Source organism: Spea bombifrons, chromosome 1, assembly GCF_027358695.1.
Source record: "Spea bombifrons isolate aSpeBom1 chromosome 1, aSpeBom1.2.pri, whole genome shotgun sequence".
In the NCBI taxonomy this organism is placed as follows: domain Eukaryota; kingdom Metazoa; phylum Chordata; class Amphibia; order Anura; family Pelobatidae; genus Spea; species Spea bombifrons.
The window spans coordinates 105,359,391-105,431,479 of record NC_071087.1 but is presented as its reverse complement, the minus strand read 5'-3'; the positions used below and the strand labels follow the sequence as shown (position 1 = coordinate 105,431,479).

The window sequence follows — 72,089 nt, the reverse complement described above, 5'->3', positions numbered from 1 at the left end:
TTGGTGATTAAGGATTGGCTACACGACAGGCATATCAGTAGCTAACTTTGTTAGAACCGCATATAGATTTCATTGAGCATTGAGTACCAAAGATATGATGAACTCTTTGTTTTGTTCGAACCTGGTTCAAGATTGTTAAATGTGGCCCACTCACCAAACATCAGAAATGGGTTTCCCTTAAACTTACCAGGATTTTAGTTACTAAGATAGGTTCTCAAATGTACTCAAGTGAATTAAGCCCAATATTTAACCTACAAGCACAACACTGTTCAATGCACTCACTCATCATAAATATATATTTGGGTGATATCTGAGTAGATTTTTTTTATACAGCACTGTTTAAAGTATTCAGAATCGTTCTACAAATTGTAAAAAATGGTTTTCCTAGTATATAAAAAGTGTATAGCAGTTTCCCCATATACAGTTTCCCTGTTTACAAAATGTATCCATGCATTTTAAAATCAGTCTTGAGAAAATACAGAATCAATGAAACAATAAGACCTAGAGTTACAGTATATTGTAGAAGAGATGGCGTGTATACATATGGTATGCAGTGAAAATGCAATACACACTGTACATAAACCCTGGGTAGATGATTATTTGATATACAGTGGTCAGAATAGGTAAGTGAACCTTTTGGAATTACTAGCATTTACAGTGATGTGAAAAAAGTATACTCTTTTGTAATTCTATGGATTTACATATGAGGACATAATAACAATCACCTGTTGCTTAGCAGGTCAAAAAAATTATGTAAATGCAACCTCGGATGAACAACAACACATGACATATAATACCATGTCATGATTTATTCAACAAAACAAAGTCACAATAGAGAAGCCATGTGTGAAGAACTAAGTAAACTAAACGTTGCAGATGCAAAATACTTTTTATCGTTAAACAAGTCTTAAAAAACGTAAGCATGCATAACTATTTACTCTGTAGAGCCACCTTGTGCACATTTACAGTTGCACATCTCTTGGGGTACATCTTTATAAGCTTGGCACATCTAGCCACAGGGATTTTTGCCCATTCTTCAAGACAAAGGTGCTCCAGCTCCATCAAGTTGCATGGGTTCCACTGGTATACAGCAGGTTGCTAAGTGATACCACAGATTCTCAATTAGATTGAGGTATGGCTTTAACTAGGACATTCCAAGACATTTAAATGTTTCCCCTTAAACCACTCGTGTTTTGCTTTAGCAGTATGCTTAGGGTCATTGTCCTGCTGGAAGGCGAACCTCCGTCCCAGTCTCAAATCCCTGGAGGACTCATACAGGTTTCCCTCCCTGTATTCAGGGCCATCCATCATTCCTAAACAGTTTCTCAGTCCTTGCCCACTGTTCACTGTGGAGATGGTGTTCTCGAGGTGATGAGAGGTGCTGGGTTTACGCCAGACATAGCATTTTCCTTGGTGGCTGAAAAGCTCAATTTTAGTCTCATCTGACAAGAGTACCTTCTTCAATATGTTTGGGGAGTCTCCAACACGTGTTTGCTTATTTTTTTCTTTAAGCAATGGCTTTTTTTCTGGCCACTCTTCCGTAAAGCCCAGCTCTCTGAAGTGTATGGCTTAAAGTGGTCCTATGAACAGATACTCCAATCTCCACTATGGAGCTTTGCAGCTCCTTCTGAGTTATCTTTGGTCTTTTTTTCATCTCTAATTAATGCCCTTATTGCTTGGTCTGTGAGTTTTGGTGGGCGGCCTTCTCTTGGCAGGTTTGTTGTGGCACCATATTCTTTCCATTGGTGAATAAATGAATGAAGTGAGTAAGTGTTTAGGAGCAGAAATGGGACAGGCAGGCTCAGTAGCGTACCTAGCGGGGGCCGGGGGGCGATCCGCCCCGGGTGCCATTGATCAGGGGGGTGCCACCACGCCAGCACCCCTCTAGAAGAGCAGGCTCAGTTGAGGAGATCAAGGATCTCCCTCTAATGGCTTAAAGACAATCAAGGGAGCGGGAGGTCCGCAGAGCTCCGATCCTGCTCCCTTACAATGCGCGCAGCGACTGATGGTGTGCGACGGGATTTGCTGTCATATCCCAGCGCACAACACTTAAGCTCCACCCACCGCCTTCCGCGCTCACTGCACTGGAAGGAGCGAAGAGAAAGAACGAAGAGGAGGAGGAAAAGGAGCTGTCGCTGTAAAAGTGACAGTGGAAGAGGATAGGTAGGAAAACATTCAGTGAGTGTGGATTAGTAAATGTGGATTAATAAGCATGTGAGAGTGATGGGTGTTATGCTGTATCCTGTACCATTGCCAATGTCTTGTTCATTATATAACTATGGGAGTTATGCTCTAAAGTACATCATAACTCCCATCACTATACACTGTGCCAGACATTACATGGATATGAGTATGAGTATATGAATGAGTGAATGAATGTTTGTGAATGAGTGTGTGTGTGGGGGTAGCATGGCATAAGGAGGCTGTAATCACACTTGTATCAAGCCCAGGTTCCAGCATGTACTGGCTGCCTGGGCATGATAGGAGTGTGATAATTATATATATATAAATATATTAATATTGTTATTGAATTTTTTTGTCCAATTTTGGTGTTACTTTTAATAAAAGTGTGTTTTTTTGGGGTTTTTTTTTTAGTGAATGCTGAATTTTCAGTGCAACCCTACAATATACTAAGCCAGACACTGAAGTGGCAGGCCTACACCAATGTTTGGCTTAGTATATAGCAGTAGGGGTTATTGTCAATGTCTGGCTCAATGTATAGTGATAGGAATTATGCTGTACCACCGTCAATGTTTGCCTCAGTATATAGTGATAGGTATTATGCTGTACCACCACCAGTGCATGCCTCAGTATATAATGATAGCAGTTATCCTGTACCGCCGTCAATGGTTTGCCTCAGTATATAGTGATAGGTGTTATGCTGTACCACCGTCAATGTCTGCCTCAGTATATAATGATAACAGTTATGCTGTACCCCCATCAATGTCTGCCTTAGTATATAACAATAGAAGCAATGCAGTTTTAAAGTGTGTGTGTGTGGGGGGAGGGGGTACCATATACAGGATCGGCCCCAGGTGCCAAATACTCTAGGTACGCCCCTGGGCAGGCTGTTTAGAGGGGGCAAAGGTGGCACAGGCAGGTTGCTTCAGGGGCAAAGGTGACACAGGCAGGCTGCTTCTGGGGGGACAGAAATGGGACAGGCAGGCTGTTTAGAGGGGCAGAGGTGGCACAGGCAGGTTGTTTCAGGGGCAGAGTAAAAAAAAAATGTTTCCTTCAAAAATGAAATGTTTAAAGCAAAAACAAAGCTCCAAAAAAAAAATATATAAAATAATGTTATTATTAATGTATTTGGGGATGCTGCAGTGGGATCCTAAAAATATTTGTAGACTTGCTGAAGTTCAAACCGAGCATCAGAATGGGGAAGAAAGGGGATTTAAGCGACTTGAAGGCAAAGGGTGGTCACACCAAATATTGATTTGATTTAGATTTGTCTTCTGTTCACCCACTATGCATTTCATAAAAATAAGCTATTAACATGGCTATTTTTGAAAGCATTCTTCACAGCATTTTGTAACACCTGCATCAAACGTGTACACAGTACATATACTTTATAAGATATATATTAGAGGAAGCTAATTGGTTCCAACAATACCAAAGTTCTAAGATGGAAGGGATGCGCCGCTGATGCCAAATACTATGGATTTATGCTTACCTGATGTAATTTAGGATTATACCAAATATCTCCAAAATTGCTGATTGAAAACTTAAGCTATAGTCAAAGAATTTAATTGGTCCAAAACCCATATCCACTTTTATTTGCATAGTTCGTCCATAATCTGGTTTGTGCTCTATTTGTACTTCCTCTTTTATGAAATGCTTTCTAATCTGCATCCTCTGAGAAGACTAGATTTGACAGAACTCACCCCAGTTTGCATAACTCCCATATGCTGAGTAGCCTGCTTGCCTTCTGTTTGTGAGATTGTAGAACCGTTTGCATGAAATCCCTCTAGAGGCCAGCAAAGGATCAGAAAACAATCTCAACCCTACCTGGTGGGAACATTTGTGTTATATTGCAAAAAGCAAATGATATTGTGTGATTTTGGTTACATTTTATGCTGCAGCCCGCTCACACACATTGAGCGTATTTCCCAGAGGTGCCATATTGATCAATCTGTTCTGATCCTCTCTTGCTTAACTGTCTATGGGATGTATTCATTAACTTGGGAGTTTGCCACGTTCACTGTGCATTTCTATAGGACTTTACCAGTGACCTTAAATATAATAATATTGTATTATGCAAGGCCAGCTCGGCTCTTCTTGTAGGACCGGTTTAATAGGGTTGGTATTCATAATGTCAGGGAGTTGAAATTGGTCAAACTCAGGTTACAGCATGCACCCCATCACTGTACTGCCTGGCGTATAGAAATGGGACCTCACGCCTTACCATACATTTTTATAGTAAGCAGTCTTAGACAAACTTAGGGTACTTCATGGGGCCTTTTAGTTTTCTGACTGTTGTTAGTTTTGTGTACCAGCCATTCGACTGCTATAGTCTGTAGCCCTTGTCCTGTTGTCTAGTAGAATAGTCCCTGGCTACTGGATGCTATCCAGGAATCCCACCATTCGTACAGAGGTATGCTCTGTAACAACTGTTTGTCTGTATCCCCGCACCTAACCGTGCGTGGCTCAGTTACCATCTGTTTTCTCCTTTATAGCTCCCCAGCCGTCAGACCTGTTAGATATTGAGACAGACTGGATATCACACTGAAATTCTAGCTAATGTGTGTTCGCTAAAATAAATTCTCACTTTTGGTTGCTTTGTTATAGCCAGTCTTGCTTCATCCTGTTTCCACCAGTTCTCTGAACTAATTTTATTTCCAGGTTCCTTCTGCACCGACTTATGGGGTTGCAACTGTTCCATATTATAGTGTGATCAACACTTATGAGTTAACCTGACCCAATAACCACATATTTTGCCTAACTAAAGTTTGAACCTTTTTCTGAATATACAGCATATATGGGCAATAAAAAATACCAATATAGTGAAAATAGAGGGCATAAAAAAAATTGTACCGGTATATGCATGAAATACCTTTAAGGAGTGGTAGTAAAAATGTTTGTGAATGCCTTGGAAGGACACATCGGAAATCAATTCAACTAGATAAATACGTGAATCATTTGGTTCTTGTACATTGGGGGAATTCTCTATATTTGTATGGCTATGGAAACAATAAAAAGGAACCAAAAGGTAAGTATGTGAAGGTAACTGTACCTAGAGTAATGTTTAAACGAGGCTTTCTTTATTCCACAGGGATACATATATAAATGATTTGTTTGTGTTAGTAATACTTCACTTTTACATTAGGTAATATCACTGAGTGATAAATAGGGTCTCCTACTAGGAAAGTGCCTGCCTTATTCCCAAGATAGTGTATAAAAATATTTCATTAATATGAACTACCCCCATCTGGAGTATATGTTGAAAAGAATGAATTCCCTCAAAATACCAAATGTTTGCTTTATGATTGCATTTGTTTAAGGAAAGCGATTACAATGTTATTTGCTAATTCTTTTTGACAGCATTCTGGGATGTGCCTTTAAAAGTAGCAACCCAAATAAAGGCTCTATTGAAACCAGAAGTTATTTTTACTGTAGGTTGCACTGTATGTTACAGTTACTTAATATGCAGGCGCACAAGCTGACGACAGATGACAACCATTTGGACCATGTTGTCTTACCTTCTCCTACATGGCTTAAAGTCTCAGCTTAGAAATGGCTTCTGACACTATTTTACATTCAGATTGCTTTATTTATGCCAAGCAAGTGACTCAAACATTATCCTGGACTCTGTCAGCTGGTTTAGGTCTCTGATAGATAGGGTTGGTGCTGGCTTTTGACAGTTCTGTTTCACGTAAACAAAAATATTGAGTTCTCTATCATGCCAAGCTAGTAAACTTAAACAGATGTCATTTTATTATTTTCTCTCTTACATTTTAACTGTGTCTGCTTTCGTGTCACACAATAATTAAGCATTGCCTAAAAATATTCTGCGTGTGTAATAATTAATGTTGACATCAGCAGTACTAGGATTGAGGTTAAATTGGCAGTAACGCCTAAATTTTGAAGGCTCTCCTAGATCCACCATTATTTCCATGAAATAATAATTCTGTATTATTTATTTAACCGATAACTTTCTTCCATTCACTAAACCTGAGACACCCTCTGCACAGGACATGGCTACCGTTTTCTCTTCTATATGTCTCCTGGCACTAAGCCACTAAGAACGCCAATGGGCTACTGGTTGGGTTTGGATAGTTTCATTTACAGATAGATTCTTTATGCAGCCCAAGCTACTCAATGCCACTTTTACATATGTACACGGCATCGTACAAAACCACCTCTGAGGTCAGGCACAGGATATTAACATTGCATATTTTTCTTCCTTTGCCAGCCGCAATTGCTCACAATTTTCCTGAGACTGTTATGTTTAACTATTAAAACCGCTTAGCTAAATAAACTGGCTTTTGCTGATAGCAGCAGTTTGCCCACAGAAACCCGTAGGATATTCGGCAGCGGGATGGATAGTGGATAAGGAGCTCTTTCACTGATGAAAAAAGTTGAGCTGTTGCCAGGAATATGTCTCTCTCTCTTCTCAAGACATCCAGTAACCTCAGACCACACAGAGTGCAATGTCAGGATTGACTCTCCCTATTGCTCACACTCTCCCACGATACACTCACCTCCTCTAAAATGAACACGATGACAGACATTGCTAACTGCGCTCGGATTTCTGTAACAGGCCAGGGTAACGAATGTGGAGGCGTAGGTAAAACCAGAATAACGATCATAATAATAAGAAGAGGAAATGAGCTGTCTTAAAAATGGCACACCACAAACCATCCAATGTAGAAAAATTAATTAAATCAAATATTTAAGCCTGGCAGGGCATGAGAGAGCGAAAGATAACACAAAAGTAAATAAAAGATCAAATAAAGGTACACCATCACTACTTACACCATCACTACTGAATAGAATGCGAGGCATACACAGAAATATGTTTAACAACGTGGCCCATACATCCTTTAACAGGTGTAAATTCTTCCTAATGTTCTTGTGTGGTCATGTTTATGTCCTTAGTTACCAATTAACCCCTTATATATACACCAGAACCCAACTGTGCCAAAATGCCCAGCAAATTGTTTGACAAGATATCAAGCATAATAGGATTGAGCAACCGGTCAACTGCCCAAGCAAATGGCCAGTTTGTTGGGAACACTGGCACTTTACACAAGGGAGAATGGGAGCAGATGGGGTGTTTTGTGGATGGAACGCTACGCAGTACGGGCGGAACTGTTTCTGACTTGAAGTCTCTGGTGCAGTCAATCCCGAGTGACAAATCACACTGGCTGTAAGAACGTAAAGGTTTAAAGTGAACTATGTTGACTATGTCAAACCTCACAACATTTGAAATTGAGAGAAACATTTGTTTTATAGGGTATGGCCAAGGAGAGTTTAATGTAAGTTTTTTGACCTTCTGATATCAGGGAAGGACATAGGGACTGTCCTTCCTAAATTGGTAAACTTGAAAGGTATAATATGTACAGTGTCTGCTATTAAAGGGACTTTTCAGCCATCATATCCACTTTAATGCATTTTCCCCTTTGACCACCTCAGCTATTTTTGGTCAGTCAGCCGCAGTGCTGGCTCAACAAATGCTAAGGGAGGGAGGTCTATTCAATTGGGGTTTTTTTTAAATGCTGTCAGCGCAACAATTTTGTGTGAAATGAATAGGGTCTGAAAATGAACTTTAACACACATTGTGCCAAAAGTTATCTAACTGTAATTTCTGTTGTGGGCTATGGCTAAAGAAAGTCAGAAATGGACCCAGTTTTTTTGGATGCAACATGAGAATAAAAAGTTTGTCAAGCTGTGTTCTCATGTATAAAACCTATTCAGACAGCTACAGTACATACCTACCTAGCAAAAAAATATATAGATAAAATTGACTTAGACGCTAAGAGGAGTTGCTTTGTAGTTCTAAGTGTATATAGTTAAATTATATGAGACTCCAAAGTATGTATCATTATGTCTCTAATTCTAATACACAATGATCTGCGCATAAATAATTTTATATCGCACACTGTATTTACATAAAACAGATGAGAGCCATTCAGTCCATCTAGTCTGCACTGATGTAAGACTCAGGATTTAATGGACCCTAGATTCAGGATGTATGCCTATCCCATGTATTTCACATACATGGATCAACCAAAAGAACAGTTTATGCTCTGTTATCATTCTGTTATGAACATACCTGGGAACTCTCCAGGTTGAAACCAAAGCAGTTTCTTCTTTGGGGTTTATTCACTAAAAGGAGAGTCAGCAGGTGAGCTTGTCAGGGGGTTTTGGTTTAAACACACTTATCTATTCATTATAAAGGGACTTTAATGTTTACAATTTCCTCTAGGCTAACCCTGCATAATGCATAATTTAATGTGTAAGGAGGTGTGGAAGAACTCTCACTTATTTAACTATGCATTCACAAGGCTAGCCAAGTCCTTCTGGCAGCAGAAGCTCACTGAGGTTGGCTTTTCCTAATGCATAGTGAAGTCAAAGAGCTGAAACATTCTCCTGACAACTCTCCCTGTAGTGAATAAACCTGTGCCATGTCCTCTCCCTGCCCACCTCCCTCAGACTACAGTAAAGGCTGTATTGGGCTAGCCTCACTCATAAGCAAGGCTTCTCATCCATAAGAGGGAAAGCTCCAGGTAGCCTAAACTGACAATTATTATATAACATATGTAATTGTACAGACTACGTAGATATATCAACACAGATGAGGGCTCTGACATCTTACTCTGTTATATATTAAAATGTTCCTAAAAGATATTGAATTGCAAAGTGTAATTTCTGAGCAACAACTAATATAACTAATATAATAAAACCACCGGGCTATCAAGAACAAAGAGTGGGATTTGCGGTAGGAAGTGACCCCCTTGTTTCAGTCAATAACCCATAATTGTTCATTTCCTGGCTTGTAGCCCCAAGACAGAGAAGCATTACTTACATGGGACATGCAGAAAATAACAATATGGATGATACATAAAGTGTTGGAAAAAATCCATACAAGTGAGTAATGATTTACCTGATTCGCGATTAAAACTGTCAAACAAAGAAAAAAGTTAAGGCTAAAATAATAAATGGACACATATTCTAGCTTTCTATCTGCAGTTTAATTTGTTATGATAATATACTCATGATTTGTGTATTATGCTCATAATGTAACCAAGATATAACTCCCGACACAATTAGCATTGACCCTGTCTCCCATCCACCACTAAGCCCCCAAAATTCCAGGCTCTCTGTGGTTTGGATCTGTCTGTGGCGGTTTAAAGTATGGTTTACTCCCAAGGTTGTTGGCTAGCAATGAATACATGAATTCTACTTCTTCAGTCACCCAAAGAAAATATATATTTGTTTTGCATTAAAGCAAGACACTCTGATAACACAGCATATGTCGATGAATATTCAAGACAGCAACAAACTGATTTATAGCCGTTACCATGCTTGGAATTGAAAGGCTGTTTTGTTAAGATGTGAGAATTCCATTTAGAATCTATAGGATCACTGATCATAGAGTAGGAAAATAACGCAATATTTATGGTAAAAAAAAAAAAAAGAATAATGTGTGATTATATGTATATATTATATATATATATATGTGTAAATACAAAAAAGAAACTAATAAATACATAATAGGTATTTATTAGACTTAAAGGTTCACTCACATTCACAGTTTATTGGGTTATTATAAATACTTGGGGGCTGTTTTTTTTCTCAATCATTGTAATGGTTTGGAAATACGGTAATTGTTTTCAAGTTTGCCTGTTAATTTTGAAAGTGTGTTTCCGGGCGCTTTATTTACCTGAAGGAGCAGAGGATAAGTGGAAGCATTTACCGCGGGAAATCATCCAGCCAAGTGACCTACCTCAGACAACATGCTTAAAGCGGGCTATCCATTCCTATCCAAATTTACAACAGAAAAAGCTAAAATAGGAGCACAAAATGGATCCAGTTCAGTCTACTCCTAACATCATACACTATAAAGAACACACGCTCACTCTAACACCATACATTCACACACACATACTCCCCCTTCTCCTTGGTGCCACTAATACTATGCTCACCTGATACAATACTGTAAAAGCAACACATACATGCTAACATCATACACTAACAAACACAATAACACACACTCACTCTAATATACTAATGCACACTTTCTCACTCTCCTCCGCTCCCTTGCACAACTGTCGAAGAATTTCTAAGAACCCATGAGGACATTGCTACATGTTCTTTATTTCACGTTTACGCAGAAATCAAAGGATCACCCAAACCAACCCATGATCCTCAAATGGCCATTTTGTCTTGTTGCCTTATGTTCAAGTTCTTGAAGATGTACCTAAAGGTGGCTCCATCACATGTATTCACTTTTTAGCACTACTTGGAAAGTTGAAATTTTCAGTCTACACTAGATCTTTATTAACAAACTTCCTGGCAACTTTTTTCCTATGATTCACTATGATTGAATACATTACTGCCCATGGATGTGGAGGGTCTTCTTATGTGATACTGAACCCTCAGGGTATGAAATAAGATGCATGTATCCTGCTAATAAACAACTGTGATTAATATCAGTAATTCTGGGTAGTCTGTAAATATTTATGTATTACTCTGTAAATGATCCATCTGCTTTGAAAGTATTTGACAGTAATTGTTAGTGCTTGCTTCGTAACCATAAATAAAACAACGCAACCAAGGTTTATTGGACGTACATTTTGAGTATTGTAAATAGGTTAAGAAGACTGAAATGTACATCTGCAAAAATACAGTAAAAGTTACATCCAAACCCGGAACAGATGGGTAGAGAGTTTGCATTAATTTTTAAAGGGAATTATGAGGTCTAATCAATAACTAAATAACTGCTGTTTAAAGGAAACTCCCAGCAAACCTTTATATACTTTGGTTATTGTCCTATGAATAAAAAGTCTCAAATAGTAACCATCATCATTTATTTCTGTGTTCAAGTACTCATTTACCCCTGGTTTGTAAAGCTAGTTCTTAAGACCTGGAATAAGGCAGCGACGTGAAGCAGAAGGCAAGCGTTTGTGTAAATATTTGTGCTGCTAAGAACGTCAAATATCTTTAAATAAGTCATGTATTGTCACAAAAATAGCAAAATGTATAATTTGTGACAATACTTTATTTATGATAATATCCAGGCTTCATGTACCGTGTGATTGTCATCAGCACGGGCTAGGAACAACTGTGGCAAACACTGGATGTACTGTGTGTATATATATCTACCGTATATATATATATATATATATATATATATATATATCTTATATATATCGATAGATATATTTATAGATAGATATATATATATACTGTAAATGCCACATACAGAAGAACAATGCATCAGAAGTTAATTAATATGACTGGGGTCACTGAGGGTTTGTATATAAGAGTCATAAACAGACCCACTGGAGAACTGGATGAAACAAAAAATGCACTGAAATAATACACTAATATTACTACACTTAAAGGGACACTCAAGTAAATGTATAGCATATATAGTGATCTATACAAAAATGCAAACATATGTATAGATTTGAAGAAACAGGTCTCATTGTTTTACCTTTCCATCAGGCACCACATGCAAATTGTGCTAGACGGAGATGTGACAACTGATTGGCAGGTCTAGCGATTTTATACTTTTGTATTTCTCGCATTTTGTGTTGCTACACACAGTTCTGCTACGGTAATGTATAGAATGTTTTATATGCTTTACATTCTAATATGAACTCTAATTAGGAAAATGCACTAATAAATAGGCATGACATATCACATATGCAAGTATCTATCCTATTTTAGAGCCAGGTGGCCTTGCATAATGTGTATGTAAACTGATCCTTCTACAAACTTAAAATATAGGCCAAATAAGTGCTAGTTGGTGATATAGCAGAGAAAAATAGTGATATAGCGACACCTTTTTCATGACTTCCAACCAATAATGGCAGAGGTATTGTGGGACCCTATGGCCTAAAGAGGCTACATAAGGCCCCTGGGCCATTACCTGCACGCTGCTCACCTGCTACTTCTAATCAAGTTGGCTCATATCGGAAGTTGAAGCAAATCCTAATGACCCTTTTGAGATGAAGATGCAGAATGTTGTATATGAGTTTAAAATTGGTTGCCACTAAACTTAAATATATTTTGATCATCTTGTTCGCCTTAAAAAAATAAATCTCCTTGTTAGTCATATTACCTGAACAAACTGGCCATTGACTGCCAAAAAAGGTGCCAAAAAGATAGAATGCTTTAAAAGAAGCTGAACAGATTTGAGGCACAGTACTGGATAAGTATTCCTGCCACAGCTGACAATGTGTTACAACATAATTTCACAGCAGACAATCTGAAGCCTGTACAAACATTCTATACGACTAATGTAAAAACCTACATATAAGATTTAAGATTATTTTCTTCTGGGAATTAGTCCAGACCACAAAATATAGCACCACTTCATAGACAATTGCTGTAGATCACTGTTGAGACATGTCAGATCAACTCAAGGTGTTTGTGTTAGAACACTCTGGGTGGTATATTTGGAAAATATTATATGGGTGTGCTAAAAGGAGAGGATATATTTTAATATACATTTCAACATTCTGAAAAAGAATGAATGGACCCAACATGTTGATTCATCGGTCTTTCTGTTTGATGTTTTCTTCTACAGAACACATTATGAGTGATATATACAGAGCAACGGCTGCGTAAAGTTCTAAATGTAACCAGTATAGCAACAAATGCAATGTTCCTGCTGACTCCACCATATGTAGCCTAGGGAGACCTACATCACCCTGTGAATAAACTCAGATTATGTGTATAACAAGAAATTATTTTACATTACATGATAGATGCCCCAGTGGAAGGGCCGGCAGCAGCTGAGGTTACCAGACAGGAGGATCCAGGTCCCCTGCAGCGCTGCGGGGGATCTGGATGTTAGTCTCATAGCATTTGCTCTGAAAAAAACCTTTTCTTATAATCAAGCAAATCAAGCATGAGACGTGTAACTTTAACAAATATAGCAGGAAGAATTAGTCCACACGTGGATATGCAAAGATTAAAATATAATCAAATCATCCCCAATTTCTCAGATGCAAAAATATCATTATTCGAGGTACAAGCAAGATGGCCAGGGCAAGGATGGTTCTGGGTTAAACAATATACTTCAGTTTGGAGGTTACACTGAGTTTTTACAATTTTTTAAATAAAATCATTTGAAATCTTTTAAAAAATAGCATAATAGAGCATGCATTTGGCATACATAAAATCATAGGGTAAAAAAATATCCTCAAATCTGTCTCCGTTAGCATACCTGAAGATAAATGAATATTAAAAATCTGGAGACCATTTTTCAAACAGTACTTAAAACTGAATATTCTATTTCAATGCAGGACGCAAATATATTTTTCTCTTTACAAATGTGATTTTTTTTGCTGTGGCATACAGCAGCTCTCTAGTCATTATCGACAAAAATAATAGCAAAGGGAAAATACTGTGGAAATAAGCACTTATCTGGCACACTTACTACTATGGCAGATGCATGGCTAAGCACTAAATAATATACATTCCAGTGTCCTACATTTCACTACTAGCCAAACCTATTTTTATTATACTGACTGTGGAAAAAAAAATGGGTTTATGTAAAGCCTGAGAAAGTTTCCTGCTAAATAAATTGTGTTTTAATACATTCTAATTGTTAGTGTATATATAAATATATTGTATATACAATTAGCATGTATAGAAAGCTGCACTTATGTCCATCACACAAACCAAATATAAATATTTTAGCCAAAGCGTAACATCTAAAAAAAATTATATTTGCTAATAAAAAAAAATGTCATTATAAACAAAATCTCATTTTCACTATAACACTATTACTTAAGAATAATATTATGGATCTGATGATTTTCCAGGATAACCACAGTTGACATCTTGAACGGGATCATTCTTCCGCCATAAAAATTTTTCATTCTTTACCCAAAGTGCATTATTCCAATTGTCTTTTTTATTAACTGGAGATAAAGCTCTCACTTCACATGCTTTTTCAATGACTGACAAGTCAGTGAGTTTATTTAGACTGTCTTCATTTTGCTCATTGAGTATATCCCAAAAGTCTTTAGGACGATGTTTTGCTTTGGTCACTGGTTCTTCGTATTCTGGACTTACTGGGACCTCTGTCTGCCTCTTGGTCTGGCTGGCAAAAAGATCATCCAGTATTGAGGTATCTCCTAGCAAGTCTGTTAAACCGCCGGCCTCCACTTTTTGTTTACCTGTTACTCTATTTCCAGGTTGGTTTTCAGGGGAGGGTTTGCTGGCGCTGGATGGAAGCTTTGTGGATGACCCTGTAACGTTTGATATGCCTTCTTTTTCATAACACTGTTTAGGAGGCTTCTTCCCGTTGACTAATTCAGAAACAGCGTCCAGATCTAGATTATCTGGAATACAGTTGGCAGCAGGTCTGTGTTTAGAAGAGCTCTTTTCTTGAATTGCTTTAGATAAACCATCCATATGTCTGGTGTTTGTTGTGCAATCATTTGTAGTATCGTTTGTGCAATGTGGATCCATAACCTTACTAGATACAGACTCGTTGATTCGGTCTGGTAACAGACAAAGACGTTTTTTTCTTTTTATAGTTATCTCATTTTTGGAATAACTTTTTTTCTGCATTTTTTCCTTTTCAACATTTACAGGTAGAGGAGCTTGCGAAGGATAAAAGTCTTCAGTTACATTGTATCGTTTGGTATAAAATTCTCTCAGCATATCCTGACGCACATCTGATTTCACATTGATAATATGCTGAGCGAATTCTTCTGCTGAAGCCATGCGAAAATATGCCACCATTTCTTCAAACTGCTTCCTATTAAGAAAACAAATACAATGAATAGCGCTATATGCTATTAGAACCTTCCAAAAATGTAATATATAAAAAAGACAAACCAGAACAATTTATCAGTGAATAAAAGGTACATTATCCCTTTACTGATTAGGCTATATTATGGGGAAGGACTTTAGCTTTTTCGACCACCTCATCATTTAATTCAATTTTTTTTCCTGCAGGCATTTTTTTTACGTATAAAACAATTTATTAAAACAGATATAATATTGAAAAAAATATATAAATATTTATCCAATATTATTGTAATATAAATATCTGTCAGATAAATAAAAAATAAAATTCCATAGTCCATATTAGACCTATTTTACATTTACCTGGCTACATGGTATGCCAAGTGAAATAGGGATATTGATCTTTGCTTTCGCGCTACTGAGAAAGCCCCATTGATCCAGACCCAAATGGCACCTGATGGTTTTGTCATCATGAGTTCTGCAACCAATGGCTGCAGCTGTGAGTAAAAATATTAAATGAACTTTTTGTTTTTAAGTTTATTCAAGTCCCCTTGATTTTTATTACGGGAACTTTTTAATATAGTCCGTTTGGCTGCATCCGACATTCTTGTATAATGTATTCTGCAATGAGCGCTATGCATTTATGATTTATTTTTTACAGGTCCAGTTTTAAATGTAGTACAGATTTATTCTGGGTTCTTAAATTACACTTTTCAAATAGGTTACCTTCCTTTACATGTACAACTACACGTATATGATAAATTTGATAGGCGGAGTCAGGATTTATCATTTAGATTATAATGTATCAATCTGTCATGGGACATGATGCAAGGTTTGCCTTAAACCAGATATTTATGTATAGCTTTACATGTCACAAAGAGGAAGAAAAACTAAAACCTCAGACACTCAAAGGGATGAATTATGATTAAATATAATAAATTATAATATTAACAAAAATTACAACATTTTATAGGGTATTTATTTTAACTGCACCTGATAATTATTTTATGATGTTCATGTATAATTAAACCGTCAGATCTTTGGAAAGGCATTTTTTTCTCCTTGCTAAAGTACATTATTTTGATTGTGTTTAGATCAACTTAAGGCTGTATTAGAAGCATCCAAGTTTTCTTTTCTTTATCCCAGTCCAACTTTATGCACGGCTCAATCCAAAAATTATGACCTGTGAATAACCCTAACAATATGTATATCTACAGCATATTACGGGCATGTCTTATCAACGGAGTTCTCCAAACCATAAATCCGTACACAAAGTAATAAATTAACTAGCAGAAAAGGATTTAAAATACTTAATGGTTAGTAAAAAGCAAGATGACGTAAACGATTACAACATATGCCATTGTGTTTGTCAGAAGATATGCCGCTATGAATATTGTCAATAAATATGAATAGGGGCTAGCAAGAGGCACCATTAAGATATGCCAAGTAACACAGACTATTTGAGACTAAAGCTTAACTATGCTCTTTAAAGCTCACATGTTGATGTTTAGCCAGTGGAAGCCCACTAGAAATCCAACTGCTGTCAAATGAATACAAGGTGAACGAGTAAGTAATAAATTCAACTCAACTTGCAGCTCACAAGGACTCAACACAGGAGCTTAAGCGCAACTTGCACATTTTCAGCCCCCACACTAGATGGGTTGCTCGGCGTGTCAATCTTTTATAGCATCTGTAACATTTTACAATTGATGCAGAAAACTGGCGGTATGTAGCGTTAGGACTAAGTGCAGTGGTGCATGAATCGTGTCAGGGGGTCACATGTGCTGGCGTCTCTGCATGATGGTCATGAATGGTGGAAATAATGGTCCTCTATAGCGAGATTTATTTTGCTTTTCACTTCTTTTTCGTAGATCCTGTTATTGCTTTTTTTTTAAGTCTATAAGTGTACTTATTTTAATGATATTGTATCTACTTTGGATTTTGCGAAGACGGGTTACACTTTTCTATGTGGTCTGGATCACAAACATTAGGAAATATTGTGTAAAAATCCTAAAAAAAAATCAATGCCTTTAGACAACACAACATTGATCCTTTAGATAAGCACAAGTGAACTTTGGGGACTCCAGCAATATTTACTAGATTTCTCACAGAGTAAAAAAAAACACATTATTTTGTTTATTAATTATGTCCAGAATCCATTTTGAGGGATTAGCAAATAAATATTTGGATTTTTGGAGATTAAGGATTGGAAATGTAGGACACTGTAGTCTTATTTATCCTTGTTCCAGTTTGGTATTTTGTTTGCAGCTGCCAAAAAAAGTTGTACCTTTCTTTGCCAAGAGAAATGACCTCAGCCTTATTCTGACAGTATGACCTTCTCTGAGATGAGAAACTGCTTTGACTTATTTTCCCCTTAAAAAACAGGAAAATTGTTGAATATAAGCTCCCAGCAAAATTAACTAAACCTACAAATAGAGTAGACATCATTTCACAAAATATGGCCATTTTCGTTTGTCTGGACGTTTTGGTTAGTCTGTGACATTACTAAAGGTTTTAAGGGCAACATATCTGCCACATGTGCAACCTGACAGGTTTGAGTAAGGTTTAACTCCTTAGCGACCAATGATGAGGCAGGCACGCAAAAACTGTTGGGTTTATGAGCAATGACATGCCTGACACATCATGGCATTAGGATAGCTTTCTTTGCTTAAAAGGTGTTGCTGTAATGCCTCTATGTCGAGGTATCTACGTCCACCATACACCGTATGATTGCCTCTTAAGCTTCAATAATGTCGCTGAAATGCCTCGATGGAGAGGGTTCGGCGACACTGAAAACACCCACCCAAGACGCACTGCTCCGGAGAGCGGTCACAGGCGCCACTGCGAGAGATTTTGCCACTCGCAAGATGGCGGCATTCTTAAAAAAATAATAATAATAAAAAAGAAAAGAACAAGTTTCCAAGATCATCTCTCCAGACCATCCTGAGAACTATGGCTCCCCTTGCAGGTTGAATACAGATACTACCTGTGCATGTACTGCCTCTGCCTTTGTAACATGTTCTATATTGGGTACAGAAAGGTTAGTGAGTGCCCCAAATGCTCATAGCCTGTTGAGTTTCATAACTGATAAGATTGAATTTATTATTAAAATATCTACATTCAACTTATGTATCCTCTATTTAACAACATTTTAATCTGGTGATTGAACCACATTATTGTGAAATCATTGCATAGTAAGCTATTAAATCTTTGCTATTAACATATTTGAAAATACCCATAAAGACGTACAACAAATGCATATTGGAGGGTTCTGAAATACACAAGTACCTTGAGGCATGTGTTTGTGCTATGTTCTTATTGAAAGTAAAATCAAGCATACCTTCGGACTGCTTTGGGAGTCTCTCCAATTAGAAAAGTGGCTTCACCCGTCCTGCATACTTTCCTTTGTTTGTGAACAACAGGATACCGCAATACGTTATCACTTTTTGAAGCTTCCGCTTTTGTTTGTAGTAATAATCCTTCTTTTGCGCTGTGTTCACATTTCTAAAACAAGAAAACAATCAGCTAATAAAATGTTTGGTCAATCTAATCAAGAACGTTAGAATGAAGATTCCTTATTCTTTGATAATGCATAGCAAAGCCAATGACTAAAACAGTAGACTCTTTCGCCCCGATTGTAAATGAATCAATATGGTTTAACATATTACTTTTCAAGTGTAGAACAGGAATGGGTATAGTCCATAAAACTGTGGACTTTAAACCAAGCTTGGATAGCTAATTTGTTATAAAAAATTAAGTCACTAAATGACAATGTTATAGCTTCCAAGAAGAACCTTAAAATCTATCATATAGGAGGCTTTGATGCATAATTCTTAGAACCTATGGATTACTCAGATGGGAACTTCAGTAACCTTGTCTCATAATAATTATATTGGCTGAGCAATGGATCGGTTGATTTTCTTCACTGGTTGAGCATTTAATTTAAGGAGTAAAATGAGTTTTTTTTTTTATTGTACAAACTGTTATAGTAATCATCTTCCAAAACAGAAATTTTAAACAAACAAACAAAAAAAAAACACCATTCAATAGAACATTGCAAAACTTGGCAATATTTTCTATTAACTTTCTGATATCAAATATGGATGGGAAAAGTAGCCAACCACAGTAAAAAGCTCCCCTGGAACTCTTGTATAAGCTAGTAGGTGAGATGTCTGTGGCCAAACGCTTGTCCTTCAAGTGTAGGAGTGGGGAGCAAGGAAAGAGGAAAATGCATTTGGGGGCCTCTGCTATATTCTATAAATATAGAGTCATTTAAGTATATATATAGATATATATATATATATATATATATATATATATATATAACCGTTGTGGCAGAAAAATAACTTCTTATATATTATGTCCGGTTTTATCGGTTTTAACATTTTAATTAAAGACTAACAAAACATACCCGCTTAAGCTTGCTGCCACAACACAATGTATTCAAGCAAAACTAGACATAAAAATTGCACCATCTACTGTACCAATCCATACATTTCTAGTCATCCCAACTTGGTCTAACTGCTTGGCATTAAATAAAAAATGAAAAAAATGTGTCAATATGTTATAAGTTGAATATATCATACTTTAATGATTGTACTGAATTAACATGAGCGTGTTAAAATAACTTTAATGTCACCTTAGAACAAGCCAACAGACATCTTGGTTGAGCATGGTCTTAATGAGAAAACCATTCGCTAACATGATCTTGGGGTTTCATATTACTATACACTGTGTTTTACATTTTGGACACACATGACAGAAGGAAATTATCAATCAACATCTCATATTTTATGTCAACTTTTGTTAAAGTACAAAAAAAGAAATATTTTACAGGGTGTTAATTACCAACATTAACATTTTTTTTAACACAACTTATTGTGTCTGACGTGGTTATAACTATTTGCTTAATGACAAAAAATAAATGAAATTATAATTTCTTCTGAATATTAATATAAATCTGTATGTATATATTTAAGTACATGGGGCTTTACAGTCATATAAAAAGTATAGTAGAGAATTGATAAGGTACAATAGATATAGGTATATATTAGGAAAGAAGGTTCCTGTCACCAAGGGTGTATTCTAGGGAATTCCTCTATGCATTTGCATTAAAAAAAACATAAAATACAAAATAAGACAGCCATCAGTTCCAGTGTAACATAACTTAAAGCGAAGAAAGATTGCTACACAAAATAATTATCACAAGAGAAAATAAAACTAAGTTTAGCAATCCCTGCAAAGAACTAAAATTCACAATACCTGCCACAAGATGCCATGCCAAGCTTTTTCAAATAAACAGATAGTAAAACAAGATCTGACATTGCCTAGTATAAGATATTTTCAGTATAGGATGGATAATGGAAACAGATCTAAATGTACAATACACGTAGGTTGTAATATATGACAACCTAACATTTAATCGTTTAACAACAAATTGTATTCAGTGCAGGAGGATGAACCACGGAATATTTCAAGTGTGATTGAAAAGCTTATTTACAAAGCTGGGAATCATTAACTTGGCCCGCCATTCCTAATTTTACAAATACATTGAGGCCGGTGTTCTATTGGGGTATTCTAAACAATATACATGGGAAGCCTCAAGGGCAACAATGCAAGCACATTGTTTCTCACTAGGGGTAATATAAACATGACACCGAGTCACAGGAGACATGGTACTTTGGAACTCAAAACATTTTCCACAGCTTCCCAGATACAGAACTGTTTAAAATTTAGGACAAGTGTTCTTGACAAATTCACTTGATCTCACCATTTTTTCGGCATCAACCGAAATGACATCAATCTGGTAAGACTTCTTAGAAGAAGAAAACAAAATCAGCTATCTCAAAGTCCTTATAAGACTATAAGTTTACACCAACTTAACAGTAAAAAAAAGAAGAACACGTGTATCAAATAATATAAGACTTTAAGCAATTATTTATGGAAAAGAACTAAAGTTTTCAACAAAGAATTGTGTTGTAATAACTAGCATACCAGCCTAGTCATGCAAGGTTTTTTTTTATTATTTCTGAGAACCTCTATCTTCACTAATTTTTGAGGAACAATGAATGCACGTGGCCACAATACTTTTGTTTACACATCTGTTCAAATATATATATATAAAAAATGAAAACATATATACTGGGATAACGTCCAAATCCGATAAACTTAGAAAGTTATTAAACCTACTTGTCTCTGCAAAGACCAAAAGAAAAAAAAAGAAAGAAGAAAAGAACATGAAATTACTGTGAAAACACAAATTGTAAATAAATCAACACAGATGGCATTTTCAACTCAAAAGAACACAAAAATGTTTTAATTGCATTTGTAATAACATGTTAAGAAACCCTTGTCCTTTTCAAATTAACCGGTCAAGGACTTTGCCTGGAGGTACAAAATGTTACAGTAAACACAATTTTGTAAGATTTAATTCTAGAGTAAGCTTAAGACAACCATGAATTATCCTTGAATTGTCTTAAAGCAGCATTCTGGGATCTGTGCCAATCCGTTACAAGACCTACCACAAAGTCGCACTGAAAAGAGAGTTCATTTAAATGTCTGATTTGTTCACAGTGAAAAGAGATGCTTTCAATATCTTCATCTTCCTGATGCAATCTGTTTAACAATCTGCTGTATGATGAAGAGATTTAAACATCTTTACCACGATGTCTCCTGAAGGAAAATCTAGAAGTATGTGAACACATTACTTTATTTCCTGCTTTTCCGTAGAAGCCCCAGGGGAAAATTTAGTAGCCAGTTGTGCAACCATTTTAGACTGGCATTTTCATAAATATCCATTATCATGGAGCATATAAATGAAACAGTATGAGTGCCAACACTAAATATGGATGCACGCATGTTTAATGTGATAACTGAGAATCTTATCATTACAGCACTATTATTATGGAACAGAGGAAAGCACACCATGCACACAACGGGAAACCGATTTGCAGGTCGATATCTGTGAGTAGGTGCTCCGGGTGGTCACATAATGTGCCTAGGGCCATTTGTGATGTTTTATACCATAATAGGCCAGAAGTTATTTAGGATTTTATTGTGGTTATTTTCTATTAAACCACTTTGAGAGAAATTACTTTTTCATGAGGTCTTCAAAACAGTGGTCCATCGTGACCACAGACAGCATGGATTGTAATTTGCTCCATTTCTTAGCAAATGTCATCTCTTGACCAGTTGTCCCTCTGCCAGCTAGAGCAAGCATTACTGTTACTATAATTCAGGTGGATCATATGAAAGGGAAATCATGATTGACCAAAGAGAGTAAAAGTGCTAAAAATATGCTTAAATGTAAAAAAAATAAAATGTTGTCCTTAAGGGGTTAACTATGCATACATTCACGTTGTAAGAACGACACCACCTAACAGCCTCTTTAAACGCCCTTGTTGTTTTTGTTGCAGCAGCCTTGAGGGGCCTTGCCCATTTCCACTTATGGCATCATCCAAATCAAAGTAGGGATCGTTCCCAACCTCGGTTATTACATTTTTCACCAAGTAACACTAGAATGACCACGTGATCCCTGGTTAGGCATTTTACATTCTATAGCAAAAGTGAGCAGAACCAAGGATTCGATGCTCAAGTTTTGTAACTCGGAATGTTTTACTTGGATCAAACCATTATTTCACATTAAATAGTTTAATGACAAATTTTTTTTTTTTTTAAAAAACAATCCAATAGACAATATTGAACAAATGCTGACACACCTAAAAGTATTAATATCCACATTCATTGTTTGTTTAACATGTCATTCAATACATCATGCAAACTTTTTATTGGGGCTATATCACACTTCAACCCTTGCTGGGTGGGCTCTGCTGAGGAAGGAATTAGCAGCCTGCTAAACTTGCCAATATAAACCCAACATGACCGCAGCTTAAGGGAACACACAAATAAATGTTCACAACAATATCTACCAAGTTTAAACATCAAATTATAAACACATCTTACTAATACACTTAGTAATACGCCTGACGTTCAAGTTTATTTTACCTGGCCTTTCACGACCAATTGTTATCCCTAACTCGCTATGCAAAAGAGTACAATTACCTATACCCACAGCTATGGTTACAAGCTACAAGATCCTGCTACTTTCTTGTCTACTCCTTTTTAACCCATTATCTGGGAGTTACTACATGCTTGTTTGGTAAGATATATATATATATATATATCTGTTCTTGCATCTCTCATGTCAAAAACGTACTTGACATGCAAGATAATATACATTGTAGTATACAACTGCCATATCACAGTAAAAACACACGCAACTTTACACATCTTCTACAAAGCGTTGGCTGGATCAAACTATCTACCATCTTGTGTTAGTTTATCTCCCTGTTCCATTTGTCTTCTTAAGCTTCCCCATCATATATTATTTCCTAGACCTCTGAAATTCCATGCACAGAACTACCAGACTCCTAAAAAGTCCACCTAATCTTACTGCTCATTTCAGAAGTTCAGTGTTTCATTCTGGAGCAAGGAGGAGAGAGAGTCACAGATTAAAAAACATGAAGGCCACCATAACATCGTCAGACTGCTGTGTGAATGGCAAACCAGCTATATAATATAATGTAAGAACTCTGGAAAGTGCTGCTCCTTCAGAGCTCGATGACTCAATAACTTACTCTGTAAGTGCAAAGTTGATGTAAGTTACGATGATGGTGGCGGGTCTAACACAAATGATACTAATAAGGAAATTCAATACAATTCAAATACAAATGAGTCAAGAATTCCTCATATAACCCTTGGGACACCCAATGTGGAAGCACATTCTCTCCCAATCTTGTTTTAACCTTTGAAAGTAAAATAAACATGAGTCATGAGCTGATGTTAACAATTTGTTGAATATCATTTTTTTTTTTTGCCATCCAAGTGCAGAATTATTCTGTAAGCATTACTGGCAAAATCCAAAATGCCTTCTACACGTCTACATGAAATCTTTCCCATGTACTTGTGATGGAAAGGATACCAAAGAATGAGAGAGAGTGTATTCGTAACTACTAATTTAAAAGAGGACTTTAATCCAAGTTAGGAAACTGGAATTGGATGTTAAAAGCATGTAAAACAGTCACAGATCTAAGGCAGAATGAATAATTTTTTGAACTGCTTGCTACTCTTGCTCATAGGTTGGTCTCTCTTAGCGACTAACCAGATTACATATAAAAAGGGTAATCTGGTGCATTGTTTTATCACCATAGCAACATGCCTGGGAATTTGCCAGGTTTATCCAAGAGTCTCTGACAAATGTTTATTCACGCCCACTCCTGCCCACTGATGGCTGCCACACCTCCAGGAGAGGCGGAGCCCCAGGAAGTTCTGAGGTAATTATAGTAACCAACAGAATGATGTAATCAGCAAGAACATTGAAATCATTGTGGAGTGTTACACTACTCTTAAAATGTTACACCTTTCTGGGTCCACTGCTTGCATTTGTGGTTCTTTTAATTTTCTTTTTAGTCCAAAATAGTTAGCTTAAGGGCTTTTGCGATTTATGACAAAATTGCATATACTGTATTGGCCCGAATGTAGGCCGCACTTTTTTCCCCCACTTTAAGTCTTTAAAGTGAGGGTGCGGCCTATATTCGGGGTCTAGCGCCCGACAGCGCCGGGCAGGCAGCGGGGTTAGGATACAGATCCCCCGCAGCGGTGCAGGGGACCTGCATCCTACTGTCTGATACGCTCAGACAGCCTCCCCTCCCGGCACTTTCCACGGGGGGAGTACCGGCACGGGAGGTTGTCTAAGCGCATCGCACGGACGTTCACCGGCAGCGGCGATGCGCCGTTGCCGGTGAACGTGCGCACGATGCATTCTAACCCCCCCCCGACTTACCAGGGCAGACTCCCGGGTGTCTTGCAGGGCCGGCGGAAGACATCTACGCAATACGCGTATACAACTTCCGGTGCCGGCACTTCCGCTGAGTGCCGGCACCGGGAGTTGTATACACGATGTGCATAGATGTCCCCCTCCGGCCCCGTAAGACACACGGGAGTCTGCTCTGGTAAGTCGGGGGGGGAGGGGGAGGACAGATTGGCAGCATATCGCGGGGAGGACAGAGTGGCAGCGTATCTCGAGGGGGGGAGGACAGAGTGGCAGCATATCTCGGGGAGGGGGAGGACAGAGTGGCAGCATATCTCGGGGAGGGGGAGGACAGAGTGGCAGCATATCTCGGAGGGGGAGGACAGAGTGGCGGCATATCTCGGAGGGGGAGGACAGAGTGGCAGCATGTTTTTTGGTGCTTTTTTAAAGAAAAAAACTTTTTCTTTAAAAAAGCACCAAACTTTTAGGGTGCGGCCTATATACAGGGGCGGCCTATATCCGAGCCAATACGGTATATAAAAAAAAAATTAAAGGTGTTTAGTTGGCTTAAAACACAGAACTTTGATCCAGCAACTGTAAATCCAGTCTTACACGTATGTTTTTTTTGTTTTTTACACAAACGTGGGTAAAAATGAAAATCTCTTTCGACTGCCCAGAAGTTAAACAAACAAAAGTTCTTTATAAATTACTGGCTACCAATAATATTGTAATAAACGTTTCTTTTTTTCTTTTTTTTAGTTTTAGGAAAATTGGATAAATGGGATCTAAATGTCCTGTGTGTTGCACTCCGGTGTTTAGTGTACTTTGTCATGCGCTACGTGCACAATGTTGACAGCGGGCTCGAGTCTCTCTTCTACACCACGCTGCAATAACATAAAGATGGGTTTTATCATTAATCCAGGTTCTACCACAAAGCATCCTGTTATGCCTCTGTTTAACACCAGCGAGAGAGCCAAACGTCTGTCATCCAGTTTCAGAGATTAAGCTCTTCTTTTATAGTCTGATACTTATACCAATTTATACAAAATATAGATATGGTTTCTCGGTGCTGATACCCTCTATAGTTTGGCTTGCGTATGACAGCTGGTAGGAAGCAGAGAGTAGTGTAGCCCCCTTCCTCAGTCACCACATTTTGGTTACCATGGCGATTAATCCTGAATTGAATGGCCGCCTTTGTACAGTTCTTTTCAGCTAACTTTACGTAAACTTAAACGAAAATCATGCGGCTGATTAGAAGAAGTAAAAAAAAAAAAAAAAGCTGCATATAATCTGTAGGTATAGTGCTAACACTGAACAACAGACTTTCATATAGCGAAAAGGTAATTATAACACGGGATAATATCAGTTTTTCCAAAATCCTTCGACTCTGGCTCGTAACCAATTATTCAGCGGAAACTTTTTCCCCAGCAAGTCTTTTTTTGACCATTTCTATACTAGGAAAAACAAAAAGTCTCAGGTCCAGGCCAAGTGATCCTGAAACATTACACTTTCAGACATGTATCAAGGATCTTTCAGTTCTTAACATGCTTAGCGTGTTCTAAAGGCTGAATTCAAACTGCAGCGAAATTCGACTTCTGCTTTGTTAATTAATCTGGATGCTAGTTGGTATGCACTGGAAGATTACAGCACACAGCTGCATGCAACACTTTCAAAACTTACCCCATTTAAAAGGAACATCCGGGGGAAAAAAATAATAAAAAATAAATAAATAAATATATATATATATATATATATATATATATAGATAGACAGACACACACTGTATATTTATTAAGTAAAATATGGAGTGGAAGTTTTACAAATACATCAACTGAAAAATCACTAGAGCCTTTCTTAACACAGATGACATTATTATATAATTACAGAGAACATATAAATTGTATATACCTGTGTATTGATGAATGCGAGCTGGTGGTTGGTAGGACATTATGCTGAACATACGTTTTATTTCCTTTTTTGTTCCGCCAACCACAGTAGGCAGTAACTTCATGTTATTAGGAGCAGCTTTATATTTCAGGGTGTGCTGTCCATGGACAATTTCTACCCTCTCGTTTTATTATATATATATATATATATTCAAACTGGCTATTAGGACAAAATAACAAAAAAAAGTAGATTGTGAGGCTCCAGTAGGCATTAACAGAAAGAGCCATGCAGAGTGGCCACAGAGCACCAACACCTGTGCCTGATCTCACAAATGCTTTTTTCTGAAAAGGCACAGATTCCCACAGTCCAAAATCTTGTGGAAAGCCTTCCCTGAAGAGTGGATGATGTTATAGCCACTAAGAGGGGCCAACTTCATATTAATGCCCATGGAATGAAATGTCATATAGGTGTGATGACCAGGTGTCTACAGCTTTTGACATATATTGTAGATACAATTTTTCAAAACATATAAATTGGTTATTTTACACACAATTACTAAATATCATTTATTTGTGCAAGCATAAGGTCAACATTCTGGGAAACAACAGTTCTGATTTGATGCGCGTGGCAAGCAGCAAGAAAATAATTGAAATTCAAATATGCAAAGTATTTATTCCTACCTTGTTGACTGGTGGCGTAATATTAGCAGGGAGCTGGGAAAACTGGTTTAACTCAAAGACATCTCTTACGGCCCTTCGACTCATGTGATTCTCTGCTTTGCTCGAGCCAACAACATTTTGGTTGGAATGGATATAAGCAACACCCTCAACTCCATCTGAATTAAAAAAAATAAGAACATGATATTATACAAAACGAAAAAGTGTTTTCCTATGTAAAATATGCCCTTTTTTAATGTGGTGTACCCTTGCAAATGCATAGAGGGATTCCGGATTCCATATATATTTGCTCCTTTCCCCACCCCACAGCTATTTGCCATGTAGGAGAGGCATTTGAACGAACTGTGTTCATCAACAACCATAAACTTAACCCCTTAAGGACAATGGGCGGTCCCAAAACCCATTGAAAACAATGCATTTTGAGCCCGTACATGTACGGGCTTTGTCATTAAGAGGTTAAACACTAAGTGTACTAAAATATATGTACAGTATACTACATAGTCTAAGTATGTCAAGGAATTGCCAATCATTTAAGAAGGTCCATCGGCGCTTCAGCTGCTGCAGACTATGGTCTTCACAAATCTCACCAAAATGATTATTATATGAGAATTATGAGAACAACTTTTAGTGGGAATGGTTAACCTGCTAGAGCATGTACTTAATCTTTTACAAGATGGATGCCAACCTTGGGAACAAATAAAAATAAGTAAATTATATTCACTGGAAAGCCACTGGATGGCTGATAATTGAACCAATCAAATGTTAGTTTAGTTTTTCCAAAATAATAAATAATTTTCTTCAAAGCAATTACCTAGCACTCTGTCCACAGAATCAACCTTTTTTTTGACAATCTTTTTATTAATGTCAGCATCCTCGTCCATTTTCTGTGGCTTCACACTACTTCTGTGTGTAAATCTTTGTAACTTTGCATGAACTTGTTTCTGGCCCTTGAAGTTTCCAGCTCTTTGGTCTCCGGTATTAAGACGAATCTTCTTGTTGTGCAGGTGATCATCATCAGAGGATGAAAATGAATCTATTGTTTGGGAATCTTTGTCTGGACCACTTGAATTTCGAAAAGAATGATCTTTTCGGGTCCTAATCTGCTTGGACTGCCTCAGTCGTACAGGCGTGGTTTTTTTATTGGGTATTTTAATGTCATCAGACTCATCACTAATATTGTCACAACTACTATCTGTAACTTGATGTTTACTAGTACCAGGTTTATCAAATTCTGCCATGTGCCTTAATTTTAGACCTAACTTCTCTGCTTCTGGTGTCTGGGAGGACCGGATGACATCATCACTCTCACATGAGCTGCTCTCAGTCTCCTGGGCATCATTAGCCTCTTTTGAAGTTTGATGTTTATTTTTTCTTATTGTGTATGTGTCATCTTCAGAATCCGAAGAAATGTTCCATTCTGGGGTAGTCACTCTTTTTGACTGTCTTCTATACACGGGGCTTTTACTGTTTTCCTGAAGGACCAATGCATTCTTCTTGTTAACATTGCAGTCATTGTGTGCATTGTTGATACTACTTCCTGAAAGGTCAGGGTTCATGCTTCGGGCTCGGGGAACTTTCTCGAGCATTCTGGAAAACCCAAACTGTTGTAATATGAGCTGTCTACGACTGTCAGCAATATCAGGACTTTTCAAGGATTTCAACTTTGATCTTCCTTTTACTTCTTCGTCACTATCACTGCTGAAGTCAAACATTTCATTCTGGAGTTGTTGGCCATGTTTCACATGTGTTATATTCTCCTCGCTGTCAGTATCCTGTCAATGAAAAAAATAATCCTAATATAGATCACATTTAATTAAACAGCATAGTAAATCACTGAAACACAGGTCTACCGCTTGCCAAACATCACGAGAAAAACACCCTTTCATACACCAACAGCTAAAAATGTGTATTTGAAAACAGTGGTTGCAGTATTATGCAATTAAAACCATATTAATTTAATTCATTAACATTGCCCTGTAATTAAATTTTACTTTGTACTTTAATACACATTCTTTACCTGTAATGAAAAAGTAAAGTGGGATACCCCCCCATGCTTCCCGATTCAAGCCAGTTTGGGCTTCATAAAGCAGCCAATCACAAGCAAGTGAACATTCACACCAAACTCAATGGGAGAACTTTCTGCAGGTGCAAGTCTTGTTAGAGATCTTGTGTGAACCAGTACTGGAGCTGGCTGGTACTTCCTAAAGCAAGATGCAGTTAAGGTTCTTGTTTATGGTCTTATCTCCCATCTTCACCATTGTAAGTCTTAGCTGGTCTCCATCATTACTGTCTTGTCTCCTTCAACTTTATCATGAATGCTCCTTTCTTATCGCTCCATTAACGCCTCTACCCTCTGTCAATCTCTTATCTGGTTGCCTGTACACTTCAAAATCCTGACTTCTTTATGCTCTTCAAAGAGGTTACCATACTTACATATCCTCACTCCTTCTCCATATACACACACCTAGCTTGTCACTCTGTTCATTCGATGATCTTTGTCTGTCCTCTGCTCTGATTCCTACCTCTCATACTCACAAGATTTCTCAAGGGCTGCATCCATCTTTTGTAAGGCCCTTTCACAGATTACCAGACTCTTGCCTTCTGTCCTTCAAGTCCCTCAAGACCCACTTCCTATCAATAAATATCCAAACTCCCTTTCTCCCACCTACCTATAGCTCAACTTTCCTACGCATTCTCTAGCTTTTGTACTGTACATATGTCTAAAATGTGACTAGTGTGGCTGGTCTATGGCAAAGAATGGCACTCGTGTAATATAATATACCTTAACTCCATGTAATTGAGGAGGACCCTCCTCATTTTTCTCTCAGTAAGTCTTAGTTATGTCTTGTTTACCTATTGTACGGCAATATGTGATGGCTCTATATTAATCAATAAATATTAATATTACTGAAGCAATGTTACCTTGTCATTTATATACAACCAGCTCTACTACCATACATACAAATTCTTATGGTGTCCCCATTTTCAAATGCAAAGGGATTCCACGGAATCCTCCCATATGCATTTGCCCCTTCCACCCATACTCCATGCAAGAGATGCGTTCGGCAGAATATTTCACCATATTCACTGTTTTGTTGTTTTAAGGTGTGAGTCTTTACATCAGGAAAAACAGGCATATAGGAATGGTTCTTATTTCAAAATCCATGTATCTACCAGTATGTAAAATTGTATTTATTATTATTGTTACTGAAAGACATTAAAAGGGTTAGCAGGTTGTCAAAATCCACTGTAAATGTCTCTGTCAAACTGTAAAATCGCGTACACCTTTCTTAAATCTCTTGGAACAAAAGACTTGATTTGATGTACGAATCATATCATAGCATAAAAATGTATTTTGGCAATCATAGTCACGTTACGATCATTAACTGTACTAAATGCAAATTCTGGCTTTTGGGAATAAAGAGCTTTTCATTCAATCAGGATCTCTGGCAATGTGTGTGATTTATGACAAGGCATAATTTATTCTACACACAGGCTTCCAACTTTTCATGTTATGTGACTTTCATATTAAACAATTTTCTAGTCCAAACACTACATAATTAAGTTATTTGTAATAAAAACATACAGTGAGGGTGGGCCACAACTTCAGTAAGCTAGGAGCAGGACAAAACCGCTGAGCCAATTGTATTATATCTGGGCACACACTGATGATTTCAGCAACTATTTCAAAAATGCATCAAAGAGCACCTTATATGTAAAGCACATGTCTTATACACGAGGTCATGGAGCCAGTTCAACATGAATTTTCTTTTCCCGAACACAAGACAAAAAACCAACAAACTATGAGGGATGGCTAAGCAATAACCTGCAGCATACTGTGAACGTTTATTATGGCTCCTAACTCCCATAGAGGAATTACATCACTGACGTCGTTTCACAAGCAGCAGAGTGCCACGGACTGAAACCTTTAGTGCTGGGGGATGGAACGCATTCTTCACCCCTGGAAGGCTGCTCCAATTTATTACACCTTCTATAAAGCTTACACGTTATGTAAAGAAATTATATATATATATATATATATATATATATATATATATATATATATATACATACGGTATCTCACCAAAGTGAGTACACCCCTCACATTTTTGTAAATATTTTATTATATACAATGTAAAGTAGTGAGTGTACAGCCTGTATAACAGTGTAAATTTGCTGTGCCCTCAAAATAACTCAACACCTTGGCAACAAAAGTGAGTACACCCCTAAATGGAAATGTCCAAATTGGGCCCAATTAGCCATTTCCCCCTCCCCGGTGTCATGTGACTGTGTTATAAGGTCTCAGGTGGGAACGGGGAGCAGGTGTGTTAAATTTGGTGTTATCACTCTCACACTCTCCCATACTGGTCACTGGAAGTTCAACATGGCACCTCATGGCAAAGAACTCTCCGAGGATCTAAAAAAAATGAATTGTTACTGTACATAAAGATGGCCTAGGCTGTAAGAAGATTGCCAAGACCCTGAAACTGAGCTGCAGCACGGTGGGCAAGACCATACAACGGTTTCACAGGACAGGTTCCACTCAGAACAGGCCTCGTCATGGTCGACCAAAGAAGTTGAGTGCACATGCTCAGCATTATATCCAGAGATTGTCTTTGGAAAATAGACGTATGAGGTTCAGGGGGTGGGGGGTCAGCCCAGAAGGAAGCCTCTTCTAAAGATGATGCACAAGAAAGCCAGCAAACAGTTTGCTGAAGACAAGCAGACTAAGGACATGGATTACTGGAGCCATGTCCTTTGGTCCGATGAGACCAAGATAAAGTTATTTGGTTCAGACGGTGTTAAGCGTGTGTGGCAGCAACCAGGTGAGGAGTAGAAAGACAAGCCTACGGTCAAGCATGGTGGTGGGAGTGTTAAAGGAGACATCAGGTAAGCCAAGAGTATATCATGAATAAAATGAAATAGTTTGAGAAAACAAAACCACGCACGTTGTTTGACTTTCTTTGCAATGTCTCTAAATGTGAAATCACATTAGAGGACTATTTGAATGATTTACTAGTGCAAGACAGTAATACCATGGTCATATATCAAAACTAGGCAGTTCCAGTCACGCATCTGCACAAATGGCACAATATTCATTTTCAGTCTTATTGCAATCATCAAATCATCTGTTTTTATTTCTAGCAAACCACATAAAATATATATTTAGGTTGTGGTGGAGACACATCGTAATGATCCACAGCAGGAAATACAGGAAAAAAAAGAGCTGTTATGACTATGGCAAGTTAATTAAATAACAATTTACTTCTCACACGTGTCACCAATTAATGCCAGAAAATATTCCACGCTTCCTAGGTAATATTTCACAAAAAGCATCTCTGTACTCTTCATGGGTTGCGAAGACGCCGTTGGACTTCCAAACTAACAGACTGGGACCTTTGTTACTGGTTCATAACAGTTGTTGTTGTTTAATGTCAACATGAATTATAAAGATTTATTCTTTATCTGGCTACCACCCAAAAAACTAAACAAAAATACACATTCCACTATGATACAGTTTTTTTTGCACGATAACTATAGACAAAGAAAATCTTTTACATATTTGTGGATTTTCCAAAAACAAATTGTTACTAATGAAAATTCTACAGGCTGTTTCTATGACTAATAGATTGTGTGTATTTCATGGCAACCAAACTAAAAAGAAATTATTGATTTAAATCAGATTTTTTCAAATCCCTAAAGAAAAGGAAAGGAACGCTTACCGTTGGTGTTTCGCTCTTTCCTTGACTTAGATACATGGCGGCACTCATGATCCCAGCTTCAACTTTACCTTCTCGCTACAAGAGAAGAAAACACAGCCATAAGCATACGTTTTATGATCATCAACTTTTTATGGATATCAATATCCATTGAGACTAAAATAGTCAGAAAAACACATGCTAGTTTTGATGACCTTTGTGCCATTTAAGTTATTTCTGTAATTAAATTGATTATTTATAGTCTGTGTACAAGGGGGTGATATACCTTTACTAAAAATGAATATTACCTGCATAAATCAAATTACATAAAAAATCCAAAACTTTCGGCTGGACCACAGAAATATAGAACACTACCTTACACTTGGCAAAAGAAACATACATTATACTTACAATTTAAAATGAATAGAAAATCTAATTTCATTTTTAGAATAATTTAGTATTAATTATGGCACAGGTGCCTTTCCACTGATTTGTTATTTTATTCTATCCTCTAAAGATTTTAACACATAAAAAACAAACTTATTCAAATAGGGATTTTACTACTATGCTACTATGGCACCACACTATCTGTGGTTTGTTGCCACAGATACAGAAAAAAAGCTACATTTCACAACTATTTCAAGGGAAAGTCAGGGCAACCATCAGTATGAATTCTGCAATTATTTGCAAACATTGTGAATTCAACAATACACCGTATTTGCTCGATTACGACCCTGATTATAATACGACCCCCCAAAATTTGAATATTAAGAAAAAAAAAGAAATAGCCTGAATATAAGACTACCCTATAGGAAAAAAGTTTTATTAGATATGCCTTATACCCCCGATATGCCACTTTGCCCCGTATATACCACTCTGCCCACCAGAAATGCCTTATACCCCCTATATGCCACTCTGCAGCCCAGATATGCCTTATAACCCTATATGCCACTCTGCCCCCCAAATATGCCCCCCCAACTTACAGATGCATCCCTAGACTTGTCCCCCGTGCTCCAGACTCCCTGATTTCAAGTCGGGGCAGCCGGTGGACGTCTGCACGTTGCGCGCAGACAACCTCTGCTGCTACGCAGGACTTCCACTGGGGCTTCTATGACTGAGCACCAGAAAGTCACGTCAAGCCGGTGCTCCATCATAGAAGTGCTGGCGGAAGTGCCAGCAGCGGGGGGTTTTCTGCGCGCATAGCGCAGACATTCACCGACTGCCAGAGAGGAGGATCCAGGTCTCCTGCAGCTCTGCGGGGATCCTCCATTCTGGTGAATGTTTGCGCAATGCGCACAGACAACCCCCGCTGCTGCCGGCACTTCCACAGGGGCTTCTATGGTGGAGCATCGGAAGGTAATGTCACCCCGCGCTCCATCATAGAAGCCCTGGCAGAAGTGCCGACAGTAGCGGGGGTTGTCTGTGCGCATCGCGCAAACATTCACCGGCTGCCAGAAAGGAGGATCCAGGTCCCCTGCAGCGCTGCGGGGGATCTGGATCGTTGTCTTATAGTCAGACCTCTATGGGGAAAAATACTTGTCTTGTAATCGAGCAAATACGGTAAATGGGACAACACCTTCCCAAACCATGCCAAATGCTAATAATTCATGGGAAAAAAAGACATGTCATTGTGTGATAGATTTTAAATGGTCCCTACCATACTGGAACCTGTGTTAAAAAAGTACGTGTGTGAATGAAAGACCGGTCTTACCTCTAAAATATCTCTCGTTAAACAGGTCCCATGGGTTCTTAATTTGAACAGGTTATGGACACCAAATAGTTCTCCCTTATGTTCCTTTGATCCTTGCACAGCTTCAAAATAACGCTTGGCATTCTCACTTCCTACCACGACGCAGTGAAGTTGCTGAAATTGCACAAAATGCATGTCAATTTCCAACAAACAGCCTTTGTTTCAACAAACAGCCTTACACTTCTGAAGCAATGTTCTGTTACTTGACAATATACCAGTGTGTGAGTGTAAAAACAAACACTTGTAAGAATACGCCGCACATTTAGTCATGAATACAGTAGATACTAATAACCAGGTACTGAATTTGTTGCATGTGTTCGTTGGTCCTTTGGCTGTCGGCGAGCAGCAAGAATAGGAGGCAGCATTGATATTTTGCTGTCCTGATGGTTTTCCCTTTTTGGATCTGTATAGATCATTGAGTTTGTGTACTAGTTGAAAGATTTAATTCATGTTGTAAATTTTATGTTGAACATTACTACCAAGTTGTTTCTCACTGGGGCTTTTTTTCTTTTATAGCTCCTATATGTAAGGGGAGGTTATACAGTTACATTTGTGCAATACTGGTACCTCTATTTCTGTTTGTGTTTAATTTTGTCCCCTTTTTCTTTTATATAAACAGATATATGGATATGGATATGTCAATTCTACTTGATCTTGATGGCACAACTATGGAGGTTCTGTCTCCCTGGTATGTTACATTGTTAGAAAATGTCTCAATGACAATAAAAATACAATTAAAAAAAAAGAAATAGAAAATAGGTGGGGATTAGGTGTAGCGAATCAAACAGTGTGGGATTGAACAGGAATTGGACAGACATAAGGGGATCCAGAAAATAAGACAAGAACAAGGACCAAGTAAGGTCTGAGATATTATAGCAGGTAGAACATGGCCAACACTGGGGAACATGCAGCAACATGGTTGATTTTATTAAATATAAATATTCTGGCTGTCCTTTTTAACTAGCCTGATAGGAGATGTTTAACCTAGTGCTAGATTGTACAAGAAATGACCATGGAACACTATTTGGATTTCAGTTTCCATACTTAACAGGACCCTAATGCAGGCACACCAACAAATATTACAAATTAAAGTGCTTTATAAGTACTGCAAATATATTGATTTCCTGGAAAAAAACACTCATCTTTGGGAGACACTGTAGCTCAAGAGCTGTAGAGCATTGTGATCTAGTGCCAGTGGGGGCTACTTGAGGCTGCCAGTGACTAGCAGTAAAGAGCTGAATTCATTAGGCAGCTGAAGCTGGCTCGCGGTGAGTATAGCATGCATGCGCGGTAGCAGGCAGGGGGATGCGTTCAGTTGATTGTGTTTCCTGAAAGCCAAGGAGCAGTTGGGGTCAAGAAAAGAGGGCAAATACTTGGGGGGATTCTGCTGAGTCCCGCAGGGGAAACATGTTAATTTAACGGTGACACTCAGTTATCATATGCATTAAAGTGCATCTGATGGCTGGAGTCTCCCTAGATTTCTATCCAGTTGAACAAACTCCATTCATTCTGATGAGTTTTAATAGGTATTATGACAGATATATTACACTTCAGGCCTGAAAGCTGATTAAAATCGCTAAAAATATGCGTTATCGCTTCTACCTACAAAACAGGTAAAGGCAAGACTTGGTAACCTCCCTAATCACGTGCTGCTAGGGTATTTCTTCGCAATTTGAATGTACACCATGTAAAGTGGTGGATATAACACTTAAAATGCACAACTATAAATGCATTTTCAGAAAGGCACTAGCATTAAAGGTGCTGTTCCACCTACTCTGGAGACTCTTACCACAAATCAGTTTCTGATCATGTGATCATGCACTTATAGGTTGTTGGAAATAGAGATGGAGAAAAAAGTTGTTGTAATGTGATAAACATTATAGAGGAAATACTAAAATAACAGATCTGCCAAGGTTTATTTGTCTAACAAACTAGAAAGTTAAAATGAATGCATTATCTAAGTGAAGCAGCACCTTTAATCAGAAAATCTTGTTATTAGCAACATCAACATAAATAGTATATAGTACCCTGCCTCTAAAAGGGTTAAAATGTATAGCATGATAATTCAGAATTCACATAACTATTTAGAAAGTGTGCTGAGACTTGGTTTAGAATACCGACATGTGGCCCATGCCCTGTATTTACATTTCATAGCAAGGATCTGAGGAAAAACAGAGAAACATTTTAAACAAACGCTTTTGTTTTTCCACCACACGTGCCCATTTGCTTTGTTCGTGTTTTTCTTTTCCTTTGATCACGTAAACGTGTTGGTTTGTGAGACAGTCACCCCCTAGATATTTTCTAGGAAATTCAAATGTGACTTAGTGATAACTAATGTGCTTCTTGCAGAAGAGAACGCAGCTGATTCCAGAGACGGATGGACGTAGAACCTGTTATTCAGACAATTGTGTCATAAATGTACTTGCCATTATGCCTGACATGCAGTAATCTTGCGTGCGGCAAATCTCTCTCAAAGTAAGCAATTAAAGAAAAATATATTAACGCGAAACAACAAAATGTCAACTAAAAGTCATCTTAGCTGGGAAAAAAAAACCCTGGGTATCTCTTTTCTTCCCCAAACTCTGTCATATCCCTCTATTAATATAACAGTAAGAGAAACCATCACATAACAGTGTATGTATGGTCTGTGTCGGAGAATGTCCATAAAGAAGGGAATAAAATTGTTCTACAAAAAAGGTACAGGGAGAATACCAAAAAAAAAGCTTTGTATCAAAGTGACTGTACAGATGAGATGAACTTGTCTAAAATGTGTGGTCCAGATCACCACAACACGATTAAACATAAACAAAGCCGAAGAACAAGCCTACCTGTTTGTAAACCTGCCTTAAGTATATCATCTCCTCCACTGTGCCTAATGATATAAGCCGGAACACTTTCACATCCCTGCATTGTCCAATTCGGTAGGCTCTGAATAATAAATACAATAAATATGTGTGTGTGTATATATATATATATATATATTCAGCGATAATGAGAAATAATGGCAAATATACAGAGTAACAAATGGAGTTAGAATCATTTTCAATCATTAAAATATTTTTAGACATGTTTGAAAATGTATTTATATGTATATATAAGATGTGTTGCATGGTTCATATCTGCCATCAGATTCTATGTATCTATGCACATGCACAGATAAAAGTAAGGCAAATGAAAAACACACAACCGTCTCCTTAATATCAAACTAGATTTTTTTTAAATAGAAATTAGCATTCTCATTTAGATTACGTCATTTAAAATGTATATGCCTGCCCAGTGTTCTGGATAGCAAATATGGTGGTAAAAATGTGTGGCCAAAGAGAATTCCAAGCAGTGATGACCATAAATGTGTTCATAGTCTGCGGCAAATGTCTGACTAACAGTGCATGACTCGTCCAGATGTAGCACCAGGAATGAAGACCCTGTATTATCAATGACGAGCATTGCGGCAGCCCCTCAAGTCTTGGGTTCCGGGTGCTCAAGGTTGGTATGTTTTAAAACTAAGGAAATAATAGGCTAAACAGGAGAGAATAAATGGTGTAACAAGCTGTGTGTCTGCACACATACATATACAATGAAATACAATATAAAGTATACTTAAAGAAGTGGATATTCATATTAAGAACACATATCATCTAGTTTGCGCCCTTGTACAAGGCACTTTCCCATGCGTTGTATAAAGACATTTACCTATCAATAGCCTGAAGGTCATTGGCTGGATTCCATGTTGGATCGAAGACCACAACTACATTGGCACCAACAAAATTCAGCCCAAGTCCTCCCGCCCTGAAAAATGAAAAGTAGAAATTAATGTGGGATGTCTTGCCATTTGTACAATAGACATACTTATTTTGTTATTGGTTTCTTTTTTCAACTGTATCCTGAGAAATGGCACGTGGCGGATTTCAATTGAATAAAGGATTGGTACTTTATTTATAAATTATTAGTATTTGGATCATGTGTTTCGTGCTGTAGTCTACTACTAAAGTAAATGGGACAATATAGAAAAACTTGCAGAGAAACATACGCTTTTGAGACCTTGGATGTCTTTTAATTTACTTACGCCTCTTCTTTGGTACAACCTCGTTTAGAACATGGTGTCCAGTTGGGGAGACAACGACTTTAGAAAGACATAAAAAGCACCAACAAACTGTACCAGGAAATATTTACAAACCTTGTGAAACGGCACTGAAACCTATATTAAATATGTTTTACCTATATTAAATACCGTATATTTTCTATATTATAGTATATGAAAGGATTAAATACACAAAGGTAGCTCTTTTAATTAAAAAAGTGAGTACAAGAAGTAGAGGGCATATTTTGAACATAGTCAAAGGGGTAAAGTGAGAAAACTCTACAGTAAAGGAATTCAAAGATTTGGATGTTCATACATTTATCCTCAATAATAAATAACTCTAAAGTATTCCTATAAGGGTGGACTAGATGGGCAATTTTCTAATGAAGAGTTCATGCTACTCTAGATATTTTTGTGTGTCGGCCCAACAAAGAGCATCACCTTCAACGCCTATATTCATATTCCTCAATAGTGATTCACACTACCCCAGCAGATCAGGTAGAACCTAGATGGTTTTTGCCACCAACGCAGAATGCACAGTTTTAATGGGGAAGGAGTATGTAGAGCTTTAACGGTCACCAACCAAGAAACATAGCGAAGTGCTTGTTCGGTTTTCATTGCCCAGCATCCCCTTTAGTAACAGCAGTGGGGAGACTATTGTTTCACATCCCTTTTAGTAATAGTGGTGGTCAAGACAAATTACCTTAAATGTTGTTCTGATACACAAATGGCATACTGTACTATCATCAAAATATTTTTTTAATGGACCCTTCCCTTTAAACATAATGGGAAACTACATGTTGAAGACATGCTTCGTGCTTAATCACTTTCTTCCTTTTTTGTTGAAAGGTGGGAAAAGATATTTTTTTGCTTACATTGTAGAAACCAAACAAATGTTCACATCTTGGGTACTGTTGAATTCTTTTACTATTTTTAGTCTATCTTCCGCCTTGGTGCTTCCATCAAGTCTTCGATAATCAAGCCCTGAAGCCATGCAATATCTCTCCAAAACATCGAGTAACTGTTGAGAAAAATATCTGTGAAATAGGTGCAGTACAGTTGTTTGCTGTAGAAACATAGCAAATGTCAGATGTGGCTAGATTAGCGGTCCATACAATGGCGGGTGGAAGTAGCAAGAAAAAAGAACCCAGAATCTCTCTGACAACTGTATATAAAAATGCAGTCTACGTATGTTAATATTTTTATATCTCCTAGAATCTCTGATACAATATACACAATTTAGCCCTTTTAAAAGTCCCTAAAAGTGTGTGTGTGGGGGGGTGTTTTATATCCATTAACAAATTTTGCAGGGTTAACCCCACTTGTTCCAGCATCAGGAACAAGATCCAGGTGTGGAGTCCTCACCTCCCCCTGCTGCACAATTTCTCCATGCTCATTATGTGCTTTAATGCCAGTTCACATATTGCATGTAAGGAAGGAAATGTGCTCGACAGCTGTTAAGGCAATCTTCCCCTTTATCAAGCAGGACGTACGGCTCAGTCAAGCATGGCGGACATCACATGGAGCTCACCTTTGTCGAAAAGGAGAAAAGAAGAACCTTATCCTTGTTTTGTCTGGAGTGATTTAGAAGCTGCTGAAGGACCTAGAAATGAACCGTAGGACATCAATGAACCAAAGTATTCAAAACGTTCTGGAAAAAGTTATTTAATACTGACAACCTCGCTAGCAGAACAACAAAGGCTAACGCATTCTCTAATAAGTCTTAATGTCTGAGACCAGTATGTTCAATATTTAAAAATATTACTAAGTTTACAGAGTCTGTAAATAAACGGCCCTTTGCCATAAGGAGCACTGAATTTACGATTTACGTTCCAATAAAGCACATCAGAAATAATAACAGCTAATGGTTTATCTGGCCTGGCTTTTTGGCTCATGGTTCATGTCAACAAAAACGCAGGACAATACTCAGCAGATATTGCTTTCTAGCTGATCTACACCATTGCTGTTCAATTCTTACCTACCAAAGCTACACAAGGGGATTTTAAACAGCTTTGTTCCAATGAGATGTGGCTATATACAATTATCATATAATGGGTATACTTTATATGATATATGATATGTGGGAATTAAAAAAAAAAAAAAGTTAGAGAAACACAGGTGGATAGGATTATTCCTAAAAATGTACTTTAAATGTCTTCTTCCTGATTATCTCCTAATTTCTTTAATGTTTAAATGGTAAACGTGATGAAACAAAAAGTTTATTGTGGAATATCCCGGGTTCATAATGCACAGTATTAATATGCAAATTAAGTTTACAAATTGGGTTCAGCACAGAACGCTGCTATCTAAGCAATAGATTCTTGGAACAAATCTTCTCAAAATAATCTATGAGATGTTTGCCTCCGCTCTCCCCTCCTTGCGATGTTTAGAGTAGATGCTGACTTCTCATACTCTTGTCAGCCTTGAAGATGCCAACTGCCCGCCCTCCCAAGATGTTTAACTGCTGGAGAAGTAAAGGGGGGGGGGTTGTGTGTATAATACAGACACTGTTATTTTTAAGGAAAGCATATCCACATCTGGCAATGTGAGTTTGAACTTACTTTGCTGACGCAACGCAGCAGAGGGGAAAAATGGAATTTTTCTGCACCACCTCTGATGGTCTCTCCCAGAGGGCAATAAATATTTAAACCATTTTATTTATTCACTTTTAAATATTTATACCATTAATCAACACAGTTGTACTATACCATTTAAATACTATAATATAAAAAAAAATGATGAAGCAGGTGTGACGGAAAAATACGAAGTGCAAATTCCAAGACTGGCACTGAGGAATGCTAGCAATTTCTAAATAACAAAGATACTGGACGCACCAAGCCAGTTTAATGTGCTGGTTCCCTGGGTCGTCCAGAGCATGGCGAGACAGAACGCAAGGGGCTGGAGAAAGGTGGCCGTAGTGACATTATGATGAGAAAGTCTTGATTGAGTTTATTCAAACATAGGACACACATATCATACACTAGGCTTATCAAACATTAACATCTTAACTAAGAATATACAGAAACGTTAACTGATTAGTCTTAAAGAACAGTCTTCTGGGAATCTGGAGTCAGGCCCATAGGTATTTTGGAGTCTTGTTTCTAACTACAAATGAGTGCCATGATTCTGCAATAAAAAGATTTCACACGGTTGCACAGCCATACCTTCATTTTCCCACTGTACTTTGGATCAGAGATGGTCTCAAACGCAGCATCTTTGCTCTGCTGCATAAATTCTGGAAACTTGGAAAACACTTCAGCACAAATTCTTTTAATATGCGCTTCCTGAAATAAAGACACAAGTACTAACTACTAGGTACTAACATTTGAGGGATGCTTTTGTGTTAGAGACTGTAGTTGTTTCGCAAAGACTTTGCCATCTATGTAACGGACTAAGGTATTTAAAAGAATAATCATTGTATTTACCTAATTTAAGTTATAAACACAATTTCTAATCTTTCTATACAGGTCCACGTGACTTATGACTGTAGAACACCGAGACCTACTCATACCCATGAAACATTCTGAGCCACTTGAGGGACCCCAAGGAGAAAAGAGAACGTTGGGAACCATGAGGTCTGTCCCTGGTAAACAGAGGACACTTGGGTGGGTGTATGTTTCGGCCAATGTGATTTCATATTTATCCAAGCAAAATTGCTTTATTTATTAAACTATTTATTGTGTAACCTTTTCGGTTACGAGCACAGCATATCACACATTTACACTGCTCAACGGACATGCTCTCTAAACATTCCTTGTGTTTTCAGGATCATGCCTCAGAGGAGTAGTTCTCATGCTATGGAGAAGTGATTTTCGCACACAGAGAACAGTGCACACTAACCGTGCTCAAGTGCTGATAATGTTGTTATCATGGGAATAGGTTAATTGACCTTGACATCGACTCCAGATCCATAATTTGAAATAGGTCAATCAACACATGTTATGGGAAAGGTTCCAAAGTCAATACTTCAGTATTGTTTCCTCAACTCTTACTGCAGACTAAAATCAAGATACTTTTACATCGATGGGAAGTTAAATTATGAAGCCTACGGGGTAGTTTATGTCATGAGTTTTGGGACTTCTTTTGAATGTCCTTTTTTTTAATATATATTTAAAAAATAAACAATATATCGCTAAAAAAAATTAAAAAATTATTTGAAAAATAGAAAACATGCTCTAAATAAATAAATACTGATGTGATTGAGGGAAACAATCCATAAAAATAATCCAAATGTATAAAGCCTACCTGCTTCTTGCTAGTATCTGTTTGCAGGAGAGCTGCGTGGTTCGCAACTTTTCGAAGGATTGCCAAATAACTAAAATACATTGTCCTCACACTTTCACCATGCTCGTTCTCCTAAAAAAAAATAAATAAATAAATAAATAAATACAAAAAAAGACACAAATGAGAAAATAAGAATATACATTACTAACAAAATCTGGAATCAATCACAAGCCTAATGCAGACGTAAAAGAACCCTGACACATAATGTACAATACACATTCAGGAGAGCCATGGGTTACATTGTAATTATACCATTACATAAGTTATGGTGATGGAAAACCCTTCCACTTAAAATTAAGGGGTAGTAGAAGCATTATTAAACACTCATCTACAGACACCAGACAAGCCAGATGGCTTGTTTTTCCCACAGAAATCTCATGGTGATGCCACAAACACAAGGGATTCTGGGTAGGCGCATGCAAATAAAGTTAACAATGATCACCTTTTGCCTCTATATCCACTTTATACATGGATCCCTTGAAAGTAATTGCCCGCTGTACAAGACAGCCTTTAAACAAAACTCGGGAAGAGGTACAACAGCCAGATCACCACTCATGGACAAGGGATCCATCCATGTATGTGGATATAGAGGCAAAAGGTGATTATTGTTGACCACTGTAATTATAAAAAGAGATAATGGTGGAATGGCTACATTTATTATGTTCTGCAACGGCATTACACTAAAATTGTGTCTGAAAGTGCTCAATGGCTTATTCACACACATGAGGTTAATAATGATCTTGAGGTTTATGTGTGTTTGTTTTGTAATGACTGGGAAAAAAAATAAAACCTGCCTCATGTCTACTGAAAACATTTAAAAGTAATGTTTTTGGAAAGACGGCTAAAAATGTCTGTCCCTATGATTTGTCTTGCCGCGATGACTTTTGTGATATACGGGACCTGTTATTGTTGGCACTTTCAAAATATTAAACTCGTTCGGCCTTAACTAAGGAAACATGCAATTATCTGATGTCATTATTACCATTAGCACAAGTTGTGAGAAATGTTTCAAGTTGTTTAAAACACTGTAGCACTTTGTGTAATAACACATTAGTCACAGGATACCATTAAATAAAATGACTCTGTGGCTTTTGAACACAGACATTAGTGGCTGAAGATATATTAGTCTGTTCTTTAGATAATCAAAGGTTTATTCTTAAATAAAAAATGAATGCGAAAGTTAATTACAACGTAAATAACACTACTTGATATTTGCCACCATAGACTGGTAATATGTGTACTGCTTGGACCATCTATATGAACCATCTATATTTAATGGCATAGGGACGCGAGGACTCCACCACCACCCTGATAAAGACATGTAAACACAATTGCATTTCTGTTTGGGCTACTTAAAGTCAACAGAGCTGAGCTGAGAGCTATATAATTATTTCTCCATTCCTGAACCAATTTTTGTCTTAGAAACCAGTATCAGAACCAACAAGTCCCCAAAACACATTAAGCGCTACTTAACAGGGGAAAAATAGGTCACATGTAGTTAAGTTGGCTGTTCTCACTAATTGCATTTCAATTAGGTATTTATTTTTTTTCTGGCCCTTTAACTCTTGGATTCCGAAAAGCTACATTGCTGTGCATTTGTTGAACTCAAAGTGTTATTAACATGATTTTTTTTTTCTTACTTTATAGCAACATTTCCTTCGCCTCTGGCCGCTGCTACAGCTACATTTTTCACCTCCCCGCAGAACCAAGTTAACGTCTTGAGTCATTAGCACTGTCTGGTACACAGCCTTCTGGAACTCAGATAAAGAGCAGTACACAATCTGTGAAAGAGAAGAAAATAGACGTGTAAAGACGGCAAAACACATGGTAGAATTGCATCCAGGTATTTGAGGGCTTTAACCCGTTTAAACACTGAAGGACGAGAATGTTTTAGCATTTGCAGTATATCTCTCTTGAACATATACAGTCCCCACTCATATATACACAGCATCATTTAAAACCCAATGAACTTTTCATGGTTTTAGACATTATAAATTGTACTGAGCCGATTCCAATGACAAAACAAAAAACAATTACACTTTGGAAAGACCTCAAATGCCAAGAATTTTCGCTGAACAGGAACCGGCTGTTATGACCCTTCCTACGTCTCTGAGCAGCAAGTGGCACAGTCCCTCCTTATAAAAGATCTCACCCACATAGGTAGTTCTTGACGATCACTCTTTCCTATAAAGACCGATAGGTCACAGAACCAGGGCTACAGAGGGCTTTGAACCCTAAATATCTCGGATGCCCCTGGTGGTGGGGCTCAGACGAGGGGTGGTTAGGAGAGGGAGCGCCTTGGGATCACTCAAGCAACCATTGCTGTGGTTCTTCTTTGTTTTTCATCTCAAGTTGAGTTCTGTTCGATGCTTGGGGTGGGCTGCTATAATCACTTACTGTCCTTGTCAGGAGAGTACTTGCGCTGCATCAGCTAGATTTCGGTCAGCTACAGCACCAGCCCGGCTCCATTCCGACAAGTCCTGCTTCATCTTTCTACCGCTAGTTCTGTCTAGTACTGAGAGGGTTAATCGCCGAAGTCTCGGTAAGAAAGCAACGTTTGTCGGGTGTACCCAGTCGGGGTACAGGACCTCCCGTCACAATCATTAATATCAATATAAGCCATGGGTCCTACCCTGTCCTCAGGGACAGGGAGGCTACAGATACAATAGGTTTCCTGGGTCAGGCATGACACGCATGATTACAGAGGTACTACTGTCTGCTGTATTTATGGAATGATACCTATGACCATCAATATCTACAGCTGTAACCTATTGTCTGTAACGCACACAAAGTAATACTGCACATAGGCTTACGAGAGGGGGTTAGTTAATGTTATTTATTCAAAAACTTGCACAAAATATTTACTCATTTACGCAAGCTAAATTTCCCATTGCACACTGACGGGCCTTCAGGCTCATTTATTCTTCATAGGAAAAAAAACTATTCTTTTGCTTTGTAAAAAGACACAATTTATTGAAAGCTACAACCAAGATTGCATTTTCTTTACCATTACCACGGTTACACAGGGAGTATTTTTTTTAGACACTAAATGTCTGACCGTTTCCAGTCTTAGTAGGGTGATATTTACTATTAAACAGCAGGGCTCTTTCTAATCAATGACCTAGACTCTCCAAGTACATATAAAAGGAACAGAACTGTCCCGAAATTGAAAGGCTTTAAGAGGTCACGCACTAAGTCTTTCAAAAAGTCCCCAGCATTATTGAAAGCATCTTAAGGCTCTTTCTAGCCACATAAAAAAAGAATGAACAATTCTGCAATTCACATTTGTTTTTTCTCTATTTAATTTTAGGACAAAAACAGACATTTAGACTTATAATAGCAACAATTTCTTATTAATAAAATCACACACACGGAGACAAGCAAGAAAAGGTAATACTTACGCGATCTTCCTTTTGGGGCAACTGGCTGCTTATTAAATCCTTTGTCCTCCTAAGAAACAACGGAGCCATCTTGCTTGCTAGCCTCTCCATGGCTTTCCTTCCCGTGGCTAGCTCTCGCTTTGTCGCATTGTGTCTCTGCCCGTACTCAACAGGGTTTGCAAAATCTTCCTTAAATTTGTTTTTACTTCCTAAACAGCCGGGTACAGCCCTTCACAAAACACATATAGCCCGGATTAGTCAAAACTCCCTCCAAGAATTATTATTCAATTCTTTATTTAAACATGGATATACCAATCGCATATACCTGGAGTGAAGAACAACAAAGTAGCCTTGAATAATTGTAGTGTTTTTTTATTCAAATGAATTCATTTACCTAAATATCAGTAATAAACATACACAAGTGATTGAGTAGGTAAGAATTTGCCATGTTACAATTTTGGCCAAGTCAATGCATTTAATCAGGGTTGCAATTTGTCAACTGCATTGTGAAAATTGAGCAGCAACATAGCTGCTATAGTTTATTTATAATTTATCTAACTAAGATTCAGCACCATAAAAACTGGGAAAAACATCAAATAGCTAGTGCCATACAGTGAAAAAAGAGAAGCTTTATATATGTTTGCCGGAATCCTAAGTCTGATTATGGTAATCTTATGTGGTTTGCATTCATTTTAAGGGTCGGCATCGAAAGGCAAGAGGGGGCTTTAAATCTTGTGCTTTTACATCCCAAATGATTAGGACTGTTCAATGTATTTTCAGCTGTGTCCAATATCCTTTGGATGTGGCACTGGAAGACTGGGATAGGCACTGAAATGCTTTCTGCATGTTATTATGAAAAAGCATGTGTATCAGCCTCACGGGCACACTGGCCATATCTCTGTTGCTAGCATGTTCGGTTTTTATAGTACATTCTACGCTTTATTCATATACACAGATGAACATGGAAAAAAGTGATATTAACTGCTATATAACAGAGTATTTTTAACAGTCTTCAAAACAAAAACATAGGTTTTATTGGCAAGATGGATATATAAGGGCTGCTCTTGATGGAACATTATACTGAATTCAGAATATTCAGTTGGATGTATTCTAGGATTCTAGTGGTCCAGGACAGCGTATCAGAGTCTAAGGACCAAGGATCTAAACACAGTTGTCCCCTCCAGCTGAAGGAGAACATGTCAATACATGATGGGGAGCTTCAATTAGACCCCTTTGTTATCTTTTCTATATAAATCATTGGATAATATAATCACCACCATGTTTTAGAAACATTCCATATCCATTCCCAATGCTACCTGCCTGAAATCAGAATCTGTAGAATTTTGGATGAACAATGTTCATATTGTTTCCTACTACACCAGTTTCAAAGAATTGTCATCTTATCTTTCCATCTGCTATTGGCACACCAGGATATTTGCTGCCTATGGAGCAACGTGCGGACAGCTGGCTAAAAGTATTACTAATCTGACTTTTGATGTATTTTTCGGAGGAAAGAACCTGAGTAACCAGGCAGCACTTCTCAGCAAAGCAGGTGGCTTCTCCGATACTGTCCCTTTAAGAAACAGCATAGAATACATAAAAAAGACTTTGAAAACTCTACGTCAGTCTTAATCCATACAGAAACTGATTTCCCCTATGAGTATACTATAACTCACTTTCTTGCCAACGCGGCCCTCAAGGCTGACCTCGTGCAATTTAAGTCAATTGATGTATATTTACGGATGATGGGCTTATTGATTACAACCTAGCTACAGGCAGAAGACGCACGTTGCTCATGTTAAGAAGTTATGGGATTGTGTCAATAGCTATTACACAGTGCCAACAAACATGAATGGGCCTTATATGTTGTAGTTATTTCATCTTTGTGAATTTATTCTGGGTAGTTATGAATGAAGAGAAAAAAGTAACATAAAATGCATCTACTTCGAGTGGTCTTGTTACCTAAGAGGAAATACGACTCCTGGATTAGCCTGTGCAAAAGCCAAACTCTTTAATATACACATTTTAAAACTATTTCTAGTATCAGTATAATGGGCACATATGGTAACAGCTATCATCCTATATAGTGTTACTTATCTGGTGATATACAATGGCAAGAAAAAGTGAACCTTTGGAATTACCAGCATTTATGTATACATTCGTCTTAAATAGGATATGATCTTCAAGTTACAATAACGAGCAAACAATCTGTTTTCACTAAAAACACAGATTTGTTGTATTGTACCTGTCCATATTGAGTTAGCAACTTTGACATAAAAATAACACTCAAATATTTTGCTTTTTATTCTCAAGAAGCAACTGTTGATGTAAACATTGCCTCACAAAAAAATACATTTTAGAAGACCTACGGTCGAAAATGGTTGGTTTGCATAAAGCTGGAAAGGGTTGCAAAGTAATTCCTAAGAGTTTACATATTCATCAGTCCACAGTTAGACAAATTGTTTATAAATGGAGACGAATTAGTATTGTGGCTACTCTCCCTAGAAGTGGGCTCCCAGCCAAGATGACTCCAAGAGCACAACTCAGAATACTCAATGAGGTAAAACACAGAACCCTAGAGACACAGCTAACGGCTTGAAGAAATCATTGGAACATCGCTGTCCATGAGTCTACCATACGCAAAACATGTAACAGGCATGGAGTCCATGGCAGGAAGTGGCTGCTCTCCACACAAAAAAAAAAACACTGCTGTGCACCTGAGGTTTCCCAAAGAGCACCTTAACTCTCCACAACGCTACTGGGAGAATATTTTGTGCACTACGTATAGCACTGCATACCAACAGGAAAACATCATCCCAATGGCGAAATACAACATCATGGTTTGGGGCCTGCTTTGTTGCCTCATGGCCTGCACAGCTTGGCATCGTCGAGAGGACAATGAACGCCCACGTTTATCAAGGTATTATACAGGATAATGTCATGATGGCTGTCCGCCTGCTGAAACCCAGCAGAAGTTGGGTCATGCAGCAGGAACAACCTCAAGAGAGCCGTTTACACCAGACACCCTGAGAATATGACTAAGCTTAAGTAGTTCTGAACATTGCGCGGGTCTGATCTGCAGCTACCGGAACCGCTTGTTTGAGGTTATTGCTGCCAAAGGAGGTCCGACCAGTTATTAAATCCAAGGGTTCACATACTTTTTCCATCAGCACTGTGTATGTTTAATGGGTGTGTTCAATAAAGACATGAAAGATTATCATTGTGTGTGTGTTATTAGCTTAAGCACATTGTGTTTGTCTATATGTGTGACTTAGTTGTAGATCACAACAAAACCAGGTAATTCCAAAGAGTTAATTTACTTTGTCTTGCCACTGTATAAACCGGGCCAATTTCCCTCAAGAGGAAGTGACTGTATTGGTGTCCTAGACAATTTCACCCAGTGAAATATATGCACACATAAGTGGCCTGTTGTATCACAGAAATGGGATATGTGTTTTTTATTTGTTTTTTTGGTTTATTTATAGGGAAGGAATGGGAGTATGAGATTCAAACTAAGAAAAACATTTGTGAGGGCTTTAAAAGTACCAGTACTTGTGGAATTTGGTCAAAGCGGACAAAGAGCAGGCTCCTATGATTAAGTGCTTGACACAAGCGTGAAACAAGCCTAAATTAAATACATTTTTGAAGGCGCATTTGTTTGCCCTCCACTTTTTGTGAGGTGCGGTCTGTCAAATCCTTTTCTCTGTGCTGACATGGTGCACCATGCTGTAAATAAAGGCTGAATAAATCATAATTAGATACATTAGATGGAGGATTGCATTTCACATGGCGTAGAAAATTACTAAAAGCATGATTATCTAGCATTCTGCAGTCTTTTTTTTACCCATCTGTCATTTCTTAATAAAATTACGGTAGTTATTAATAATCATAAAACCCTCAAGAAACTAAAATCTTACAGCTTTTGAATTTTATAACCTGTTTTCACCTTCCACGTGCTTCCAGACACATACAATAGTCATCCAATGTTACATACCAGTCCATAACACACCAGAGCTCCTGCATATTGTTCTGTAGTATAGTTCCAGTAAGCCCGATACGAACTTTGCAGTTTAAATCTTTCATGACGTGGGTTACTCTGGCTTTTGGGTTCTTGATTCTGTGTGCCTCATCCACAATGACAGCCGCCCAATCTATGCTGTTACATGAGAATGATTGAATGAGTAGCGTCCAGAAAACTACAAATATGTTACTAAACACAGTTTGAAGAGAAATTCATTATTTAAAGAAAGTAAGATTCTTAATATTTTAATATCAGAATCCATATTTCTGATCTTGCTTTTTTAAAACATGGATGTTTTTGATCTTACCTGTTCAGCTCATCCAAACACAAGCGAAGAGTTTCGTACGTAGTCAAAGCGATTTCGTATTTCCCCTGTTTTATCCGGCTGAGTTCAAACTCCTTTTTGTTTCCATGTATGACGGTTACTTTGAAATACCCCCAAGTCTCCAGCTCATCTTTCCAGTTAAATAGCACAGATAAAGGTGAAACAATCAGAAAAACCTAAAATGAAAAGATATATTTTTTACCATGCTAACAAGGGTTGGCTTTATTGACTCTCTTTGACATGTTCACATTATCTAAAACAAAAACTTGATATAAAGAGAATACATTTGTGACAATGGTATGGCACAGGGCTCGACAAATCCCAGGCGCCAGGTCGCCATGGCGACTCAGAATTTTGTCCTGGCGTCTAGGAGTTTGTCAGCCTCTTACATCCACAAAAAAATGCCCCCGTGTCACCACGCGGGGGCGCTGCTGCTGCTATCTGGAGTCTGGGCAGACAGCACAGCTACTCAGAGCCCGCCCCCGAGCCTGAGATCACTCCCACGGAGTGATCCTGTAGGCTGAAACCGCGATTGCAGGGAAACCTGCAATAGCGTTTTCAGCTGCCACAGGCAGCTTCAGGAAAGGGGGTTCAGCATTGATTGGGTCCCCACACAAGTGTGGGGACCTGACACAACATCCCCCTGCTGCCTGATCGCTCCATGAGAGCGACAGGGCAGCGTTAACCCCTTCAATGCGGCATTTAGGGGTTAATTCCCGTTTTTCAAGGGGCTCTGCTGCTGGTGGTCTGCCTGGAAGTCCAGGCAGGCCAGCAACAGCAAAAACGAGCCCCCACAAGCCCTTTGATGACTCCTGTAGGCATGGAAGCCTACAGCAGTCATCAGAGACTCCTCCTGCAATGGCTGGTCTATAGACCAGCAATTGCTTCCCAGCTGCCAGAGGCAGCTTAAGTGACAGGGGAGAGGGTTCTTTGGTCTCCCCGTGAGTGTGGAGAGCAGCCCCAACACCCCCCTGCTGCCTGATCGCTCCATGAGAGCGACAGTGCAGCGTTAACCCCTTCAATTCCACAATTGTCTATAACACATTCGTGGCATTGCAGGGGTTAACATTTGTCCCCACAAGCTTGTGGGGACTAAATATCAGTCAATGCTGTGCTCCAATGGAACATCAGCATTGAAAGTGTTAAAAAAAATATATATATCAAAAAAAATAATTTAAAAAACCCCCCAAAAAAACAGCACTGACCTGAAAGTCCAGGGTGCTTCCAGGTCAAATGCTGTGAGTTTAGTAAGTGGGCTGATGATGATCAGATCACTCCTGACCAACTGTTAGTTTAAAAAAAATCCTGGCTCCTAACTTTTTTAGCTGGAGCCTAGATTCACAACAAATTTGTCAAGCCCTGGTATGGCATATTGCTTCTCCATGCCTCCATGACCAGTTATGACCAGGTGTAACCCATAGATGGTGTTACTACAATGAATTGTGTCGCCCATAGCTGTAACTTGGGATATTAGTGTCTGGGGTAAGTAATATAAAAAGCACCAGTGATATCAGAATGTGTCATGCAAGGTCAAAGGGCATATAGGTTCAGCACAGCCAGCAGGTGGCCCAAGTAAAAGGCACTTGGGACAGCCACCGTGCCACCGGTAGCATAAGAGAATGTAGGGTTACATGTTGGTGCAGAGGTTACATGTTGGCAACAGCCATTGTGGAACAGCCAAATAGGACAAGAAGGCTTACATACATGATTTGACGTGGCCAAGACCCGTTAAATCTGTCGCTGTTCTCAAAATTCTCTCTTAAATACATATTATGAAGCACAGCTAGCACCTACTGCGATACTACGAAGCAGCTGTCTTGATACACCAGCGGCTTAGTATTAAGACTGCAATGCCGTAAAAGCGGAGAGTCGGATTCCAAATTGCTTTTCATACACAATTGCTATTTTTCTTGGATAGGTTTTTCAGCGTTGGCAGGTTTGGTCTCAAGTAATTACTATAGAATAGAGACATAGCTAAGTATGAAGGGTGATGTTAAAGACGAAGCACAAATACACGGAGAAAGTTTACAGTTTGATAATGGATTGCCACCTACAAAACTGCACAATGGGCCAGGTACCTGCACCATTAGAGATGTTATGGCGTATATTTCATTTTATGATGGATGGAGAAAAAAAAAAAACCTTAAAAAATGTACACTTAATTCAGTTGAAGAGTTGGAAAGAACATAAGTGGTTTAATGCATTTCATTAAAAATAGCTTGAGTGTTTAAAAGGATTAACGCTAAAACGTAACAGACTAAACCACACAAGATATTCTGTATATATCACTGAAAAGAAAAAGCCTTACAGGAATGAAAAGCGAACATTAAGCACAAGTTAAAATAGTCAGAGGCATTACGCATATAGGGCGTTGTATGGACCCTGCAGGAAAAGGGATCATATTTATTATTCTATACATAGTAATAACATAAACGTCGTGATCTGGAAGCTTATAACATTGCGGGGTGGTCTATGACTTCTGGAACTGTATATACAAAATAAAATGGAAAAGAATATGCGGTTTAAGGCATGACGAGACACATCACGTCCATGCCAAAGCCAGCTATTTGCAATGGTTCTTGCACTGCAGGTTTCTATTGCAAATGAGGATATACAAGAGGCTAGGATTTCAGTGCAATGTGTTCTTTAAAAAGTACTGAAAGTAGATGTAAACACAGGTGTTAAGGCAATGTCGGTGGGTCCGCACAAAGAACCCAGTGCTAGCTTTATAGTAGAACAACTGAATGCACGTGTAAAGGTCAGTTCTGGTTCAAAAAGGTAAAAGGGGAGAAAGGAAAGAAGAGACAAATTATATTAATAGTGGTATATTATATACCAATAACTTATACAGCACTTCATAAATTGTAAAGGTGTAAGACATAATGACATATTGGGTAAAGAGGGCCCTGCTTAGATGTGTTTTTTTAATATATATATATATATATATATATATATATATATATATATATATAAACACATCTAAGCAGGGCCCTCCTTACCCAATATATTATTATATATTACATTATGTCTTATATTTTTATTATTATTTATTTTTTATTTTATATATTTTTTAAGAATGTATATTAAAATACTCACATGGAACGTTAATATACATTCCTTTTTAGTGGGGCTGTCAGGGACATTACAAAAAAAATGGAACACTCTTCTCCCAGCGGGAAGGAAATGATAGAGCTCTAGAGCAAAGCACATGGACCATTTTACTTAGCTGTCTTAAGATCAAGTTTGAAAATGTAACTAACAAGTAATGATACATAATTACAACGGGCAGCAAAACCCGAGAAAAAAATACGTAGCTTATTTTGGCATTTCTGTAGACATGTTCAACATGCCAGACTGGCTTTGTTAAGTTGATGGATGAAAAATATAGAACGTGATGGTTTATTATATCAACTCAGAAATCTGATTTTTAAAAATATTTTAAAAGCCTAATATCCGTTGAAACAGCTACTATCACTCTGTGAGATCGAGGCCAAACACACAGTCATTTCCTCCCTCAGTGCGATATATTTTTATGGTATTATTAGTCTGCTCTTTTGGGGCATTTCATTTGTCAGGCTTCATGACTTTCAGGAGACCAAGAGCTGATAAAGCATGATTACCGCTAATAATTTGGCACAGGGCTAAAAGCGGGGGTGGGGACATCCAACGATACATCTTTGAAATATGCGCAGTTGAATGTGCTTGGAGGTGAATTAATGTCTGTGTTTTATTGTGCATGTATGTGTTTAAGGCACATGGATTTCTGAGTGTTGGTGCTGGGTTCAGTTGTCTGTTAACAACAGCGGAAATAAGACAGAAATGGGAAAATAGAAATTAACGTATAATGATCATGACACATTATGCAAACTCACCACATGCAAAATAAATTTTAAGTCAAGTATGCTATATTTATCTGTTTTATTATGTCAACACGTATATGTAAATTGGTTAGCCCTTATCCCAAATAGCAAAATGCTAATGATTTAATGAAAGGTAATGGAGGGCAGTGTGGGATATATTTTGCACGCTGTTTACAAAAGATCCACTTCCCAAACTGTTCTACAAAAAAAAAGTAATTATATTTGAAAAATTGCGACCTCATTGCTTCCTTATAGTCAGTGGCTAGAAAAAGAAAAAGGAACACATCTTAAATTCTATTGTGTACTAAAATATTTCAGAATAAACCAACTGCTAAGCATTACCTTTTCTGGAGGACGGGAATTCATCCAACTTAATGGAAGTTTTAAGTAATGTTCTCTGAGTGTCTAAATTGCTTGTGCTACTTACCAAGCTTTAAAGACTAGACTACAAATAATGATTTTCATGTGAATAATGCTTTCAAGCAGAGACGCTGCAGTACCAGATGTAAGTAATTGAAGGCTCTTCTGGCAAAGCTATGATATATGAAAGGGATAACGATGCAGACCTCTAGCACTTAGAAATCCATGTTCACTCTGTCTACTGAAGGCTCCTAGTAGGAAGGACTATGCCCGTGTTGAATGGAACATATGATGATACCAAGAAAGTGGCATTGCTAGATCTACTGCAGTTCAGAATTATTACTTCAAGAAGAATAACGGTCTAATCGGTGGAATGGCTCTGGCATCACCCTTCCTTGGCAGTTAAGAGGTCCAGAAGAATAGCTTCAGGCTTACCCGTCCCCACACAAGCAGTGGGTGGCTAGAGGAATGTGGAAGACTGGAGAAGCACGTACAGAGGAAACCATAATGACAACACTAGCCAGCTGCAAGAAATTGATCTGGTTGGCAAATTAAATGCAAGCAAACGAAAGGCAGCATTTGTCAGACACGTAGTGAATGTGCCCCGTCGGCCAACTGCATAGTTACACTTTTTTTTTTTCTTGTTTTGTAACCATACTAGTTTTACGAAAACGCGATAGAGAAGATACTTGGAAGAAAGTCAGTAGGAATATAAGGATAGACAGATAATTGTAAAACTGTAAGCCATAAGAATCTCAGACTAAGTCCAAAATAAGGGCAGATGCAATTTCAGAGGACAAAAGATTAAGTTTAAACTAGTTTAAACTAACAAAGTCACTACATATTATGGAAGGTGAACCCCGAAAAGCTTTTGTTATGGTCCCACATAATGATCTCTTCAATGTCGTATAACACTTTCGCTAGGCATTACGCAAGGACAACTCTGTCTCTCTAGGAAGGACTATGACCATGTTGAAGGGAACATATGATGATACCAAGAAAGAGGCATTGCTAGATCTACTGTAGTTCAGAAGAATTACTTCAAGAAGACAAATGGAATTCGAATAATACCGTATTGGCTCGGATATAGGCCGCCCCCGTATATAGGCCGCACTCTAAAAGTTTGGTGCTTTATTAAAGAAAAAGTTTTTTTCTTTAAAAAAGCACCAAAAAAAAAACATGCTGCCACTCTGCCCCCCCCGAGATATGCTGCCACTGTCCTCCCTCCCCGAGATATGCTACCACTGTCCTCCCCCCCGAGATATGCTGCCACTGTCCTCCTCCTCCCCCCCGAGATATGCTGCCACTGTCCCCCCCCCCCGAGATATGCTGCCACTGTCCTCCTCTGCCCCCCCCCCGACTTACCGGAGCAGACTCCCGGGTGTCTTGCGGGGCCGACGGGGGACATGTACGCAATACGCGTATACAACACCGGAAGTTGTATACGCGTATTGCGTACATGTCCCCCGCCGGCCCCACAAGACACCCGGGAGTCTGCTCCGGTAAGTCGGGGGTGGGCAGAGGTAAAACACATCATGCAGACGGTCCGCACAATGCGCTTAGACAACCTCCCGTGCCGGCACCCCCCCCCCGTGGGAAGTGCGGGCAGGGGAGGCTGTCTGAGCGTATCGGGGAGTAGGATGCAGGTCCCCTGCACCGCTGCGGGGGATCTGTATCCTAACCCCGCTGCCCCCCCCTAGTACGGCCTATATTCGAGCCAATACAGTATTTGCTGTATTAGAAGACACTTGCAGCAACGCTGATCACCGTAACCCGTAATGGTCATGGTCCAACACAATGATCTCTTCAATGTCATATAACACTATTGCTAGGGATTACGCAAGGACAACTCTGTCTCACAGGAGAAGCTGTATGGGCTTTGCCCCTCAAAACGCAGTGAAATGGATGAGGTGGAATATTTCAGCTTTCCTACAAAACCACTGATTTGCAAACAAACCCTTAAGACCATATAGAAGCCAAAGACGTGAATCGGATGTCGTTTTCATCTCTGTTTGTAGGAGTGAATACGCCATTTTCTTCCAAAGGCTTCTCCAAACTTGCAGAAAAGCCCGTAGAATATTTTAAGAACTAGACAAGCTCCTCTCGTTGGAAAGACATATGTCAACTCAATGTGTGTACATTCATTTAAAAGAAATTAAACACTGGAGGCATTTGCTGCCTCTGTTAGTATTCCTGTGGCTCGCTGAGTCAGGAAAGGAAGCTCTCCAATCATTAGCAAATGGGGCCATTCACCGAATTAAAAGCTTCAGATTCTTAGCAACTGTGGAGCTTTGTAAGGTGGGCATGGGGAAGAAGAGCATTCGAAACATGAAGCCACATAAAAGATTTTTTTCAAATTCCTTTTTTTGTTGTGCTTTAAATGGACATTAATTGACCAATAAAATGTGGGTTTTTTATGTCTATACCTCAAGTAAAATCTAAGATATAAGCACACAAGGTCAGGACAGTGCGTGTACTGGGTTTTATTCAGAAAGAGGGAAGAATGGCAAACCATGACATTTTACAAATCTTTTATTCACACTTCACAGAGCAAGGACAAAGAAGTGAGGCCCCCAACCCCTCGTGTATATAAAGTGCTTGTACTTTGGGGCTGTAAGCTTCCGTGTATTAAGAATGGAGGGTGCTGAGGCATTCATCTCCATTTCATGCACATCATATATGCTACTACGGCCTTTACGCACAAAATTAAAGAACAACACATAACTATGTTTCTATACTGAGATTTCCTTGAACAAAAAGAGGCTTTAGCAGCCACGGTGAATCCTGTTCTCAGAGCTCTTGGTTTCAGCATCACCATACCTCCCGCGTGTTTCTCTACTGGAAAGCCTGCTGCAGAGGGACCCAACTAACTTTAACTCTCCGCTCAGTACTCTTCCTCTTGTAGAGGCAGAAGTACCGGGAGATGAGTGCGTAGAGATGTGATAATGCACGTGCGTGGGGATTATAACAAATACTCATAATAATAATAAAGGCTTGAGCAGTTTGATTACTAAACGTGGAGCTACCAACTGATAAATATTCAATTGTTCCCTTTAGTACCTTGTTCTGAAAAGGCTTGTTTTGTTTTGTATCAGGTGGGTTTTATGCGTATTTCTATGCTGATGTTTGTATGTAAACTGGTATGAAAATCCATGTGTTAAAGAATATTGTGAATAATCATTATCCAATGGTTGATACGTAACTCAACCCAACCATTAGGATTTACATAGCATAGTAAGAGTGACACTGTTTTGGTATCTAGCAGCTGTTTCAATTAGGCTTCCTTATATTTAGTCATTAAGTACTTTTTTGAGGCACGTTTTAGACCCAGAATATATATTAGCACACTTAACACACGCGGTTACATTCTGTAATTAAAAAAAAAACTGCTCCTATTCTGATTGAAGGAGTGCTGCACATATGTAGAGGGTCTTCTTAGACCCCTGGAATTCTTGCAAGCTCCAGCACTGGAAGTGACTGTTGGTGAGTATAACACACTTGGGCAGTGGCAATCAGGAGATGTGTTTGGCCCTCCATGCATTTGGAAGTATGTTAATTTAAAGAGAACAAACAGCTACCATTTGCATTAAAGTTTAAGGCAGGGGTGACATGGAACCCAAAGAGAATGAACATCCAGTTTCCACATCAAATGGTGCATGGTTCTAAACTGAAAACAGTCAGTGTTAGCTTTTAAATACAGGATCTTTGGACACGAAGGCAGAAGGGTTTAGATCAGGGATGTCCAACCAATGGCCCTCCAGCTGCTGCAGGACTACATGTCCCATAATGCTCTTTCAGCTAAGGGACTGGCTGAGGAGTATGGGAAACAAAAAAACAAAATACTGTCTGCGCTTCTCACCCTAATAAAGTTGGCAACAAATATATAAACATAATATAAATGAGAGATTTTGGTTATATGAATTGGCCAAAGCATAATTAAGCTCACCCGCCACGTCAAGGTAAATGTATACATTGTACAGCCAACACATTGTATTTGCAGCATGCTCACACCGTTTGGTAGGCCTCATATTATACATTTGTATTATTTCAGCCTGAGATTAGCTTAGCGCACCAACATTTTTTCTTTTCCCTGAGGAGTATGGGAGATGTAGTCCTGCAGCAGCTGGAGGGCCGCAGGTTGGACACCCCTGGTTTAGCTCAATCTTTCTATTATACAAACAATCTTTCTCAGATAAACAACACTTTAAAGAAACGTGGCACATAGAAGTTTGGCATCAATGGAAAGGAAACCTCAAGCATGGATAAAGAAGAAAAAGTATATCTCCAGCTGCTTTAAAGCCCCAAAAATGTCTCCCAAGTACACTGCCAAGTCTACAAGCCTGTGAATAATAACATGGTACATGCTGAGCAATTATTTGGTCCAGGTTCATCTGGATCCTCAGCTGCTGAGAGAGATGCTATTGGAGATGTGTAGGCAAAGTAAACTCAGTGAACGCCGTAACAATGGCTTGATGTGCAGTAAACTGGAAAAAGCACTGGCAGGGCATCAAAGGAAGCATACTGAGAGACACTGTCTGACCATCAAAATCTGGCCACTGCAACTAGCAAATAAACCACCTCCAGCAGATTTTATTCACCAGACAGATGCCCATTGTCAAGTGACAGGGGCCAGCACAGGTCATCTCAGGTCAAATTAAAATTGCTGTATAAGAGGATATGCTTTACACAGAAAAACACAGTACCACAACCACCTAAAGTTCATAATTCTGAGATTAAGCAAATCTAGCACCCTTTATATAAAAAAAAATGTTTATACAACCAAAAGATTTTGCAGTTGAATTTGGCTGGTCTTGGCAGTGGGATGCTGTGAAATCAGCTATTAGGTTTTATCCTGTGATATTGGCCAGCATGGTGACTTTAAGAAAGGAGAACACACAGCGAATTTGATATTGCTACATCCTATGCAATTAGACATTTAGAAAATAAAATACATTATAACACATGACCACTAATAACGCAGAAACCTTACCTTTTTTGGAGGCAGAAAAGAGTGATCCTTCTTCATTCCTCTACGTAAAAACTCAGGCATATTGTTTTCAATATCTTCTCGCGTCCCCTTTTTATGCAGGACTGCAGCTAGAAATGATATAACCTGGGACAAGAAATGACAAAGTATAAGTAATTAATAAAGGAAACAAATACGTGTTTTTTTTTCTTTTTTTGTTGGTAAAAAAAAAAAAAAAAGCAGCTCTCAAAGCAAAAGTTTTGTATGTATGTTGTACATGTAATGTATTTTTATGCAGTGGATTTAAGTCTGAAAAAAAAATTAATAAAAACAAAATTAAGGGTGACTCTTCAGAAGAGTAGATTGATTCAAGTTCCCACAGGAGTTTGGAAAACTTTGACATTTTAGAGATATCTATCAAAACATTTCCAGATTCCCTAGCTGGCAAGTTAACATGTAAAAATTCAATGATAAGACACTCCAGAAATATGTGGTATAGAAAAAAATAATTAACAGTAAATTAATACCTGTATTGTCTTTCCAAGTCCCATGTCATCTCCAAGGATACATCCCATAGACTTAATATAGTGGGCATACAAAAACTTTGCGCCATCTCTTTGGTAATCACGTAAATACCTATTAATTGTGTAAGGGATAGAAATGCCAGTATTCGATAATGGAAAATCAACCGAAGGTCCCGGGGGTCTCCTGCCAGTGAAACAGGGTTTTTCCAAGTCTTCATCGTCAAACATGGATTTGTTCCACACTTTGCTGGAACCTGGGAGTCTGTGAAGTTCTGAAAGTGGAAGCTTCTGTTCAGTTGAATCCATAAATGAAACAACCGCATAGGACACACCATTCTCTTGATGTTCGACGGATCTCACCACAGCTTCACAAAGCTCATCCTTTTCAGAATAAGGAGCTAAGCACTTTCCTTCTGTGCGCCACAGATCTATATATAAATATGACAACAGAAATATGTAAATTATAAGAAACTTTGGGGACAAGGGAAATCTCAGTATTACACGCACAACCTGATTTGCAAATCAATGTGTGTGTACTGTGAAGAAATTAGGTCAACAGTTTGTGTATATACACTTTCATTTAATTACAGATGCCAATGCCATAATGCAAAAAGAACAAGACTTCATCATTAAACATGGTGGTACATCAACAGTATACATGGAAGTGGAGTTATGTTTTGTTCTATACATCTTAACAACGTGGCTTTAAATACCCTTCATCGCCCCTACCATAGTCAATCCCCCAAAAAAGCTTTGTTTACCTGTGTTACAATGACATGATTATACTCCACTAAAGAACACTGCTGTTTTTAACCCAAACAACTCCACAACATGCGCATGGCTACAGAATGTACACACAGCTGTATATAAAACAAGTTATGCCAAATACTTGCCCTGGGCATCCTTTTCACAATCCATTTCCTTTTAAACTTGTAATTTTTCATACCTAAAATCTGGAAGAAGAAAAAAAAAAGAATATTTAAGCAAGTTAGATATTTGCAAATGCAGGAGTAGACAACTTTTGAAATCTACGTATTTACTCTTGCTATATATGTATACTATAAACTATATAAACTATAAAACTTACACCAAGCTATAAGTAAAAAAACTGTATATTAGGGGAGAATCACTAAAATATATATATATATATATATATATATATATATATATATATATATAAAAATTAGGGCCAATATCTACACTTGGCTGCGAAAAGTTTATCCGGGATCCATTCCACTCTTATTCACAGTTCAAAGATATTCATGTGTATTAAATTACCAGATCCCCTGGGTTTATTTTTACAAGTGAAACATTAAAGTAATACTCTGAAGTATAGTTTAACGTAATACGCGCACGTCGATTCAAACATTAACCGTCATGCTTGACATTATATTTATATTTCAGCCAAACATTTATTTCCGTTTCGAACAAGATTACACATGTAAGAGGCAAAGAAATGAAGTATTACGCTCCCTTTGATGTTATACCTGTCTGTAATAAATAAAAGGCTCTGTTTAATAATAACTGCCAATCAATATTTAACAAAGTAAAACAAAGTTTTTAACTTCTAAGCATCTGACCATGAACACACATAACTATCTCAGTAGCAGACACACTTTCTCACACCTCCCAAAAGGCTAATAATGTTTTGCGGCATATAATTTTGCTCGAGTTGGAGATTAAAAGAATACCCCTAGATTATGACATTTTAATTCAATGCTACAGCTATTTTTACACATATGAAATGCAGATTTGTGTTCGCATGTATGTTGATGGGGGGGGGCTGGATTCTGTTAATGAGTAGCACAGCTCTTAGACTTTTTCTTTATTTATGTCTCTTTATTATGGATAGATGTCCTGCACAATACATATCCGGTGACTGGATTTTTGTTTCCCAGCATGTCACTGTTTTCACACGCATGCTGTCCTGACTGCTTCCTTTCCCACACTGTCACCTATAACCCACTACCCCAACCCATGTATGTACCCCAAACCCTCGGTAACCGCCTCCAGCCTTCACTCCTGTCCCATTACCACGACCCAGAAAAGCCCAAACACACTACAGCCCCCCGGTGCCCTCTCTCTTCACCCAGCTCTGTGCCCCCCCTTCTTTTACCACGTTACCTTCTTATCCCACTGTTGCTGTTTGAAGTAAATGTATCTGTTACTTTCGGTTTGATCTCCAGCACTTTCTACACCAATTAGAAATTCCCAAAACTGGAATATACTTTGGAATGCCTAGCTGAGAAAAGAAAAACTCTTTGATTATATTGAAACTCTTAAAGATTTAAGCACTTCACTATTTTAATCGACGCATATATTTCTGGTCGGCCATGCGTTTGACGAAAGTGCTGAAGTCTAAATCAAGTAAAAGTACGACTTTAAGTACCCTGCTCTGGTGATTCTGTGAATGAGACAATGGGGATTTTAAAACTCACACAAGCAAAAAATTGTTATAGTTAAGAGACAATAAATATTCGTAATTATTTCTTACAGTACAGTATTTTCTACTTCACCAGTTTTTATTTTTTTATTTTCCATTTTGATTAATTTGATCATGCAAAATATATGCATTAACGCGCACATGTACGTACACATATATGTATTTCCTATGCACAGATATTGGGTAAATTGTGTGTATGAGTACTTGCTCCCACTCCAGTATTGTTACCGACTGGAAAGTCATATCAGATTTTGAAATTCCGGTCCAGGACGTTGAAGAAGCCTAGATGGTCAATTAGGCTAACTCAAGCAACAGATTCAGGGAGACTGTTGAAGGTAGAGGACGTTCCCCTGTGCTCCAAGGGCAAGCAGAGGCCATGAAGATGACCCCTGAGCCGAGTGTGGCATTACCTGCCTGGACTTGTGTGTGCAACTGGTTTCCAGGGCCTGGCTTAGCTGAGTCTGGTGGGGTCGTCTAAATTAGTAGATGTTTAGACCAGTCAGTCTTGGCCAGCAGGGTGTATGCCAGAGAGGGCTCCATTTGGGAACTAGGCTTTTTCATTTTATGATTTTATTATGGCAATGTTTGTTTTGTGCACCTGTCAATAAAACTCACAGTTTCTGAACTGTGTTGCGCTAGGAGACCATGCTTAAGATCCCTTTAAAGTGACTTTATTGACCATTAGCCATGGGGTTTTGCCACAAAACACACACGCACCCATATATATGCAATAAAAGCGAAATTCTATGAGGTCTGAAGAAATATCATTCCAAGTCATAAAGTATTGTAGTTCCTCCTACCACAAACTTTTTTGGTGATGTCTAGCTTATGTCTTCTTATAGATTAAGCAAAATAAAGCTAAAATCAAAAGTGTTACTTGTCTGGAGCTTTGTTACTCTCACCGGTTAACTTTGCTTTGGCCAGGAACAACTTGTCCGGGATGGACCAATAGATTCCACATTGAAGATGGTCAGTTTAAATGGTTCAGCTCACCATAACTACTTCCAAAGGGTTTTGGGTAATAAATGCTAGTGTGCAGGTTGGGATTGACAAAAAGACAAACTGGGCAAATGCCTCATGTGACCTCTGACGTAAAACACTTCAGTGTCTACAATATCTGAAATTACACACTATAGTGAATAAGACATAAAGCATAGGTTCCAAGTTAGAAAAGCATGATTAAAGTGGGCTGGGGATAGCCAGAAAGGGATATTAAAAATCTTAGAAGTATGTGTATGTATCAGTGGGGGTACTATTAAATAACTCCCCTGATGTCTAATACAACACACCTTAAAAGTTTTGCCTTCTGGTGAATGAAATCATCATGAAGAAGGAGACTGTCCAACAAAAACAGTGTTTCTTCAATGAAGCAGTTTCTCAAGTAGTCAAAAATTTGAATGTTATGTTCTCTGTGAGGGCCCAGGAGATATGGAACATATTATAATTTATAACTTGCACAGCAACATTAAATACTCCAATATAGCGCTGAAAGGATTAATGAAAACACTATACTGTAATTACTTTTAGAACAAGTAATGAATAATATCCCATGCACTTAGGATTCTGGATAAAAGCCAGAATATCTGCAAAGGGTTACCTTCAAAGCAGATACATATGTTGGATATCACATAGCAAATATTATCCATATGCCTTATGTTTTAAACTATTTGCATCTACATACTGGTGATAATTTTCGCATCCTTTTCTCACTCTAATTTTAGCTCGTCATTCAGTTACTTTTTCTTTAGGTTTCACTCCAAACACGCATTGATTCTGAAAATTGTAATTCTACGAATTCCTCAGAATCGTTAAAATAATTTTGTAAAAAGAGATCCTATTTTGTGACCTCTTAAGTTATAAACTGTATGATCAAAATAAAATATAAACAAAAGTATAAAAGCATAGTGTTTCATAGTTCAATCCATTGAAACTAAGCAGTTAGTCTGCCCAAACTGCTTGCTGGCAGCTCTTAAGTGAACAAAACATTGCCTGCTGTTTAAAATTCATTTTATTCAAAATTTCTAGGAATTTCCAAACGTAAATGACAATGGCTAAACACGTCATCAGGTAGCATGTCACAAGAAACATTAGCCCATGCAAATTTTCTAGAATAAAGACAACAGTGACAAGGCAATAAATCACAGTTTGGGTCAAGTTCATAGCAAGCTTCACATAGCATGTCACAAGAAACAGTAACCGATTAATTCACTCAAATAATGTAAAGGAAACTGCAACAAGAAGTGAAATCTAGTTGAAAAAAATCCGCATTTTAGAACCCAAAGGTAGATGGAATTTTAGGGTTAACACAAAAAGAGAGTCAATTCATGTACCTGGGGCATCATTCACTAGGGACATGGGTGAATATGGAATGAAGCAACTGTAACAGTATGGTGAATTTTTCACACTCTTCCTTGGTAATGGATTTATCTAATTCTAATTCCCAGTATTTTGTGAAATAACAGCCATTTATGAAAGTGACCAGTTTTTTGTTGATATGAAGGTACACATGTCTCTTGGACAGTTATAGGGAGGATAGAACTTTCATATTAGGCTATAAACATATGTTCTATGCATTATCTTATTGAAATATATGCACCTGCTTCCTTTAGGTTACTCCCATTTAGTCTATTAAATGACTCAGCTACTTTTCGGTTCCCTAATTGCTTTTGCCTAGTATAACTGCAATTCACATTGTCTGCGTTTACTATGAAGCTGTGCTAGCTCTAAAACCTGACAAGGTAAGAGCAAACAACATAGCTGCATATATGAGAATGGCACATATAGCCTAACAGTATAATAGAGGCAGAATGTTGATAAAGTGATGCTGATTGCCCATAGTAAACGCTCAAACCCACTGCTGGAGGATGGACAACATACCTACGATATTTTTGAAACTGATCCCTTAAGCTTCACATGATCCAAACAGCTGCGACATGCCAACTGTAACCAGACAGTGAAATGTTACAACATGCAGACTGTAATACCAAATGTATGAAAGAAATCTGATCAAGATTGGACCTCACAGGGAGCCTACAGTAGAGCAATTTGTTTTATTGTGCTCAATATGACAATTTACTGCCCTTTAATGCAGATTAGTGCATATGATTTGTGGCCCCTTAACAGTTTTTGTGGTGTCTCCCTTGGAAATACATGTGAGGGATTCTTCAAAATCCCCCCAAATGCCACAGATTGGCTGGGACCTGAGGAGGGAGGCAGCTGCTAAATCTCAGGTAAATTAACTGGCTTTAACTATGGACTATGGGCCCAAAGAAAGCAAAAGAGACTTTAATGCCTTAACATGTGGAACATTTTACTTTTTACATTCTAAAAAGACTTATTTTAAATAGTTGTTGCAATATCCATTCCAACTTTATGCAATCCTCTTATTGGTTTTATTAATTTTATATTATTGACCGCACTTAGTTTTTACTTCTGCCTCATCCCTGTGTATCGCATTTGGGCCCGACCTCGGCTGGCTTGTACTTGGTTTTGTCTCTTAGCACCCATACTTTCTGTCACAGCCCCGTGTCTCTGGATGGCACCCAAGAAGAGTCTGGTTGCAGCAGAGAGCCATTTTCAGTCAGTCACCCCTGTTTTTTCCTACCACATGCGCAGAGACTCCTGCCTGACCCAACACCTGCAGTTGTGAATATGTATTTGGAGGACCCAAGATCTTCAAACTATAGACAAGGCAATATCTTCTTGCTGTCCAATTGATATTCTAGTGCTACTTGCTTACTTATGTTACCATTTTCAACATTTCAACAGTTTTAGGTTTGCTTTGTAAAGTAAAATCTATAAAAAAAACCAGACAGCACAATGTTTGAATTATGTTGAAAAAAGAAAATGTGTGCGTCTAGTTCATCTTTGTCCAAAGATTACTGAAGTGTATAGATTACTACTTGTCCATCATGGCTGATTTTGTAGGATACGTCATGAATTTGGTTGATCATTAATCCCTAAATTGGTTCTCCATTGGTTCTATTGTGGCAGCCAATTCATCCTTTCTGCCTTTGTACAGGTGAGGAAGGAGAATCATGAGGTAAATGATGTCAAGGTAGGAACTTCACTTTCTTCCACATTTTGCCACAGATCCAAACTGGTAAAATGTAAAATACCCTTTACATTTAAACCTAATATCACCAAAGTAATTATAATGATTTTCAAACAAAAAACATTTTCCAGCAACATTTTATAACCTTTTATACTATATTTTAAAAAATTATAAAATTCTAGGATTTCTGTTCAGACATAGGCTCTGAAAACTAGCAACATATGTGTGAAAATTCTATATTTGTTATCTATTCAATTAATTTTAATACCTGAAGCAGTGCTACACAAACATCTTTAGTGATGCTAAGGAACAAAGGGTCTTTGGGGGTCCTATTATAATATATATATATTCGGTTCTCCTGCATTCGATAATCGATCAACCTACTCATTTACGTTTTTTGGAACATGACAGGCAAAGTTGCTGAGCAAGCAAAGTGTACGGATTCATTTGTTTACGATGTTAGATCGTATTAGTTTCTTCCTATTTCCTACTTTTCTAATTGTGTGTTTATCTTCAAAGACATCTTATTTCTGGGTTTCTTTTTAGTAAAATATATATCTTTCGTTGAATGATCAATCCAAACCTGAAACTTGTTACCTTATTAAAGTAATAAAGGTTAAATCATTCGAAACATATGCTGTAAATCTCCAAATGAAGTCAAGATGTTTAAGGGCATGAATTATTAGAGGATTTATGAAACGTGCCTTCAACAAATTAATTCATCAGTTTAGCCAAAGGCCTGTCAATGAATTCAAGAGCCTTTAAAAAAGAAACATCTGTTGAACATGTAATGGATTTGCGTATAAATGGATGTAAAGGAACACTCATTGTAAGTATGAGTACACAGGTTTACATTAATATGAAGGAAATCTGTTTACTAGTCTTGCAATATATTAAAAGATCAAAAATAATCTCAGGGATTTTGTACACATTATCAATTTTTACATCTCTTTTTACATTTCTCTTGGTGCTATAAAAATATATAGATATATTGTCTATAGTATTTAAGCAGTGCATAGCGTACATGTTCTGTTACACATTCTACAATGTATATACTACCTTTCAAATGTTTGGGGTCCCATAGAAATCTCCTTGTTTTTTAAAGAGAAGCTCATTTTGTCCATTAAAATGACATGAAATGGAGTAGAAAGATGTTGTTAATGTTGTAAATGACTATGTAGCTGGAAATTTTATAAATTTGTTGATTATCTCAAGATATAGAATAGTGGAAATGGCCTATCTTGGAAAGCATTTACATAAGGAATCAGAAGAATCAGTTATTCTGTGATAGATAAAATGTCAAGAAAGGGCTGTTGCTTGCATAGCTTGTAGTACAACTAATTTATTAAAACTGGCTATAATTGTACTATATTAGTCAATATAGTTTACTTTACCCTATGTGTTTTATTATATACAATATATACATTTATATAGAGAATAGATAGATAGATAGATAGATAGATAGATAGATAGATAGATAGATAGATAGATGCAGATTTTTTAACTAGTATATTATAAATATAAGGTACTAAAATGGATGTAAACAACTAAACTGGAAAGGTCATATAATATCTATACATGATCGTGCCAAAGGTCAGGCTGACCCAGGGCCTCTTCAAAATGTGTGTGTTAGAGGTGTGTGTGTTAGCATGCGTGTGTATGTGTGTGTTTTAGCATGAGTATATATATGTATAAGTGTGTGTGTTAGAGGCGGTGTATGTTAGCATGAGTGTATGAATGTATATTCACTATATGAACAAAAATATTAGGACACCTGACCATTACACCAACGGGGACTTTTATGACATTGCATTGAAAAGGGACTTGGAGGCCATTGGAGTAAAGTGAACTCATTGCCATGTTCAAGAAACCAGTTTGAGATGATGTGTGCTTTGTGACACGGTGCATTATCCTGCTGGAATTAGCCATCAGAAGATGGGTACGCTGTGGTCATAAAGGGATGGACATGGTCAGTAACAATACTCAGGTAGACTGTTGCGTTTAAATGATGCTCTATTGGTACTAAGGGGCTCAAAGTGTGCCAAGAAAATGCCCCCCACCATTACACCACCACCATCAGCCTAACACGTTGATACAAGGCAGGATGGGTCCATATTTTCATGTTGTTTATGCCAAAGTCTGACCTTGCCATCTGAATGGTGCAGCTAGAACCGAGAATCATCAGACCAGGCAACGTTCTTCCAATCTTCCATTGTCCAATTTTGGTGAGCCTGTGCAATTGTTTCCTGTTCTTAGCTGACAGGAGTGGCACCCGGTGTGGTTTTCTGCTGCTGTAGCCCATCTGATTCAAGCTTCAATGTGTTGTGCGTTCAGAGATACTGTCAATGCTCCACCCTGCTAGGCTATTTGATAATTATAACAATAACATGGTCATGTCTACCTGACAGGCTGAACTTGAAGGACGCATGTCATTTTTCAGCTAACTATGTTACTATATAACCTGCAGCCACTAGTAGCCACCCTTCCCTCTCAGGAGCACCCCTGTCTAATTACCTGGGACAGCTGAGCCACGTTACCTGAGTTTAGCCCTGCCCTTATATATACCTGCTCTGGCCTTCAGTCTGGGCCTTTGCATTGTTTGACTTTGGTTCCTGTTAGTCTGCTTGCAGCTAAAGTTCTGTGTACTTTGTTCTGATCTCCTGTGTATGACCTTGGCTATGTTCATGATCCAGATTTGTGTACCAGACCCCGGCGTGTCCCAGACTCACCTACCTGTCCAGCCGTGTCCAAGCCGCGTACCCTGCCTGAGGGCTTCCAAGTCGCGTGCCCTGCCTCAGGGCTTCCAAGCCGCATTCCAGCCGCGTGCCCTGTCTGAGGGATTCCAAGCCGCGTTCCAGTCGTGTGCCCTGCCAGTGGGCTTCCAGCCATATGCTTTCTCGGCATCAACCTTGCCAGTCCTGCTTTTCGGTCTGTTGTGTGCCTGTCTTTACCTACCTACCAGTCATGATGCATCAAGGGGTACAGACAGAGCCCCTTAAGTACTTTATAATACATAATATACAGGTTTCTAAAGTTTATTTAATGTTGCCTTGATACCTACACTGACAAGTGTTTTAAACTTACAAAATCTGTTTACCTCACAAGGTAGCAGCAATAGCTAGCTGATCACATCTAGGATAAACTATTTATACTGTTAGATGTCATGTTAATATAGCTCAGTACAGTTTATTTTAAAGTGAAGAATAAACGATTTGAATAATATTCTGTTAACAAATTAATATTAAATGTTTTTCTATATTTTGTTTTAGGCAACTGAATGTAGTCTACATATACTAAACCCCTAGTCTACCACTTTTGTGTGCCCCCTTTTTAAATTAATATCTTCCTTATTTAATATTACCCTTGCAAACCTCCTCTATTTTAGATTACATTAGCTGCTTTCCAGTTGGCCAGCATGCTTCTCAAAATCAAATGGTCTGAAAACTAATCTTTGAAACTCTGTCACCCAAATCACTTCTAAGGCACGTATTACACAGCACCATAACAAATATACCTTAACATGTCTACCTGAATTAGATTTTCCATTCTGAATGTACATTTTTTCTGTGCATGCCAAATTCATATTAATCAAGCATGTGCCTGTACAGTGTGTTTATAAAGAATTTATTTTTGTAGAGAAGTCTGAAGTTAAGAGACGTAGCAATAAAAATGACTTTATATAGATCTGAAACAGGAACTACAGGGAACGCCCACTGGGATGAAGTTCTCAAACCAAATTGTAATATTTTATAACATAAAAACACACACATATTCAGCAAAATTGTAGCATTATACTTCAGATGATACAAAAGTCCTGCACAATATGGGGTTTGAGGAACCTGGTGAAAAGACTACAGAATATTATCCCATTATCCTCTTTCCAATAAGCGGTATACAAGATGAGGCATATTCACTTGAAGATGAGATGAAATACTTCTGTCTGGCCAAACTGAACTTACATAGTGAGGAGGAAATGGTTGGTCATACCTTGAGTTACTTACCTAAACTAATGGTTTAGGGAATAAACCCTACTGATAGATCAGGGTGGTAGCTAATATCCTTCAAGCAATATATTAGCATTGACCCAGTCCACTTCTAGGTAAAAAAACAGGCCCATCTAATTATATGTGTAGCTGTGACTGTGACTATGGCCGAGGCCACCAATGAAGCTGCAGGAGCAAAATAGATATAACTACCCCACTGTGCATATGCCAGTCATGACTGCACCATATATGACATCACATCCGGCAGGGCTATGACTGGCAGATGGGCAAAGCAAGAACAGACGGGAACAGGCATGCTGGGGGCACTGACACGCTGTCTGGCGGCAAAGCTGGCACAAACAATCTGGGGGCAGTGACAAGATGGTTGGGGAAAAAGATGGCACACAATTGACTAACTTCCAAACGTATCATCAGTTGTGAGGATAACCCCAGGCTCCCTCCCATTTTTTTCCCCTTTGAATTTTAGATATACCAGGATACTTGTTATATTTCATATATATGGCAATATGTGAATATATATTTATTGATATGTGGATACTTGTATGTACCCTTTGTTTTTTGTTTTTCTTTTCTCTCTCTGTTTTTTTCCTTGTTTTCTTTATGAAACTCAATAAAAGAAATATTTAAAACAAAAAAGATGGCACACACAAGCTGTTTGGGGACACTGACAAGTTAGTTGCAGACAAAGATGGTATAGAACAGCCAGGCTGTTTGTTGGCAAATATGACACAAAGTGTTTGAGGGCAAAGATGGCATAGGCAAGCTGTTTTGGGACAAAGGTGGCACTGTGGGACATGATGATTGTGAAATGTGGTGGCCCCAGGGCAACCAAGTTTCTAATTACCCTCTGTATTAAATTGTATAAATTAGTGAAAACATTAATATGAATATGAGGGGACATGCTAAGGGAAGGGTATTAAGATAATGGGGAAATAAAGGATGGGTATAGAGATGATGAGAACGTATGTTAGGGAACATGAAGATGTTGAGGGATGATTGTGGTGCAATGTGGGGTGATAATGGTAGGAGATT

At 38.1% G+C, this 72,089-nt stretch overlaps 1 protein-coding gene across 2 annotated transcripts; it reads right to left on the bottom strand.

Moving 5' to 3' along the window:
* Window positions 1-13,186: 13,186 nt before the first annotated feature.
* On the bottom strand, window positions 13,187-60,979 carry ERCC6L2 (ERCC excision repair 6 like 2). 2 transcript variants are annotated; one of them, XM_053467511.1, is made up of 17 exons: window positions 60,560-60,979; window positions 60,057-60,179; window positions 50,829-51,022; window positions 50,495-50,656; window positions 46,522-46,729; window positions 44,761-44,901; window positions 43,082-43,192; window positions 42,001-42,120; window positions 40,368-40,439; window positions 39,712-39,857; window positions 38,449-38,544; window positions 37,587-37,686; window positions 34,720-34,872; window positions 33,033-33,107; window positions 28,121-29,081; window positions 27,313-27,467; window positions 18,268-18,441 (listed from the first exon to the last, which is right to left on the bottom strand). In XM_053467511.1, exons 1-17 carry the CDS (start codon window positions 60,860-60,862, stop codon window positions 18,268-18,270), a joined length of 3,294 nt encoding a protein of 1,097 aa, XP_053323486.1. In that variant the 5' UTR covers window positions 60,863-60,979. The 2 variants fall into 2 exon arrangements, with proteins under 2 accessions (XP_053323475.1, XP_053323486.1); XM_053467500.1 differs by lacking the exons at window positions 46,522-46,729; window positions 50,495-50,656; window positions 50,829-51,022; window positions 60,057-60,179; window positions 60,560-60,979 and adding an exon at window positions 13,187-14,947 and having other exon boundaries at window positions 18,278-18,441; window positions 44,761-44,966.
* Between the last annotated feature and the right edge of the window lie 11,110 nt (window positions 60,980-72,089).

Coding starts and splice junctions, on each gene's coding strand:
- ERCC6L2 (XM_053467500.1), bottom strand. CDS start 44,946: ATGTGTTTTGCCGTCTTTACACGTCTATTTTCTTCTCTTTCACAGATT. Junction 42,121..43,081: donor CAGATACTAGCAAGAAGCAG/GTAGGCTTTATA, acceptor TCTTTATTTCAG/GAAGCGCATATTAAAAGAAT. Junction 37,687..38,448: donor GACCTTCAGGCTATTGATAG/GTAAATGTCTTT, acceptor TTTATTATTCAG/AGCCTACCGAATTGGACAAT.